The following is a 72089-nucleotide window of genomic DNA, read 5'->3' as shown; positions in this document are numbered from 1 at the left end:
ATTCCTCAAAGGATGTGGTCTAGTCCGGTGTTTCCCAACCTTGGCAACTTGAAGATATTTGGACTTCAACTCCCAGAATTCCCCAGCCATCATTCGCAGTCCTAATCTCTGTTATAACATATAACTGCTGAAGATTATTGGAAATCATACCAGGTGCCAATTTGTTTTTCAGCACAGTTTAAGTTGGTGATTCTTAAGTGGTCTGGTTACAGAATATATGTAAAATATTTAGCAAATATTTTACAGAAATATTGCAGAAAAATGCACACAAATAAAGGTGGACAAACATGTGGATTATGTGAATGTTACAAGAATGGATATTACTGGAAACCCTTTTTTTAAACTTCTTTTTAAAGTGAGAAAAGATGAAGGGCTGCATGGTATTTTACCAGGAGCAGGAAGCATTCGCTGGCTGGGGAATTTTGGGAGTTGAAGTCCAAATATCTTCAAGTTGCCAAGGTTGGGAAACACTGGTTTAGTCAGTCACAGCTTTACAGTGTTGTAATACACATATTTTTTCCATATAGCTGGAATTAAAACAAAGATCAGCTGTTTGTCTTTTAAATGTCTGGGCTTTTAAGAGATCTACAAAATAAAAGCCTCTTGGCAACCACTACTTGCCAAGTTCAACTTCCTTAGTTGTGGATATGGGAAAGGGCTAGATGAAAATCTGACAAACTGTATATTATGTTTGCATATCTTGTGATATGCTTCTAAATAGAACTATCAACAACCTGTTGGGGTGCATCCTGCAACAACTGCCTCGCTGAAACAAACCATCTGGGTGGGAACCTGGGAATTCATCCATGTCAACTTCAGATCTAGAATGGAAAAGAGATTTGGACATTAACAATCATGGCTGAAATGTCTCTAACTGGCAAAGCAGTCACATTCCTTTGTGATTCCCATTACAAGTGATCCTCCACTTGCAACAGCTCTTTTAGTGACTTCAAAGTTATAAAAAAGGAAAACAGTGACTTATGATTATTTTTCACACTTACAATCCTTGCAGCATCCCCATGGTCATGTGATCAAAATTAAGATGCTTGGCAATTGACTCATATTCATGAAGGTTGCAGTGTCTTGGGGGGGGCAGTAGCGGGTTGCTACAGATGAGGACCGGTATAGCTGTGTGCGCAACATCTGTTCTCCTGCATGTGCGTGCATGCATCCCATAGTGTTTTTGCTTCTGCACATGCTCAGCAGGCAAAATCTCGTGAGGGGACCTGTGTTCATGCCAGATTTCGGTGGTTTTTTTGCTTCTGGGCATGCGCAGAAGCAAAAAAGTATCGTGGATATCTCTCTTGCGCATGCATCCCCTCGTGAGATTTTGCTTCTTGTGCATGTGCAGAAGCAAAAACACACTGGATGCGTGCATGCACATGCAGGAGAACAACATTTGTGCACACGGTAGCACAATTTGGCGGTAGCGCCAAAAATGGGAATCGGCCCCTCCTGAGGTGGGGGGGTCACCTGATCATCTTTTGCGACCGTCTTATAAGCCTTATATGCCTTTTTTCTTTTTCTCTTTTATTCTAAAGGGCATTTATTATTGAAGAGGGTTTAAAATATGCATGAAAATTGATATGGAGGAGATTTTGAGAAAATTGAAGCATTATGATCTAAATAATTTGATGTGATTAAGAATAGTAACAGCCTAAATTGTATACAATGTTCCCTCAATTTTCGCGGGGGATGCGTTCCAAGACCGCCCGCGAAAGTTGAATTTCCGCGAAGTAGAGATGCAGAAGTAAATACACTATTTTTGGCTATGAACAGTATCACAAGCCATCCCTTAACACTTTAAACCCCTAAATTGCAATTTCCCATTCCCTTAGCAACCTTTTAGATTATTACTCACCATGTTTCTTTATTAAAGTTTATTAAAAAAAATATTTATTAAAGGTGGACGAAAGTTTGGTGATAATATATGATGTCATCGGGCAGGAAAAAACATGGTATAGGGGGGGAAAAACGCAAGGTATTTTTTAATTAATATTTTTGAAAAACCATGCTATAGACTTTTCGCGAAGTTCAAACCCGCAAAAATCGAGGGAACACTGTATTGGCTAACAGTCTTTTTTTCTTTCTTATCATATATGGAATTGGAATAATTATTTTTGTTCAGATGTCAAATGTTAAGGAGGTAGCATTGGTTAACCTATGTATACCAAAATTGCAAAAATGATATATTGTAATATAACTTAAAATTAATGGTATCTTCTTTTTTCTGTACACGTGATTGGAGAAGAAATTTTTTTTAAAAAAAAATTACCCAGAAAAAAAAAAGCCTGGTCAATGTGAAAACCAGATTCGTTTAACAACTGTGTTATTATTTACTTAACAATTGCAGTGATTCATTTAACAACTGTGACAAGAAAGGACTTTAAATGGGGCAAATTTACTTAACAAATGTTTCGCTTGGCAACAGAAATCTTGGACACAGTTATGATCATAAATAGAGGACTACCTTATAGATATTTATTTATTTAGGTAACATTATTTTATTTATTTCTTTATTTATTTATTTCTTGAGTCTTATTTATTTCTTTATTTATTTCTTTATTTATTTCTTTATTTATTGAGTCTGTGGAGAAGGGCGGCATACAAATCTAATAAATTATTATTATTATTATTATTATTATTATTATTATTATTATATTTGTATGCCGCCCCTCTCCACAGACTCTAATACACACAATATAGTGCCTTCACATTTTGGATTTCAGTTCCCATTAACTTTAGTCAGTTTGGCCAGTGGCAAATGATTCTGTAATTGAGAGTATTTAAAAGAGAATGTACAAAGATACCAAGCTGCCTTTCCCTGATGAAACTTTATAGAAGGCAGTTCCTTTCCCTGAGGAATTCTCAATTTGGGGCACAGGAAATGAAAAAATACCAGCCCCCAATTCTGATGCCTTTCCAGAGATTATAACAGCTATTACTGGCTCAAAAGAATGGTTGGTGCAGTTAAATACATCAGATAGACTTTAGATAGAAGAAAATTGCAATAAAAGAAAAGCAGGACAATGGAAGATGGAGCAAGCGGGAAGAGCAACAAGTTAACGGCACAAAAGAATTGATCCACAAGCCAAATCATTAATTTTATTTTTATTTCATTTCTTTGCTTGTCCTAGAACCTATGGCATGAGTGTCACAGGTGGCACGGGGAGCCATATCTGCTGGCATGTGAGCCATTGCACGAGCTCAGATCCAATGCACATTTGTGAGCTGGCCAGTGGATTTTTGGCTTGCACAGAGGCTCTGGGAGGCCGTTCTTGGCTTCTAGAGAGCCTCTGGGGGGGGGGGGGGAAGGTGTTTTTACCCTCCCCCTGCTCCAGGGAAGCTTTGGAGCCTGGGAAGGGCAAAACACGAGCCTACTGGGCCTACCAGATGTTGGGAAACAGGCTGTTTCCAGCCTCCAGAGGGCCTCTGGGGAGTGGGGGAAACTGTTTTTGCCCTCCCCAGGCATTGAATTATGGATGTGGGCACTCGTGCGTGCATGTTGTTTCGGCACCCGAGGAAAACAAGATTCACCATCACTGTCCTAGACCATAGGATCTTCTTCTCTATAGGTCCCTACAGTTATCCTTTCAATTCTGCTCCTGCAGTTTGCTCCTGGCTGACTGCATCTTTTACTCCCTTAGTAAGTGAGACAGATGGTTGACACCTGGGCAATCATTTCGGTGCCTTTCTTTCTATATGTGGTACCATGATTCACATGTGTGCTTTCTAAACTTAAATTATTTTGAGCAATTTTTTTTTTTTGCAATCCACACTTAAAGATTGTTGCTGTGTTTACAAACTACTCCCTCTTTTTATATTCACCAAATAAGGAACCACCTAAAGCAGTGTTTCCCAACCTTGGCAACTTGAAGATATCTGGATTTCAACTCCCAGAATTCCCCAGCCAGCATTTGCTGGCTGGGGAATTCTGGGAGTTGAAGTCCAAATACTGTATCTTCAAGTTGCCAAGGTTGGGAAACACTGCTATAGGTGGTGAAGATATCTGGACTTCTCTGGGAGTTGAAGTCCAAATACTACTGTATTTTCAAGTTGCCAAGGTTGGGAAACACTGACCTAAAGGAAAGGTATTGACATGCTGAATTGACTAGTTACTGTCTAGACAATGCAGGCCACCTCACTTTCCTTTCCCTCCTGGAAAGAAGAAACTGCCTTTAGCTTCAAAGGGATTTTGTTAGGGAATGATTAGTATTAAGCGCACCCATCTGACTGAGTAATCTGCTCTGCACAGACCCATTCCTTGGTGGAGTTCATCCTTCAACAAACCCACAGTATCATTCTAGTCACTGAATGAATCCAATAAACCAGCCTTCTCCAAACAAGCTAAAAAGAAAAAAAAACTTGCCAAAGAAAAGCAATTGCTGATCAGTTTCCAGTCACAATCCAAAGTGTTGGTTATGACCTATAAAGCCCATCATGGCATCGGACCAAAATATCTCCGGGACCGCCTTCCGCCGCTCGAATCCCAGCGACCAGTTAGGTCCCACAGAGTGGGTCTTCTCCGGGTCCCGTCGACTAAACAATGTCGTTTGGCGGGACCCAGGGGAAGAGCCTTCTCTGTGGCGGCCCCGACCCTCTGGAACCAGCTCCCCCCAGAGATCAGAATTGCCCCCACCCTCCTCGCCTTTCGTAAGCTCCTTAAAACCCACCTCTGTCATCAGGCATGGGGGAATTGAGATATTACTTTCCCCCTAGGCCTATACAATTTATGCATGATATGTTTGTGTATATGTTTGGTTTTTAATAAGAGTTTTAAAAATTATTTTAAATTATTAGATTTGTCATATGCTGTTTTATTATTGTTGTTAGCTGCCCCAAGTCTATGGGGAGGGGCGGCATACAAATCTAATAAATAAATAAAAAATAGGGGAGGTGTTTGTTTACCCCCTTTAAAAGCTCGCCCCTCATGCCATCTCAGGACACAGAATCAGAGACAGGGCAACCAAACTCAAAAGAGTTTGTGACGGATGAGAACAGGGAGCATCAGATATGGCCCGGCTAGGAAACAAGAACGGAGCTTTGCCATTCAGCAGAAAGCCCTTGAAACACTTCTGCACACCGACATCAACATGCAAATCCTGGAGATGCGAGAGCGAGCTGCTCTGCCCTGACCTGTATAATGCACAAATAAAAAGAGGCCACTTTGCTCCCAAGCTCCCGTGGCCCATTTACCCTCCATCCACCTCCCCAAAAGACAAAAGGTGCAGCTTAGCTATGCATGAAAAAAGGAACAAAGGGGAAAAGGGCCCCCTCCCCAGCCCTGCTCCTAAGCTCCCCAACTAGACAGATGGCAACAGTTGCCCCCACACCAGTTGCATGTGTGGCAGTGAACAAGCCTCTTTTATCCCCCCAACAGGTCATAAATAAGAATGGTGCAGACAGGGATGGTGTGAGGAGGGGGGCAGGGAGGCAAGTCGGCTCCTGTTTCAAAGTGCAAAGGAAAATAATTCAAGGCAGCTCAGAGTGGCTTACGTGTGAGTCCATCTGTCTGGTTTGGAACTGATGGCTTCTCCCATGTGCTTTTCAAATAGGTTGTTGTTGCTGCTGTTGTTGTTGTTGTTGTCATATGTCAGAACTCATTTATGACTGTTTTTTATTTTATTTTATTTATTTATCAAGCAAGTAGATCATAGTATATATAAACATAACATAGGAAGTAATGATAAAAGAAGATAGGAACATAGAAGATTGATGGCAGAAAAAGACCTCATGGTCCATGCCCTTATATTATTTCTTGTATTTTATCCCAGGATAGATATGTTTATCCCAGGCATGTTTAAATTCAGTTACTGTTGTGGTTAGCTCTAGCCCAGCTCCTGCCCCAAGGAATGTGCAGTTGGATGTGGGGAAAACATCCACATGCCACAGGCCTGTTTTGCTCCCGATGGAATCTGCCGACGAAGCCTCTTCTGACCAAGGAAGCATGAGTGACAGGGAAGAGGGGAGTTTGGCAGACAGCTCAGGAGGAGATCAATCATCTGTATCATCCTTGGATTCTGAACAAGAATTAATGACGCATCCACGCATGCGTAGAGTGATACATAGGAGACAACAACTGAATGATTATTACAAGAGAAAATGAGGCCACCTGTGGTTGGGTGGGGCTGCTGTAATTAGTACTGCAGATAAAAGTGCAACCTGGTGTTTTAGCCTCATGGCAGTTTATCTGATTCATTGTTTCGTCAAGATCGTGGTTTTTGTGCTGTTCAAGATTGTGTGTGGACTCTCTGGACTTTAGAATTGGACTCAATTTCCCAGTTATTGGGTGAGCAATTGGATTGCATTTAACCTGTGCCTTGTGTGTACCAGAAAATCCCATTGACATTTAAAAAGGGAGCTGTTTCTGTTTTGGGGTTTTCCTTTTATCGTGTGATGTGTGTCTTCCTGGACTAATTACCCTGTAATTACGGGCGGTTCAAACACATAAGCAGAACAAGTTACTGTGGATTTACCAACCACATTTGCTGGATGTTTGTTCCAAACATCTACTACTCTTTCAGTAAAATAATATTTTCTCATGTTGCTTAGTTCCCAGGTAACCTCAGATTGTGCCCCCTTGTTCTTGTGTTGACTTTACTATTAAAAACACTTCTCTCCTGAACCATATTTAACCCTTTAACATATTTAAATGTTTCAATCATGTCCCCCCTTTCCCTTCTGTCCTCCAGACTATACAGATTGAGTTCATTAAGTCTTTCCTGATAAGTTTTATGCTTAAGACCTTCCACCATTTTTGTAGCCTGTCTTTGGACCCATTCAATTGTATCAATATCTTTTTGTAGGTGAGATTCTCCAGAACTGAAAACAGTATTCTAAATGTGGTTTCACCAGTGCTCTATACAGTGGGATCACAATCTCCCTCTTCCTGTTTGTTATACCTCTAGCTATGCAGCCAAGCATTCTACTTGCTTTCCCTACCGCCTGACTGCACTGTTCACTCATTTTGAGACTGTCAGAAATCACTACCCCTAAATCCTTCTCTTCTGAAGTTTTTGCTAGCACAGAACTGCCAATACAATACTCAGATTGAGGATTCCTCAATAGGACAGTAGGACAGGGACCGTAGGCACAGCGGTGTACTTATGCAATGCCCCCTACAGACCTCTTAGAAAAGGGGAGAGGTCAACTGTAGATAATCTAAGGTTGAAGATTTTGGCTTTGGAGAAGAAACCACAGAGTCAGGTAGTGAATTCCAGGCATTGATCACTCTATTGCTGAAATCATATTTTCTGCAGTCTAAGTTAATATTCCAAGTTTGCCTTCCCATTTATAATCTTTTTATTTTTTTCAGCCTGGTGATAATAGTTTTTAATAACAAACTTAGCTTCCCCAAGAAATTTCACCCCTGGTGGGAAGTTTTATTCAACTATTATTATATTTGCAGTTAGGTTTCTGGTGATGTTTGGGTTAATAATTCCGTTATTTGTTTTACAGCTGTATCATAGTTTTGAGGTTCAATTTTTTTTAAAAAAAATTGCTTAGATGTATACATAAAATATTGAAAAGCTTCTTAAGGCCAGTTTGCAATAGAAAATTAGAACCTGAAGGTAATAGCAGTTTATGCAATTCAGTTGGGGACTATCAGTCCCAATTGTATATTTTCACATTCACCCTAACCCAGGGGTAGGCAAAGTTGGCTCTTCTATGACATGTGGACTTCAATTCCCAGAATTCCTGAGCTACCATGATTGGCTCAGGAATTCTGGGAGTTGAAATCCACAAGTCATAGAAGAGCCAGCTTTGCTTACCCCTGCCCTAACCAGATGACGAATAAAAGTTAATGTAAAATTAATGGCACAATCCCATTTGTGTTACTTAGAGATACATTCCAGTGAATTCAACCACACTTACTCTGTACATAGTTGGAAAAGCAGGCTCACACACACAAACTAAGGGACCTAAACACGTGTCTTGAATATGGGTGTGAATGCATGACTAGATATTGAACTGCAGCAGAGCCTAAAAGATCTGCAAAATGCACCCAGGCAAACACTAGACGCTGCTTAGGCAAAGAATAGGAAAATGCCTGCCAATGGGCTTTGATGTTAAATATGAGACAACTGCTGAGCACAAGAAACCAGACAAAGCACAGCAAAAACAATGAGACAATATAGGTCAGCACAATGAGTGTTAGAAGCCTCTGCTTATCAGCTGTCCAATCTATAGCACTGCTTATTTAATACTGTATTGTTAATGCTCATAAATTAATTTCAAGACTCCTGCTTTCGTGACACATGAAATGTATGCATATCAGCCTTCCACAAACTGCTGTCCTATCTCTTATCCCTCCAATTCAAAGCTAGCATAGCTGGAAATTATGGAAATTGGAATCTGACACACATCTAGAAGGCACCAGGTCATGATGACTTGTCTTGAATTGAGGGAACAATAATGAAATGAGATCTATACTTTCCTATATTTCAGGATAAATCATAAAAGATATCTTTTATGGTTTATAAACATTAAGTGCTCTGTTCTGAGTTTGTTTACCCAGGAAACCACTAACGGTTGCAAAGACCTGGTGATGAGTTTGAAAACATATGAATAAAAATGCAGGTGCAAAAGTTCAACAATGTGGTCACTGTCATTATACAGACTTCTGAACCTCTCCAGCTTTTGAGATATTCTTGATGTAGGTTCAGTTGTCCTAGGGCAGTGATGGTGAACCTTTTTTCCCTTGGGTACCAAAAGAGCGTGGGTGCATGCTATGGCACATGCCTGAGTGCCCACACCCATAATCCAATGCCTGGGGAGGATGAAAACAGCTTCCCCCACCCCCATGGAGGCCCCCTAGAGGCTGGAAATGACCTGTTTCCCAACTGGTGGGCCCAGTAGGCTTGTGTTTTGCCCTCCCCGGGCTCCAAATGCTTCCCTGGAGCCAGGGGAGAGTAAAAACGCCCTAACCCACCCACCCCAAGGGCTCTCTGGAAGCCAAAAACACCCTCCCAGAGCCTCTCTGTGAGCAGAAAATCAGCTGGCCAGCACACACGTGCACATTGGAGCTGAGCTAGAGAAACGACTCGCGTACCAGCAGATATGGCTCAGGGGTGGCGCAGCAGGTAGAGTGCTGTACTGCAGGCCACTGAAGCTGACTTGTAGATCTCAAGGTCAGCGGTTCAAATCTCATCACCGGCTCAAGGTTGACTCAGCCTTCCATCCTTCCGAGGTGGGTAAAATGAGGACCTGGATTGTGGAGGCAATAGCCTAGCTCTGTTAAAAAAGTGCTATTGCTAACATGTTGTAAGCCGCCCTGAGTCTAATTATTATTATTATTATTATTATTATTATTATTATTATTATTATTTATTTATTTATTTATTTATTTATTTATTGGATTTGTATGCCGACCCTCTCCGTAGACTCAGGGCGGCTAACAACTAAGGAGAAGGGTGGCATAAAAATCAATCAAACAATAAAATAAAATAAAATAAAATAAAATAAAATAAAATAAAATAAAATAAAATAAAATAAAATAAAATAAAATAAAATAAAATAAAATAAAATAAAATAAAATAAAATAAAATAAAATAAAATAAAATAAAATAAAATAAAATAAAATAAAATAAAATAAAATAAAATAAAATAAAATAAAATAAAATAAAATAAAATAAAATAAAATAAAATAAAATAAAATAAAATAAAATAAAATAAAATAAAATACCCCTGTGGCACCCATGCCATCACTGTCCAAGGGGCACAACTACTAGTAGTCTTGAGTGGGAGTGATAGAGCTAATAATTGGAGAAACATATATACCGCTCAAAAAAATTCCTTGGAGGAATTTCCAGGCAGTTTGAGCTTAGGGAAATCCTTCCCTGATATCCAAGGATCCCCATTTGGAAACCAGAGGGGAGTGCAAATTAGCGTCTTTGCAATTCTTGAAAGCAACCATGTCTTTCCTCAGAGTTTCTCTACTCTCTAATGCTGCCACCTGATCCCAGGACAAAATGTGGCGACTTTAATGAGATTTAAAAACAAAGGTGCGCCCTTTATGTGCCTGCATGCTTTCATGTATGTTGTGGATTTGAATATCTGAGGATATTTATTGCTACCCCAAAACTACTTATCAAGAGGCAAGTGAGAACTTATGACCAACTAGAAACGAGCCTGTTTTAGAACTGAATGTGAAAAGAAAGCAAAGAGCTGATTTCTCTCCTCACAAGAAATTCTCTTATATAAGGAGTTGCACTAAGAATTTGATGAAAAGGAAAATTATATGAGATTCAATAATCAACTCATTTTCTCTCTGGGTACCAGATAAGAGAAGTAAATTCTGGGTCCGTAATAGAGCCCTAAATGTTCCAGCATCCAGAAGTAGGATGGGTACACTGTATCCCAATGTCCCAATTCAAGCATCAGAAGCCCTACATGGCAGTGGACCAGAGTACCTTCGGAACCGCCTGCTACCGCACGAATCCCAGCGACCGATAAGGTCCCACAGAGTTGGCCTTCTCCGGGTCCCGTCGACTAAACAATGTCATTTGGCGGGCCCCAGGGGAAGAGCCTTCTCTGTGGCGGTACCGGCCCTCTGGAACCAACTCCCCCCGGAGATTAGAACTGCCCCCACCCTCCCTGTCTTTCGTAAACTACTCAAGACTCACTTATACCGCCAGGCATAGGGGAGTTGAGACACCTTTCCCCCGGGCTATTTTATACTTTGTTTTATGTTTGGTATGAATGTGCTGTTTGGTTTTTAAAATAATGATAGGGTTTTATACGTTTTTTAATATTAGATTTGTTCCACTACTATTTTGTTTTTATTACTGATGTGAGCCGCCCGGAGTCTTCGGAGAGGGGCGGCATACAAATCTAATAAAAAATAATAATAATAATAATAATAATAATAATAATAATAATAATAATTGTTCTGTCTGGGTCACTCCAGAAGCCAATACCAACCCAAAAAGAGAAGCCAGACACACTGGTAAAAGGCAAAGGCAGTTTTATAAAATCCAAGAAAAACACAGGTAACAGAAAATGTCCTTATAAACAGGAAAATGCTGTATCTTCAGATATATTCACGAAGGCCAAAAGTCCATGCAGCAATACAGAATTCTTGCTGCCAAACCAAAGCTGTAAATAGCAGACCTATACCTCCCACGGATCTTCCAAAGCTGCTGGGCCACAAGGCACGAACAGAGACGCCGAGAAACAAGACAGGATAACACCACGCCAAGCTGATAACACTCCACATGGCTTAAAGGGCTTGCCTGCCTTTTAAACCCTGCTGATGAGTACCACAGCCAAACCCAGCTGTTTCTACTTCAATGGTGAAAATATTTCTTTAACTGCTCCTTTCATTGCTCTGAACGTCGCTGTCTCATGTCAATGACAGTTTGTGCGTCATCACCTAATGACTCCAAGCTACTGGCTGGGGAGAGTCCCCCCCCCCCGGGGTTCTCATGCTGTTCTCCTTCATCCCATTCCTGATTTTCCTCTCCCCCGTCCGACTGTTCAGCCCCTCCTCTGCGCTGTCATCCTCCTCCGGGCTTGGAGCCAGCAGAGACACAGCTGGTCCCTGAGCAGCCTCAGGCTGCATCACAACAAATAATAATAATAATAATAATAATAATAATAATAATAATAATAATAATAATAATAATAATTTGCAGGCCCAGCTGTGACCTTGTGTTACGGTTGTTGGTTTTCCTTCAGCCATAAAAATAAAGGCATTCTAATATGGTTCTTCAGTGTTGTCTTCTTCAGGGTTATTTAAACGGATACACCAGGGAACATACTGATTCCAAAATTATAATTTAGCTACCACTAATGGGAGGATAATTTACGAAATGCATAAATTTCAGGCCTGTAAATTCTCATTGGATATTTGAATGATTTTTTAGACATTGTTATCCCATCCCCCCCCCTCCAATGAGTGGGAAAGGAAGCACCGAAGCCATGTTGTGAATTAAACACTCCCCCACCCCTAGTAGGTTTCAAGCAAGCAGGTGTTGAAACTGTGCTCTAGGCCACAGGCTGATTTCCCCAGATACAAGAGCTGAATGCTTTGCTCAGATGGTTGTCTGACTGGTCTTAATGCAGCCCCAGAGTCTCTCCTCCTCCTCCCTCCCCCCCTCCCAACTCTCTTCATCGGAAAACAAAGCAAATGCAGGAAACATCTGGAGGCCAACTCTGACTGAATGGAACATGCCACTCGAAAGAAAGCCTCTTCAGCTGGTTTCTCTCTCTTTCTGCACCAGCTGCTTAAAAATACAAGCTGAATCATTCATCAGCGCCCCACTCCAGGGCCATGAAATGTTTGCCTCTGATATGATTACCAGCTCAGACGTGCTTTCCAGGACTCTAATGTTCTCTCTTATGGGAATGGGAGCATGCCAAACACATGCAGCTGTAGTCAAAACAATTGGTCTGGGCATTACCAATTGGTCTGGCATTCCCCAACCCGAAATTCAGTAATAACAGAATATGCACATAAGTGATTGAAAATATGGAGGTGAAATTATTTCTACAATGGTCCGATTCTCTGTTTTAATTAACCAGAATCCAAAGCCCTGTTTAGAAATTCAAATGGTACATAAATAGAGGGATACACCTCTTTGGTACAGACATCTGAAGTATCTATAGAGCCAAAAGCATCAAATCCTACATATAAAGGGTCTGTCCATTCAAACCTCTACAATTGCTACATGAATAAAAGTCAATGGGCATATATAGACCATTGGCCTTGCTTCAGACGCATCTATGTACAACCCAAAATTCTATCCTACCATCCATTGGCCCAATACCTAGCATTCCATAGAAATGTACAATAAAAATATGATAGGATGACCCATCTATTTATTATTTCTGAAACGAAAGAATTTCATACATATCTAATCATGAAAGTTTTTTTTTCATTGAAAAGCTGCTTAACCACACATTTATATGAACCTTGAGAAATATAAATAATATAATACAAAGAATCATGGATATCTACAGGAAGGCAAGGAATGAAATGTAGACATTGTTTCACAAACTCCTAACTTTAGGTCCCTCATACAACATTGCAACACCAATAGAACCTATTCTCCAAAACCCTTGAAGGACAGGAGAAGAAGCAACAGATTGGAATTTATGAAGGAGTGACATTTCCTGACAGAACAATTAATAAGTTTGCCTTCAGAAGTTGTGGGTGCTCAATTACTGGAAGCTTTTAACAAGAGATTGGACAACAATTAGTCTGAAATGGTACACAGCCTCTTGTTTGAGCAGGAGATTGGTCTAGAAGGCTGCCAAGGTTCCTCCCATATTCTATTCTATTCCATTCTATTCCATTCTATTCTATTCTATTCTATTCTATTCTATCTATTCCATTCCATTCCATTCCATTCCACTCCACTCCACTCCACACCAGTTATAATAGATTTAAGGAGCTTTCTAATGGGGTAACCATGTTGGTCTCTTGCAGCAACCAGAAAAAAATACTTTGCATCTTAAAATTTAAGGCTGTAGTTGTAATGTAAATTTAGAAGGATTACAGGCTACAGCCCATTAGTAAATATTTAAGGACATATGTTTATTTGCAGATTTTAGAAGGGGCGTTATAATCAGTCTACACTCTCACTTTTATGATCATTAACTCTTAATTAGAAATTCTCTGGGGAAGCTGCCATACATAGATTAAATTCACATATTGCATTAAATCATGGTTGTGCAACCAAGGTTTGTTAAATAATCCATAACATTGGCTAATACACACTACATCAATCGGTAACAGAATATAAACTGTGCTAAGATAGAGTAAACAGACTATATCTTATGAAGTGAATTTTTACAGTTATTTTAAATAGTAGAATATGCAGAGGTGGGAGTCAGCAGGTTCTGACCAGCTCTGTAGACCCGGTAGTAGAAATTTTGATTAGTTCGGAGAACCGGTAAGTATCACCTCCGGCTGGTCCAACCCCCATCTATTCTCTGCCTCCCAGCTGATCAGGAGGAAATGGGGATTTTGAAATAACTTTCCCCTGGAGCAGGAACGGAATAGGGATTTAACAGTACCCTTCCCCTGCCATGCCCACCAAGCCATAGCATGCACACCAAGCCACGCCCACAGAACCGGTAGTAAAAAAATTGAATCCCAGCACTGAATATATGACTGTCAGTAGCTTGTGATTGTTACAGATTTGTTTGAAGAAATGATTTGTTCTGTCACGAGACTTTGCCTATAAATTTCATTCAGTCTAATGAAACCAAGAATAAGGGGGGCGGGAGGGAAGAAATACAGTGGTACCTCTACTTAAGAATGCCTCTACTTAAGAACTTTTCTAGATAAGAACCAGGTGTTCAAGATTTTTTTTGCCTCTTCTTAAGCATCACTTTCTACTTAAGAAACTGAGCCTGGAAAAATTTCCCAGGAAATTTGAGAACGGCATGAAGGCCCGGCCAATTTCCTGCCATTCCCCCTTTAATCCTGGCCATCTCGGGTTTTTCTGGGCTGCCAGAGGAGCCTTTCGGTGGCACTTAATAAGACTTTGGAAGTCCAGAGCCACTTGGAGAGGGAATAAGCCTCTGCCAGCATCCAGAGAAAAGAAACCCTTCACTCTGGGCAGCGACTGTCCTCCTCCTCTTCTTCCTCCTCCTCCCACCCAAATTCCAAGCTTTTATTTATTTACTTACTTACTTACTTACTTACTTACTTACTTACTTACTTACTTACTTACTTACTTACTTACTTACTTACTTACTTACTTACTTATTAGATTTGTATGCCGCCCCTCTCTGTATTTTATTTCTTTCCTAATGGGTTTGCACGCATTATTTGCTTTTACATTGATTCCTATGAGAAAAATTGCTTCTACTTAGAAACTTTTCTACTTAAGAACCTGGTCACGGAACAAATCAAGTTCTTAAGTAGAGGTACCACTGTACCTGGCTTTTCATTTTCCTGTGGCACATATTTTCCTAACTATTTCAGGCATTCAGATTGGACAACCTCCAGGATGACCAAGATCAGGATTTGCTGAGATGCATTCTATGGAATGCCTAGCTCCAGTTGATTTCCAGGTAAAGCAAACCTACACCTGTATTTTTTATTTCCAGATGAAAGCAAGACTGAAAATAATTCTGCGTGAAAAATTCTTCATGTCTACAAGTAAAGGTGAACATTTTAATCTACATTTTATTAAAATACCAAAATCTTGACTGAAAATTGGTTTGAAAGTAAGGTATTCTCTTATTAACAGGGCCATTATTCTTTGTCACAAATCCCTTTGCATGAAGTTTCACTGTTTGATTAGTAAGACCCGATAATAAGGACCTACAGATACTGCTGTACAAGTACACTGGTCAGAAATTGTCAAATGTGACTTGTTCCACCCAACCCCGTCCTATTTTACTCCTCTTTTCTTGACTCATCTAGGATTTCTGCTACTTACAGATTATGTGGGTGTCTTTACAAAACTAGGCACCACCCTGTATAATTTAAACTTTGAAGAGTGTTTTTGTAAGGGCCATTTTCTCTCTATCCCACAGATACAAATTCAAATATATATAATCTAAGTGGATTGCGGTATAGTTTTATATGGGTGGAGAAGTTTCCTGGAATGGATAAGGATGTGAATGTCACATGCATCTATAATCTTTATGAATTTAGGAGGCTATAAAGCAGCTCGCTACAATGATTCTGGCCCCAGAATTTATTCATTCGGTCCATGTTACGTGTTGAAAGACTACATGAAGGACAAGATGTTGTACTGCACAGCCTTGTCCTCCTTGCCCCACTGAGTCATGCACTGGCAACATTCCCAGTGGCTATTTGAACAAACTTTCATAAAGAACTGCCACTATGCATACAGTATCAGGGGTAAACATGTCCACCCTCATATTGGGTGAATAAGAAGGGGAGGAACCACTCTTATCATCAATTGACACAAAATTAGATTTTTTTTCCCCTGTTGTGCATATGAATAATTTCTCACACTCCTTGAGCAGTTTTCTAAAATAAATGATTACCCTGTGATGTATCTCTCCAGGTTCCTAAGAGGCCAGTAAGGGGCGTACATAAGTGCACTAGTGTGCCTTTCGTCCCCTGTCCAATTGCCTTTCTTTTATCGCCCCGAGTCTTCAGAGGGGGCGGCATACAAATCCAAATAATAAATAAATAATAAATAAATCTCATATATCATATATATTTTCTTCCTTTCATGTATCTTCTCTTCTATTTTCACTTTTATCCTTATACATATTACTTCATGTTTATTTTCTTCCTATGTATTTGTGTATTGGCATACAAATCCAATAAATAAATAATAATAAATAAATAAATAAAAATCTTTCACCCCCCTTGTTATCTGCCGGCATGATGTTTCACCAAAAAATGGTGAATCCTTGTGTCTCATAGGATTAGTAGAACAATATATTGGAGAGAAAGAAAAACTAAAAAGTCAATTCATAATCTTGACAATTGCACATTGCTCTAAATTTTAGAATGTAAGCATAAGTACTTTCGGGACTATTAAGTTATTATGGAAATTGGGTTTTTCCAGAATACAAGCACAGATTAAGAAGGTAATTGCTTCTGGAATTTCTTGTTGCTTGCACTGTTCATTTCCATAAAGCAATTCTTCAAACAGACATTTATGTGTCTTTCTTCTGAGAAACTCAAACATGTGATATATATCATTTATCATGCTTTATAAATGCCTTTTGGTAATATAAATGTTTACCCATGTATCACAGTAATAATTTATTTATTCATCCATCCATCCATCCATCCATCCATCCATCCATCCAGCCAGCCAGCCAGCCAGCCAGCCAACCACCAGCCAGCCAGCCAGCCAGCCAGCCAGCCAGCCAACCAACCAACCAACAACCAACCAACCAACCAACCAACCAACCAACCAACCAACCAACCAACTAACTAATTAACTAACTAATAGGCTGCCCAATTCTAGCCAGACTCTGGGCGGCATACAACATGTAAAAAACAGCATAAAAACAATCTAAAACCCGTAGAAAACCATTCATCTTGGTTAGTGGCTGGATCAATATGTTATCAAGTTGTTCAATGGCCCCAGGCCTGCCGGCAAAGCCAGGTCTTCACAGCTTTCCAGAAGGCCAGCAAGGTGGGAATAGTATGGACTCCAGGAGGGAGCTGGTTCTAGAGAGCTGGCGCTGCCACAGAGAAGCCCCTCCCCTGCAGCCCCGCCAACCGACACTGTCTGGCCAATAGGACCTGGAGAAGGCCAACCCTGTGGGCCCTTATCAGTCCTGGGAGCTGTGTGGCAAGAGGTTGTCCCAAAGATAGTCTGGGATTTATAGGTGATAACCAAAACCTTGAATTGCAGCTGGAGACTGATTGGGAGCCAGTGCAGTTCATGGAGTGTTGAAATAATGTGGGTGTACCTCAGTGCTGTAGTCTCCAAATGCTTTTCAAGGGTAGCCCCATGTAGATCATGTTACAATAATCGAGCTGTGAGGTGATAAGGGCATGGGTGACTGTGAGAACAGACTCCTGATCCAAGTAGGGTCGCAACTGGGGCACTAGGGGAACCTGTGCAAAAGTCCCCTTAGCTACAGCTGAGAGATGTTGTTCTCTCAGCTGAGGATCTAGGAGAACACCCAGATTGCAAACCCATTCTGAGGAGGTTAATGTCCCGCACCTCAGAACCAAGGATGGACAGGTTTATAGTCCTTCCAAGGCAATAACCATAGCCATTCAGTCTTGTTGGGGTTGAGCTTGAGCCTGTTGATTCCCATCCAGACCGTCAGAGCCTCCAGGCACTGGCACATTTTTTATTTATTTATTTATTTATTCAATTTTTATGCCGCCCTTCTCCTTAGACTCAGGGCGGCTTACAACATGTTAGGAATAGCACTTTTTAACAGAGCCAGCATATTGCCCCCACAATCCGGGTCCTCATTTTACCCACCTCGGAAGAATGGAAGGCTGAGATTTGAACCACTGACCTTCAGATCTACAGTCAGCTTCAGTGGCCTGTAGTACAGCACTCTACCTGCTGCGCCACCCCGGTTCTTGTCCACCATCATGTCCACCGCTTCACTCAACTAATACAGGGTGTAGATCTAAAGCTGGGTATCACCAGCATACTGCTGATAACCTCACCCCATGCCATTGGATGATCTCACCCAGAGGTTTCATGTAGATGTTAAATAGGAGAGGCATTCCAAGCCCTGTGGCATTCCACAAAGGAGGGGCCTACGGGTTGATCTCTGTTGTCCCCCCCTCAAGACCGACTGCAATCGACCAGAGAGATAGGAGAACCACCGTAACATGGTGGCTCCCATCCCCAACTCCCCTAGTCATTACAGAAGGATACCATGGTCAATGGCATTGAAAGCAGCTGAGAAGTCAAGGAGTACCAGGATAGAGGAATGATCCCTATCCCTTCCCCTATCATAATCATACTGAACAATTATATGCATCAAAAAAGACAATTAGAGGCATAGGCAGTGACAGCACAGTGTGATAACCATTGTAGAACATGCCTGAAAGAGCAGGAATGATCAGCTGAAAGAATAGATCAGCCATCAAAATTACTGAATCAAGTAGAAATTGAATCGGGCGTCTGATCTAGAGTTTAACTGAGTCTTAAACTGCTTGGCTGGCATAGAATAATAGAAAAGAGCCCCAGAAGACAGCTCAGCATATGAAGCCATTAATTTCCTCACATAGATGGGAACAGAGATATAGGATGCAGCCTATATCTTATTAATTAAGTCAACTGGAAACTCCTCCTGAATTACTAGCTTTAGATTACAGTCACATAAATTATCTTTAAGTACACATCAGCAGTAGACAACTTATGACCTCTTGGATCATTTCTTCAGAGATATTTTCTTACTTACAACTCCTGTACCCAACCATCACGGCACCTGTCAACATACCTTCACCCCCTTGCACACACTCCCCAACTCACATGATACTACCTGCACACACTCCTGTACAATCCCCAACCATGTAGTGCCTCTTGTACACCCACATGGACCTTATCTGAATAACATGCTGCCTTTTGTGCACCTCTTACGCCTCCCTGACCCACATGGTACCTTCTCTTTTGCACCTCCATGTACCATCTCTGACTCATGCAGTTCCTTGAACACCCCTGCACACCCTCACTGATCAACACAGCACTTCTCTCATACCCCTGCACACCCCTAATGCCATTCCATATCTGACAGCAGTTACTTACTGCTTGCCAGCCTGGGACTTTCTACTTCCTGCTGGCTTCCCCAATGATTTTCTTTGTGGGAAGCTGGCAGATAGTTGGAAATAATCATGTGACCACAGCTTACCATGGCAACACAGCAGAACTGAAGTGGCCACAACTTTATTAAATTTTAGCATGTGTCAACGGACACATATTTTACACACATTTTGTAAATCAACTCATTTAAGGGACTTAAAGGCTCTTTTCTTGTTCTATAATGTACTGTTTCATCCATTTGAAGGTTACAATCAGACAGACACAAGAATTTTAGCAGTAGAGAAATAGTATCTATGCTGGATTTTAGATTCAGATCCATAGTGTAGAAAAAAGGGTTGGACATAAAGCTTTTGTCAATTTGGGATACTCAGCAATGTAGGACACAGTTTTCATCAATTCAGGATAGGGGTATACGGTACTCAAATAGCAATAACATTTTCCAGACCAAAATTCCCTTAACATTGCTAATGGACTTTCAGAGTTCCATCTATCGATAAGACTCATACACAAGCATGATATATGTTAGTAAATAAAGTAGAATGTTAGTAAATTAAGGGAACCATGTTAAATGTGCATAAAAACTACTGCATGAGCATAAAACTGCAATTTTTAATAGCCTTGTTCACTAGTGATTCCAGGTCAGTGATGGGCTCCTACGGGTGCGGTCAGGAACGCAGTACCAGTAGCAAAATTTGGAGCTCCACCCCAGAGCACCCAATTTGCACTGAAAGATGTTGAAACAAAATGCATAAGCCACGCCCACAGTGTGGTAGTAAAAATTTTGGTAGCCCATCACTGCTCCAGATACATCATAGTGAATCATTCTGTCAACTGAGATTGTTCACCCAAACACAGTTTTTATATCAGGTGGAGTCTAGCTCAATTTTAATAAAGCTTTGGCATCTACAGGACATTATGAAAGAAAGACACATTTCATAAGTCTGTAGAGATTCTTAGCATCCAGGTCATGGCTGTTCCAAAGGTGCTTTTTCAGGCGGTAACTGGACTTTGTGGTTTTGTTTTGTTTTTTAAGATGTTTCACTTCTCATCCAAGAATCTCATTCTTTGAAGGAAAAAGAAGGACGTCCAGTTGCCTCCTGAAGGTACTCTATTTCAGGGGTCTCCCATCTTGGCAGCTATAAGACTTGGGAGTTGAAGTCCACAAGTCTTCAAGCTTGGAAACTCCTTCTCATTTCATATGTTAAGGACAAGGATTTAAATTAGGGCCTGATACATGGGATTATTAAAAAGTTAACCTATTTTTGAGTAATTTATTCTAAACTCTTGAATATGAGCATTTCAAACAAGTAATGATAAACCAGTAAAACCCGTAAATGAATATAAATATATTATCTATTTTATATATTTCAGGATTCTTTTCCCCAAATTGTGCTTCAATGAGAGATGCAAATTATGTGCTCTGTTGTGAAGCTACAGTGGCATGATTATAAACTGCCACCCAAAAATGTATTATTACGCAGGACCAAAATAATGTAATTGGATCTTATGAAAGCAGTGTCTGTTTGAATAAATTAATGCATATTATTATGTTGGAAACAAATATATTTGCATGATTTCTTCATAATGATTTACCAATCATTTATCACAATCCTATCTAGACTTTGTATAGATATTATTGCAATGGTCACTTTATGAGCCAGGGTGGCGCAGCAGGTAGAGTGCTATACTGCAGGTCACTGAAGCTGACTGTAGATTTGTAGGTCAACGGTTCAAATCTCATCACCGGCTCAAGGTTGACTCAGCCTTCCATCCTTCTGAGGTGGATAAAATGAGGACCCGGATTGTGGGGGCAATATGCTGTCTCGGTTAAAAAGTGCTATTGCTAACATGTTGTAAGCCGCCCTGAGTCTAAGGAGAAGGGCGGCATAAAAATTGAATGAATGAATGAATGAATGAATGAATGCATACATACATACATACATACATACATACATACATACATACATACATACATACATACATACATAAATGTAGCCTCTTTAGTATGATTACTATGATATCTAAAAGGCGGATAGGGCTTCTGCAGGGGGAACCTGAACCAGTAGCCTAAGACTGGTTATGTTGTAAGGTGCTTTGGCATGGTTAAGATGTTGCACCAATACCAGAAGATCTCATTTGATCTCAACCATAAAAAAACTCATGATGGTCTGTTTAGCAGTGGTGGGTTGCTCCCGGTTTGGAACGGTTCTTAGAACTGCTAGTGCCAGCGGCAGAAGGCTCTGCCCACCTGCCTGGGATGCTTCTACATATGCTCAGAAGTATAGCGCACACATGCAAGCGCATGAGCCAATAGCAAAATTATTTACAATCCATCACTGGCGCTTTTAGCTAGAACTACTCACAGGATTGTTGTTCTGGGTGAAAATGGAAGAAGAAAATATTATATATGCCGTCTTGAACAAAAAAGTGGGATACAAATGTAATATGTAGATAAGTATTTATATGAAATATGGTACATAATCAAATTGAGTTCCCCCTAGACCTGAAAGCATATATTGAAAGCAGCAGTGATAAATGGAGATGAATGCTCATTTACAAAATACTGGATTAAACTCTGTAATAAAGGGACAAATATCAAATATTTTATTTTCATTCTTGTCTTTGGCCGTCATAATCTTGTATCAGACAGGCACTGTACTAAGTCTTATGATTTTTTATTTTTATGTCCCAGCTCCTATTAATCTGCAGAAAAGGATGCATAATATTTTGGCTGAAACAAATTTAGTAATATGTAAATGAAAATCTATTGAAATTTGTGTTTTAAAGTGAAAGGTGGCAAAAGGACTTTAACAGGTCTTATTTAAAGTATGAATTCAGATAAAAATGAAGAGTCTCATTAAAACACAGGAAAATACTTCTAAGTTCTTTTGATCCTTCTAAATCTGCTCTGGAAATTTGTAAAGTGAATTTTACTTTATTCATATGTCACCTTTTTTCATCTCTTTTGTTTATATATGTGCATGTATTTTATCAGTTGTAGTTTCTGCTTCTATCCATAATTTTAATTGTATATCTTAAAGTTGTTACAGCCTATGGTTTAAACTAACAAAAGTCATTAATTATTACTACTATTATATTCTTCGAATGCTATTCCTAAAGAACAGTTCTTTAAGGCTTTCCTTAACTAGTCAGCGTAATGATCAGAAAAATAGAATTACAGCAGACATCCAGCTCTTTTTTTAAAAAATCTTTTGTACTTTCAAACTCTCCAAATACAATCTTGAGTTTTGCATCTATATGTAGATAGGTAGTTATATGTAAAAGAGGAGTTGTTGTTATTATTATTATTATTATTATTATTATTATTATTATTATTAATATTATTAATTGGATTTGTATGCCGCCCCTCTCTGCAGACTCCGCAGGAGTTGGTCTTGGTAAAAGGGGAAAACAAATGTAAAAGTAGATGATAACCAAATGAGTCTCTAAAAAATTATTAAGGGGTCGTGGTGGCTCAGTCGCTAATGCACTGAGCTTGTCGATCAGAAAGATCGGCTGTTCAGGGGTTTGAATCCCTAGCACCAGGTAACAGAGTGAGCTCCCGTTACTTGCCCCAGCTTCTGACAACCTAGCAGTTCAAAAGCATGTTAAAATGCAAGTAGAAAAATAGGTGGCAAGGTAACATTGTTCCATGCGCCTTCGGCATTTAGTCAGGCCAGCCACATGACCACGGAATCATCATCAGACATTGCTGATTCTTCGGCTTAGAAATGAATATGAGCATCGTCCCTATGTGTGAGGGGAATCTTTGCCTTTAAGGAATTATTTAAGATTTTAACTAGAAACAGTAACAGCACACTGCACACGCAGAAAATAAATATCTTAAATAACTCTTGTACAAAAGATCATGTCTAAGGCAATTTTCAGTGCATTTTATTTTTGGGAAGTGCCATGATCTGCTTTCACTGTTTGGCATTTATGTAGTCTACAGCAGTGTTTCCCAACCTTGGCAACTTGAAGATACCTGGACTTCAACTCCCAGAATTCCCCTGCCAGCATTTGCTGGCTGGGGAATTCTGGGAGTTGAAGTCCGGGTATCTTCAAGTTGCCAAGGTTGGGAAACACTGGTCTACAGGATTGTCTACTTACTGGCATCATCACAATTATGTCATTAGCTTTTCTTTCTATCAGGGACTTGCAGATCTTCTGCAGTCCTAACAGAATATTGTCTGTTAGTCAATCTTATCATCCAACATATTTTTGGGCTAGTTAGCTGTTTACCAGTTTTTTCCCATCTCAAATGATTATGCATGTGCACATGAAGTTAATTGCAATTGTCATAATCTACAAGTGAATCTGGAGTTTCTGTTTGGGGTTTTGTGTACATTGAAAACAGCTTTTTATTCAGACTTCATTCACACACTTTAAGCTATGTTTTTTAAAAGATGGTTAAAGTCAGTGTCAGTATTGTATACAAGCAAAATAATTTAGGAGTGGGGTCAACTCTTGATCTGTATTCTTTTTTGTTTAGCGCCTGTTGCCTTATACAGTACTTCTCTATTATTATTTAATGTACTAGAAGGGACAAAAAAGCAAACCAGGAATGTGGTAGGAAATCATTATTATTATTATTATTATTATTATTATTATTATTATTATTATTTATTAGATTTGTAGACTTCCACTCTCACATCATGCTTTGTCACAATTATGATCAGTAAGTAAACTACAAATAATGATGTTAAATTGTGGAATGGTGTCCTAAATGACACCAAAGTAATCATAGAATAAAGTAAATGTGGTAGCTGCACCAAATATATTTCTGAAAGTAATTTCATTTTTTGGCTTCAAATTAACTGCAAAGAAATTCTATCAGTCACATTTTACACAGTGGCAAACAACTTGAAACCCAAGGCCAGTTGTTGTTGTTGTTGTTGTTATTATTATTAGATTTGTATGCCGCCCCTCTCCTCATTTCAACTACTGTATTCTCAAACAATTGTGTAGTAAATAGACAAATGTCCTAAATCACACACACACACACACACACTTTTAAAACTTTCAGGAATACTCCTACAGTGCTTGGGACATCCACTGAGGATCACAAAATGTCACAAATTTCCATCAAAGCCAGAGAGAAAGGTGGCTTCAATTTGCACAATACTCCATGTCTTTGCTTTCTCAACACCCAGTAAACAAAGGCCACCACTTGAGTTAGCCAATTTCATTTCCACTGGTCTATCTAGAAGAGAAATTAGGATAAAGCGAAAGCTCAAACTGAGGAAAAGCAAAACACACAAAAAACCAATCCAAGGGCCAGAATTTGCTAGTTTGTAGGAGGTAGGATTTTTTAAATGTTTTCCTTTTTTATTTCTCAGTCTGAGAAAGAAAAGTAGTGATTCCTCTGCTTTGACTCTTGCTTCCACATAGAGACTGTTATATATATATTAAGAACCGAGCAAGTAGGACCTCATTTTATAAAGAATGAGCCAATCCCTTTGATCTTTCCAACAATGTATTTAAATTGCTACATTTTTATTAAAGTATCAAAAGTGTACATTTATCAATATATCTGTACATTTTGCATATAAAAACACCACTGTACAACAAACATCCCTTCCCCCACACAATAGCTTACAAACATGGTATTATTTTCACCAGTTATCAAACTAGGTCCCGCTCAACAGTCCAGCTCAAGTTTTGCAGACATCTTTGAAACAAGGCAGAAAAGACACACACTCACAACCCATAGGCAGTTTCTAGTACACAGTTCTTCAGCACTGGTTGTATCAGACTTAAAATCCGAAGGCAACAAAGAGCACACATCAATTCACAGCTTTTACATGCACAAGTTACACAACAGATTGTGTCCAAATTTGGTAGTCTTAATGCGGAAAGAAAGAAAAAAACCTTAATACTTAATATTAGATTCAATGCCAAGAGTAACAGCATGATATTTGGTAACCTTTTCTGTTTATCAATTCTTCAAGGATAGTGGCCAAGAAAAACAAAAGAGATGGAATAACAATTTGGTTTTCACAGAACATTTCTGGTGGTAATGAAGGACTAAGGGGTAATCAGAGTTGCTACCAACCCAATTACTGGCATTTGGGAAATTCTAAATAAGAGTCAAGGAGCACAGCAAAACATTTGTTTCAAGATATCTTACAGTTCCCACTTCTATTGGGTTTTACAGTATTAGAGAAGGAACAAGGCTCTTGGGCAGACTTTGAACAGCAACTTGTTTTGAGAGGGGAAAGCTACAGTGCAGAAAATGTTCCCCTTTGTACCACCAAATATTGCACAAGTCTGCTAACGGAGTGGCAACACTATTATTTTTAAAAGGGTTTTTTTTTAGCTCATAGGGAATCATAGGGGACTTTAGTGCTTTACAGTCTTTGCAATAACTGAACATAAGCTCTGGCCTACATACAAGAGCTTTACATAATAAATTGGAAGAAATCAAATGGACAGTTGTAGTGGCTAACATTTCAATGTTGGAAAATTGGGGGTACAGCTAAGTGTCTCTATGCAACCATTGAAATGAACCAAAATTTCACAAGGTGACTAACCAGGTCCATTGCAAAACTCTCAATTTATTTCAATAGGAATTGCCCAGGAAGAGAACACTCCGGCAAATTCATGCCTTTTCAAGAAAAAAAAAGAATTGTGATGTTCTTTTGAGAAAAAGCAAAAACTTTCACATCCCATAAAATATATGTCATTGTAGATTTTAGATTGCCTACTCCAACCTCTGACTATTCAAGGACATTTTAGGAAATATTTGAGCAGTTTTCAGGAGAAAAATAGTCATTTTGCAAATAGGAAATAACTCTTCATTCGAGTGCCCAAATTTTAGGATCCTTATTGCACAGTATCTGATAACTCAATTCAAACAGACCAGGGAAAAGCTCTGGAAAAGCAAATGAAGAAAAAAAACCAAGCCAATTGTGTGCTCTAAAGACTTTTTAAAAAATGTTAAGTGCCCTGGTTTTGTAATTACTTCTCCGCAATTATTGGCAGCATTGTCGGGAATTTTACAAGATTGTATTAAAGGCAGTGGAATAGACAAAACTGTGGTGAAATCATGCTTTCACTAGATATAGTTCATAATGGCCTGGCCATTGCATTTTTGTTGACAGGCGTTAACTGTTAAGAGTAACCAGCCAGCCAGTTACATACATTACATCCTATAACCTTTTAATCAACAAAATTCCATATACCGAAGCCACACGTTCAGGCACCAATAGGAATTTTACATGAGCATGAAATTTAGGATCAAGTGCAGAAAGAAATTGGGGTTTTGTGCAAAATTATGGGCAGATTATTAGCAACCCATCACCCACTGGACAAAAAAGGAAGTTGCTTGTTGTGACTGGGTATCTAAGAAAAATGTTTATGCCATAAAAAGATAAAACTGTTGTTGAAAATTGGAACATGATATAAAGCTGGTGATGTAGTGGCTTGTCAGTATAACCAACTAAAAAGGAAAATTTTTAGCGCCATGGCTAGAATGAAGTCATACCATTGGGATCCACATGCACAGCTCTGCACTTACTACCATCCTGACCTGTAAATTCACAGTTGCAGTAGCATTTACCCCGTCATTTGTCACTGTTTAAAAGTGCTAAGCCCTGCCCAGCCCCTGTACTTTTATTTTTAACCCTGCATTTCCCAAACAGGCAGGTCAACATTCCAGAATTGTCAATCCAATGCTAATTAGGTAGATATTGGCTTTTTTTTTAATAAACTTGCAAGCCTGCAGACAGCTTTTAAAAGGCACCTTAGCACCACTCTACAAAAGAGTAGTACCTGCTACTGAATTTCAATTTGGATTTCCTTTTTTTAAAAAATATATATAAATAGATCTTCAGTTTTTTAAAAAAATACATCCTCAGGTTGAGGTATACAGTAGCCCATGTCTTGGCAAAGTAAGGATAACAAGGAGTGCTTAGCTGGAGACGGTCATCATGTAGCTTTTGGAAGGGCTAGTGCGCCCCAGCATCATTTGATTTTTGCAGGTGAGCATCCCGTAGGAGCTCACAGGTGCTACCGATGCTTCATACAGAACGCAGATGGATCCATCCTCCCCTATTCGGTAAGATACTTCATAAGGGTCTACCCAGAGTGTGAGCTCACTGGGCAAGAGCTGGTAGAGTTGCTGAAGGCTGAGTCCAATCTGGCGAGCTGCTTTGCTGATGATAGGGTCCATTTTGTGGTTGATACGGATGCAGCGGTAGCCAGACCCTTTGAATGGTTTCTCGGGGAACCAGTGGTGTTTGTAATGCTCTGCAAAGAAAAATATCACAAATGGTAAGAGATCACTGGAGTTAAAGGACAAACAACAAATAGAATACATTTTACACAGAAATAAATATTCAGCTAAAATTGAGGGCAAAATGCATTTTTTTCCAAAAGAAAGTAGGTGTTTTTGAGTTTTGGGTCCAATCTAATCAAAGTTTCATTTTTTTCAAGCAATATATTAAAGTTCTAGAATTAGAAAATCATAAGGATGGGAGGACTTTTAGATTTCATCTGGCAGAATCCCTTCACAATGTAGGATGGACTAGATTATCTATGATCCAGCTCTGATCTCCAGGTCCCTCTTTCTTTTATAGAATGACAACAATTTGTTGGTTTGGGGTAGTGGGAGAGTCATTTCCAATAAGAACTGTAAAATAATCCCTACACAGAAAACAAATAAAACCAATTTATCTAAACCATGGCAATAAATAGCCTTTTAAACTCAAATAACAAAAACTCCAAAGCCTGCAGGGAGTCCAAAAGGTTTAATCTAAATGCATTATCCATAGCATTTCGATAATTACTGAAATCTCCTTAGCAAACAATGCAATTAGTATATAGCCAGAGCAACCTCCTCTGCGCTTCCAAGTATACAGCTCTATCCCATAATAAATGTGGTTATAAAGCCTTTCTGAGTATATTTTATACTTAATAACAGATTAGTGTAACCAGATGAAGGGTGCCCTGTAACCTGAAACTAGTTGCACTCTTAAGCAGCATGCCTGAAATTTTGCACTTTTTCCCTGACATGGAAGTAAGGCCTGCTGAACGGAATTGTACTTTTAAAGGGGCTGTGGGGCAACCCTTCAAATATGATTTTTAAGATTACAAGAATAATACCCAATCATTCCATTCTTATCCCAGGGTTTCAAATATATTGTTCTCTTTTGTTTTGCTGAGGTGTCTGCAAAGTCGCTTCCCAACGGACTATGAAAGCTAGTTTCCTTGTTCTATCTAGTTTGATCTAGTAAAATCTAGTTTCCTTGGTCACCAGAACAAAGGACACTTTTTTCCAGTCCAATTTAGGACACAGTTTTTCAATCCCAGGGCTGCAGTGCAGCAATCCCCAATGTGGTGCCTCTAAAAGCACTAGATTCTTATAATGTTGGGAGGAAAAACAGATTGGTAAAAGCAGATTACAGCTGCCTGACGGAGGAATAAATTTGTCACTAATCTGGGTTAGACCTACGCTTGCTATCCAGGAGTAGCCATTACAGGAAAACAGATTTTAAAGAATGCTATGTGTTTTTTTGTTTGTTTTACTTTTAAATCTCCATTTAAACTACCTATTACAAATAAAGGACAGGAAAACACTGAATGCTTGAAAAGAAGTAATTTGAGCGGTAGGAAATTCATAGATGACTAATTAAACTAAAGACGGAAAGAAGGGGGGGAAAATCGACGGTGCAGCAAATAACCCCTTTTTTTTAAGGGACAGAAAAGTTGTTATTTTTAGTTAATAATAATAATAATAATAATAATAATAATAAATAAATAAATAAATAAATAAATAAATAAATAATTCGACTTCTATGCCGCCCAAACCCGAAGGACTCAGGGCGGCTTACAAAACAATATAATATAGATACAAAATAATACAAAGCAATAGAAGTTAAGCTTGATTTCCCCAGACTTGGCCAAAGATCCCATCGGATATGCTTCAAAGGCGGCGGCGTCTCTCACCTGTAAGCGCCTCTTCCAGAGCTTCACTGAAAATCTGAAGTTGCTGTTCACTTACGCAGCCGCGGGTGCGGAATAAGCTGGACACAAAGCCTACGGCGGCGGCGATCTCCGGGACCATATCCGCCCGGCTGTTGTTAACGTAGCTTCCATTCCAGCGCTGGCCTTGGTTCATGTCTGGCTTCGTTGTAAAGTTAGCTCGGTACCCTGAAGGCTACGCGGTGCTTTTGAGAGAAACACGGAAACGGTGAAGTACCCGGTCCGGCAGTTCGTGGCTGACCCGCCTGCGGTAGAAGCGACTGCCTTTAGACGAGGGGTTTCGAGAAGGCTTCTCTCACGTCCGCCACTCGCCTTCTATTTGACATGATCCTACTACCAGCGGGACTCTTAATAATTATCTTGGGAAGGGCAGTCGTCACTGGATGACTCGCTTCTGATTGGCTGAGATTTCCCTGATATGCTAAATAGTAGGTGACCTCAGCAGGGTGGAAGTGGTGACGCGAGTACTGGGAAAGTCACGCCTTGAGAACATGGTCGAAGCAGCTGGAGGGGGGAAGGGAAGAGGAAAGCGCCTGCTTTGGGGCTATTAATAGGGCTTTTGCCCAGCAGGGGAGAAATTGTATCTTGTCAGAAACGCACTAGTTTAATAGTTGGACAAATAATTACCGCGGCTACTTATTATCAATAGACCACAGGGAAATCAGAACTTTGTCAACGGTTTCGTATTCTTAAACTGAAATACACTGCTCAAAAAACTAAAGGGAACACTTAAACAACACAATATAATTCCAAGTAAATCAAACTTCTGTGAACTCAAACTGTCCACTTGGGAAGCAACACTGATTGACAATCTATTTCACATGCTGTTGTGCACATTCAACTTTGTACAGAACAAAGTATTAAATGAGAATATTTATTATTTATTTGTTTATTTTGTCCAATACACAATACACATTGAAGAGAATAGACATGTAGTAATATATATAAAGAAAAGGATAGAAGAAAATATATAAAAATAGAGAAGATATATGAAAGGAAGAAAGGATATATGATATAAAGGAGAGACAATTGGACAGGAGACGGAAGGCACACTAGTGCACTTATGCACACCCCTTACTGACCTCTTAGGAACCTGGAGAAGTTAATCATGGATAGTCTAAGGGAAAAATGTTGGGAGTTAGGGGTTGACACTAGTGGTAATGAGTTCCACACTTCAACAACTCGATTGCTAAAGTCATATTTTTTACAGTCAAGTTTGGAGCGGTTAATATTAAGTTTGAATCTGTTGCATGCTCTTGTGTTGTTGCGGTTGAAGTTGAAGTAGTCATTGACAGGCAGGACGTTGCAGCATATGATTTCATTCATTCAGATCTAGGATGTGTTATTTGAGTATTTCCTGTATTTTTTTGAGCAGTATATATTATAGGTATACTGTATATAGTCTGGCTGTTCACCCATTTTACAAAGACTCATTTCTTTGTGAAATAAAATGGGATGGACCTCCCAGCAGCTTGTGCATCTGTTAATCTTTAAGATAGCAATAGAGTCTGCTCTTGTGTTGGTTGTGATAGGTTAAGGCTACTGCTAAGGCAAGAAATTACCAGTATTCGGATTCATGTGTGGGAATAAGGTTAGTCAAGCTGTCCTTTTTAAATAATAATAAGTTGTCTGGAGAGATGCTTTTTAATTGAAATTGTATTCATGCCTTTGTTTCTTTGCAACGTTGCAGCATGAATTAAACCAGATGCGAGTGACAAGCAGTTTTGAATCTGTAAAAGATTGTACCAGACCAGTTGAAACTGAGGTTACAAGTGAATGGTAAGTATGTTTAAAAGTCCACACTGGAAATATTGCTCAACAAGTTGAGCCCAGACACAAAACATAATCCAGAATTCAAGTCAAAAGACATAAATGCCTGATCATACACAGCTTTGTGATTTTATTTGTCTCACTCAACTCCCCCCCCAACTCAAAAGTATAAAGTTGTTGCCTACCTTCATTCACGTTTATTGAATTTTACAAACTAAAAATATATACATCACAATGTCTTTTTTTACAGATCGTACCCATTTCATTATATTTCTTATATTTCTGAATGAATGAAATATTGTCATTGAACACTTTGTTTTGTACAAAATTGAATGTGCCACAACAGCATGTGCAATTGATTATAAATCAGTGGTGCTTCCTAAGTGGACAGTTTGATTTCACAGAAGTTTGATTTACTTGGAATTGTATTGTGTTGTTTAAGTGTTCCCTTTATTTTATTTTTTAGCAGTGTATAATAACACTATAATGGAAGATCCACTGAAAATAATGGTTAGAACATAGAAATAGAATAATAGAGCTAAAAGGAGGTCTTGGAGGTCTTCTAGTCCAACCCCTTTTTCAAGCAGGAAACCCTACATCAGTGATGGCAAACCTATGGCACGGGTGCCATAAGTGGCACGTGGAGCCATATCTGCTGGCACGTGAGCCTTTGCCAATCTCAGCTTCAACGTGTATGTGTGTGCCGGCCAGCTGATTTTTGGCTTGCACAGAGGCTCTGGGAGGGCATTTTTGGCTTCCAGAGAGCCTCCAGGGGGGTGGGAGATGGCGTTTTTACCCTCCCCCGGCTCCAGGGAAGCCTGGGGAGGGCAAAATACGAGCCTCCAGGGGGTGGGGGAAGGCATTTCCTCCCTCCCCAGGCACTGAATTATGTGGGCACTCACCCATGCGCAATAGCGCGTACGCATGCTCTTTCAGCACCCGAGAGAAAAAAAGGTTCACCATCACTCCCTATATAATTCTGGAAAATGGCCGTCCAGTCTCTTATTGAAAACCTCCAGTGACGGAGGTAACTTCTGAAAGCAAGTTGTTCCATTCATTAATTGTTCTTCACCTGAGCTGTAAAGATTAAGCATTTCTCTTTAATAATCTTCCATCCCTTACTTTTCGTCCTGCACTCCCATGCTTTTGGAGAATAAATCAATCCTCTTTTCTCTGCTATACATACCCCTTCAAGTACTGGAAGGGTATCATATTATCTCTAGTCCTTCTCTTTGTTAGACTACTATACTTAGTTCCCTCAATTGTTCATCATATGGTTTAATCACCATCACCCTTGTCATCTTTGTTGCTCTTCCCTGCACTCTTTCTAGGGTCCTAGTATCTTTTTTAGTATTGTGGTGGCCAGAACTGGACGCAGTATTCCAAGTGTGACCTCATCATCTCATAAAGTGATAACATCACTTCATGTGATCATGACACTATCCCTCTGTTGATGCTAGCAATAACCAGCAAGCTCCACAGATGATTGGTCAATCTGGACATTAATCTTTTAACTCTTCCTCTAAAAAATGTTAATTTTAATCAGAAGGATTCCAAATATTACATTCACTTATTAACATATCCCACTCTCATTAAGTGTTTGACTTTTGTGTTGTTGTTTACACTTTTATAACTGTCCTGTCTTTCTCTAATATTTCACTGGTCTTCTCAAAATTTATTTTTTAAATCTATCCTATATATAGAATTACCATTTCTTGAATATTTCTCCCAGACACTTTTTAAATAAAAGCTCAACAATTCTATCAAGATGCTAAATACTTTCAAATTGTGCTGTTGAAGAACAATTAAATATCTCCACCTTTTGCAGGTCAGACTATTCGTTTTTATTAAGAGTCTGTATTGTTTTTATGAACACCCTTTGTCTATCAAGCCAAACTATAAATAGACACAATAACAGCACACCCATGTATTGTGAAATCCTGAACAGCTCTTTCCACATTATCAAACAGGAACAGAATATGGTATGTAGGTGTCTGCTCAGTATTAAGCACCTTGCACTTTTAAAAATAGTAACTCCTAGATACATAGATTATTTTAGCTTTCTTATGATTCTGTTTCTTATCTTGATTTCTTTCTGGCCTATTTGCCACCTCATCCTAAAATTTATGAGAACGCAACTGTTTTAGTCTTGAACAGACATCATGGAAACTTTCAGTATTAGAAGTAACTGGATTTAGAATGAAAAGTTTGTATTTTTAGACCTCTGGGTGACAGTTTGACTGCTGGATTTGTACTGGTGCCATGCTAATAAAAAATTGGTATGGATTTAGTATATTTATTGCAATTGGAGCTCTTGAAGGGAGCAAAAGTAGGCAGTAAGATACTATGAACCATGTGGGAATTGCTCTTACCAACAAACTATGCAGAATGGCCACATATAAACTACAAAGGAAGTACAGATATACATGTCTCTTGAGGCCATTTTTAACCATTTGCTTTTTATTTTTTCCAACCCAATGAACTTTTGTGAATATATTATATAAAGGGGGAGTTGAGAGTCTGTCCATCTGTTTGTCTTTTGGCCGAACAAATCTCTGAAAACAGAACAGCAAGAATCCAAGGTTGCTGAAGGGAGAAAACACCAGCAAAAGAAAAATGGAATTTAAAACAGGTCATATTGAACCAGGAGTTGTAAAGGGGGGGGAAAGGAGGAAAGCACAATAATGAACCATACTAACATTAAAGTGTGGCAGTTCATCTGTCATAGAATCGAGCAATCAATCAATATTACACTAGCACATTTTCAAGTATAATTCAGAACAAGTAGTTTCAAAAGGATTTTACTCTTTCTTTTAAAGGAATAAAAAACACTGTGTGCATACGATAATGTTGACTGCAGATCAGAATAAAAACATCCATGCCACATAGCTCATCCTCATTAAACAATAGTGAAAATGGAAAGCCCTAGTTTTCCTTCCTCTTTTCATCATCTGCGTCACTGAATTGGAGGTATCAACCCTATTTTTCATGATAGCTAGTTTTGTCTCTATAGGCTTTGCAACAAACCAAAGCATTAAATTCATTTAATGGTTTCTTATTTTAAATTGTAGCCCTCTCGGGAGAAGTTCCTGTAAGCAATTACAATGAAGACACTGACAGTCATCAGTTGAGGCTCCGTTGTTATTTAGGTTACATTTCTACCAGCCATACCTACAATTGGTCCTTGAGGTAATAGTATGAGTCAGATATTATTACTGTAGTGTGCCTTTACTCTTAAATGTTGCGACTGATTGGTTGAGCTTCCTTAGCTTGTACTATAATGCATAAATTCAGTTTTTTAGCTTCTGCCACCAAAATTCCAATTTATTTACCGTATTTTTCAGTGTATAAGACACACTTTTTACCTCAAAAAGGTGCGTCAAAAAACGGGTGCGTCTTATACACTGGATTTGGGGCGGGGATCAGCAGCCGCGGCAGCTATCCCCAAGGCTGCCCGGCAGTCGTCGGCTGGAGGCCGGTGGCTTAGCCTCGGGGATGAGTGGGGCGCGTAGCATCAGCTTTGGAGAAGTGGGTGGGCATCACCTCAATGTATCCAGCCAGCAGATGGAGAGGGGCAGCATACAAATCTAATAAATTATTATTATTATTATTATTATTATTATTATTATTATTATTATTATTATTATTATTAAATCATCCGACGGGATGGGGCTCAGCTCTATCAGCCCCCACCCCAATCTCTCACCTTCAGGGGCTGATGGAGTCGAGCCCGGTCCTCACGTACGTCTCCCAAGAGCTAAGACGAGGAAATATGATGTAGCATATGTAGTGCTTGACTTCACTGTGACTATGGTGGGAGACAAGACTGGTATGTTTACTGTGTCTAAAAATGTTGGCAGTGGACAGCATGAAGCCAAATATATTAAGGTGTCACTTAAACACATTACACCCCAATCACACTGATAAGCCACTTGAGTTTTTTCAGTGAAAACATGCTGAATATTGCAAACAATCATCCCGGCATGGAGTTGGGGAAGGGATGTGAAATGTTTATTTCTTCCTAGTGGGGACATAACAGAAAATAATTGAGAAGCACTGATTTAAATCAACATGAAAGGGATGCAAGAATATACATCTCATTGACCAGTCAAAAGGACAAGAAGTCAAATTGTACATAATTGCTTATTTTTTTGTTTTTATAAGTTTCATCTCTGAAAATATACAGTACTTTGTTTTCTAAACAGTAAATTCTATGGCAAGATAGACTAACCCCTATCTAGTAATGTGGGAATAAATTCAAATAAATTCAAAGGGGCTTTTCTTTGACAGGCCTGCATAAGGTGATACATTTGCACAACTATGCCATTTACTGAAATGACGAGGAATTCTGATGTAAAGGGGAACAATTTTTTAACATAATTACTTTTAAAAAGAACTTCCTTGTAGTTGGAAATTCTTGGACTAAACTATGGCTTAATTTTTCTCCTCCACCCCCTCAACCATTACCCACTTTTCTTCTTTCCTTAAAAATGTAAAAATACCCATTTACATCAACAAATCAAACTGGCTCTGAAACCGGTCCTGTGGGGGGAGTGGGGCAGGATAAGTCTCTGCAACTGACTTCATGCTTGTAATTGTGTGTCTCTTTACCAGCCAGACCAGGTTTAAGGCTGGCTTAACTGGAATCACTTATGAGCATCAAAAATATTATCTGGCCTTCAAAACTGAGGTCAGAACACAATGACAATGAATTAAGTCATCAAGCTGCAGAAAATAGAAAACAATGGTAAAAAAAAAAATTAATTACAGAGATTTTCTCCCTGCCTACGTATTCAGGCTTCATTGCCTAGAAACTTTTTAAACCAGATCAAATTCTTATTAGTTGTGTCTGTGTGCGTACCTGTGTTGGTCACTGTGTGCGTACCTGTGTTGGTCACTGTCTTATCCGAGTAGGCAAATTACAAAATTTACAGAACAGATCTAGACATGTTTAATTAATCTGTTTCTAAATAAGTGTATATAGATTATAATCTCATATATAGGATCAAATTGGCTGAGGGAAAGCAATACCCTTCAACAAGCTGAAGTAACACATCAAGCTGGATTGTTGATTCCACATACTTCTAGTAAATGTTCTGGAGATTGTCAGGGAGAAAAGATTTTACCTGATGCATGGAATTAAATAGAGTTTGGTATTATAGTTAAATAATACTGGTTTGTATTTTGCTAGTTATTTATTTTTTTTAGCATATTATAGGTAGGGGTCTGCAACCCGCGGCTCTGAAGCCGCATGTGGCTCTTTCATCCCTCTGCTGTGGCTCCATTGCTCAAAATACATGTCACAACTGCCAGAGTGTGACACACACACCCCCCCACCACCAGCACATGATTTATTGAGCTGTTTGACCCATCTTTTTTTTCGGAGTTCAAAATGTTTCTGTTGAATGCAGAAATAAAAATGTGTTTTCTCTGTAGCAGGTCATTGATTTCATAAATGCAACACGCTATAAGGTTGGTTTCTTTAATGCATAGCATAAAGGTAACAAAATTACATATGCAGTGTTATCTTCATTTTAGATGTCAAAAGGATTTTGGGGCTCCTGGTGTTTTCCTTTCTGTGGGAAAAAGGAAGTTTCGAACATTTCTGGGCCACAGAACCCCAGAAAATAAGCACATTTGCTGTTTCCAGACAATTTGGTACAAGCATTGGAGATTAGGAAGCATTCAAAATAGGCAACGTAAGACGCCTAGGTTTTCCCACGAGGATCAAAGGAGGCAAAGGTATGTTGGGTAGACGTGACGGAATGTACCAATGTTCTCTTTGCAGGAGGTCAGGAACAGGACGCTTGGAAATCAGCAATCATTGTCACCAGTATTAACTTGGTTTAAGGCCAGGAGCTTTATTAATTCAGCTGACAGAACTCAGGCTGTCTGGCAACCTAGCAGCCCTTTTATATGAAGCAGCAAGTAACCAATAACTGCTCAACCAATCATCTGCCAGGAACTTTCCCTCTCAAATCTTGACCAATCAGGAGAGGGGTGTGGTCACCGCCACAGCGAGATGGCTTCTCCTTCGCGCTCGTGGGGGGGATGCCAAATCCCTGCTATTTGGAGATGACGATTCCAGACAGATCGGTCCAGAACCTCCCTGGGGTGTGTGTGAAAAAGGGGTCTTTGTCTCCTGTCATTTGGGGGGCTAGCATGCCCTGCGACAGGTAGATCTCTGACCTCAACCAGCAGTGGGCGAAACGACCTTGGTCACCATAGTTGTAGCGATTACAAGCTGGGAAGATTAGATCTGAAGTGTCAGGAGTCATCTGGAAGGAGAATAAACAAGCTTTTGTGCTGGAGGGTGAGAAGAAAAAAAGTTTGTTGAAAGGATGAGCGATTTTGCCAGAAGGGACCTTGATTCAGACTTTTAAAGGTTTCTTTCTTTTGGAAGTTTGGAGGAAGCGGAAATGGCTGCGGCTGTACTATTTTTGGACATATTATTTTAGCATTTAAATGAACTTTTTAAAAAAATTTAAAACTCAAGAATTTTATAAATTGTTTTTCATTTGTGGAAGTTGGAAACATAAGATTGGACTTTTAGAATTAGCATAATCCAAATTTTAAAGTGGTTATAGAAGCCAGAATTGAAGAACTGGGGGTAACAGTGATTGCAGACTGATGACATCTGCTAGCGAAGCTGAGGCAATATTTGGTTGGATTTGTTATTTACTGAATTTGTCCTTGGTGCAATGGAACTAGGCAGGTTATTTTCTTTTTACAAGTGATAAAGAAGAACTGAAAAATGAATAGAAAGAGAACATCTTGGTCTTGAACTTTATTTGAACTTGGAAAGGGTGAAAAGGAAAGAAGAAAATTTTGGCTTCTGGATGAAATAAAGGTTTAATTGGATATTTGGATAAAACGTTTTGATATATTAACTTTGCAAAAGATGGAAGACATAAGAGATTTGTTCAAAGACATACTTAAAGATATCCAAGAATGGAAAGAAGAAAATAGAAATGACAACACCATTTTTTATATTGAAAGTTCTCATGAAGATTGTAGTGAAATTAAAGGAGAAGAAGAAAAAAGTCTTCAACAGCTGGAATTGAAGGAGCAACAGAGAAATGGAAATAGAAAAGGGTCATTTTAGAAGGGCATTCTCAAAAGGAACTGATTAAAGGACACAACATTAACAAAATAGTGATTATTATAAATGAATCAAAAAATGGTTTGATAGAAGAAGGACTTGATGGGGTTGATGGTCATATTCTTGATGATTTAAGCACTACTTTAAGCACTAAGAAAATGAAGAATAGATATGACCTGATACCCTGGAAATAGCAGAGAAAGAAAGAAGTCAGAATGGAAATGAAAAAGATTCTATATTTTGGTAAAAAGAGAGGCAAGGAGAAAATAAATGGGTTTAAAATGATGAAAAATAAATGCCCTGAGGATTGGCAAAGGTGGTGTTTTGAGGAGAGATGATAGATTATTAAATGTGCATTAATTATGAAATAATGTAGTCAGATTTATTGGGTGTTGTTTTTAAGAGACATTTCAAGTTATTAAATTATATTGAAGTATAGAATTATACAGAAATAGATAGAAATCCTTAGATCATTGGATTATTGAAATTATTGGGAAAGATAATGACAATGAAATGATAAATATTAGAATAATAATTATGATTTGGAACAAAATATGATTATAATATAATATTAAGATGATTATTAATTGAAGATTTAAAATAATGGTTTGGTTGGGGGGTTGGTTGGATTGACACCAGAAATAATTAATAATTTTGGGGGGAGATTAATTATAAATAATGTATTAACTTAATACTGTTTTTATTATAATGTGAAAATATTCTAAAATGTATTGAAGACGTTTGTATGGAGAAAAAAAAATTAGCTGAAAAAAAATCCTGACCAATCACCAGTCAGTAGAGACACTACACTCCCGCTCCCATGCCATCTTCACTGTGACGGTGGAGCAGAAAAGGAAGGCTGATGAGAACATTAGCTTTTTTTCCTAAACTGCATCTGGTTGACCTGGCTGGTTGGGAGAGGCAGAAGAAAACAAAAGCAGGAGACCAGTTGCAAGGAAGAATTTATGTGTACAAAGGGCTTCCTTGCCTGGGAAATGTCATCCACACTTGGGGGATGAATCAAAAAAAAGGCAGGTTTGTCCCTTACCGTGATTGGCAATTAACCAGACTTCTGCAAAATTCATTGGTGATTGCTGATGATGATTGCTTATGTGAGCCCAGCAGATTCCAGTCTTGAAGAGACGTTGAACACCCTTCGCTATGCTGATTAGGCCTGTAAAATAATCGTTCAATTGCCGAAGGAAAACCCTGCTATAGCAGACATAACGGAACATGCTATAGCAGACATAACATCTCCCCTGGGCATGTTAATTTATACATGGTATGCTTGTGTGTGTGTTTGCTATTACATGGGGTTTTTCTTAAATCGTTAAATATTTTAATTAATTGGATTGTTGTGACTGTTTTTACTTGTTGTGAGCTGCCCCGAGTCTTCGGAGAGGGGCGGCATACAAGTCCAACTAATAAATAAATAAATAAATAAATAAATTCCAATTCAATATCCTCGGTAGACTGGAGGCCCCGCAGTCTTCAGATGACTATGCTGCTCAGCACGCCCTCCAGTAAGCTCAGTTGTCCAAGGAGCTTCTGGAACTCAACAAAGCACTCGCTCTGAAGAAGGCTCTGGCTTGGAAACTCTCCCAGAGAGACCACCAGCTGGAACCCATCGAGTGCCAGTTTGAAATCAACATCTAGAACTTGGCCAAGCTGCAGAAGGAGATTTGGTCCTCGCCCTTCAGATGACCAAGAAATACGACACCCAAGCCAAGCTGAGTGAACATCAGGATCCATGACTTCTGGATGACCGAAAAACTTTGGCAAATGAAATTGCTCTGCTAAAAGAGAAGCAGGAGGCTGGGAAATAATAAACTATTTTTTCTGTAAATGCGTGGAAAACAACCATTCCATCACCAAGCAGATCGAGAGAGTGGAGACTAAAATGGAACTCAGGAACACCCAGATAGCAGATTTACAACAAAAGGTGCTAGATGCCAAACCGGCAACCGTTGCAAATAGCCACCATCTCAGAAGATGAGCAAAGAATCGCCTCCCTTATTTCCTTGTGTCAGGCTTCAAACGGTGGTGCAAATGAAGAATCTATGAATTAAGAGAAAGGAAAAATACAATCCTAGTTAGAGCTTTCGAAAAGAACTGGTAGAACATAGAAAAAGGACATCTGGCTTTTTGGGGGGAGGGATGATGCTCATGTTTATGTTTTAAACAGAACTTGTTTTGATCCCTCCAACCAGGAAAAGTCTGTTCATTGTACTCTAATAAAAACGAGGTCAAAAAAGTAATAGATAGAGATGACAGGGCTGTCCTAGATTACTGCTTCAGCAATAATAAGAGCTTGTCAACAGCTCAAGCTTTCATAATGTATGACTTCTACTTTTTCAACATGTACAGTATACTGATTCCGCCGTAAAGACATTTGGTGATACTGGTTTCAGAGCCACTGTCATTCAGATTATGAATTGGTGACCGGAGAGAAAGGCAGGTATTCCTGTCTTTAAAATGGGAAATTAGGAAGGTGAGGAAAACTATAGAGAGGTTGGCTGACATTAATACCTAGAAATGTTCTAGAGCAGTGTTTCCCAACCTTGGCAACTTGAAGATATTTGGACTTCAACTCCCAGAATTCCCCAGCCAGCATTCGCTGGCTGGGGAATTCTGGGAGTTGAAGTCCAAATATCTTCAAGTTGCCAAGGTTGACAAACACTGCTCTAGAGCACGTGATGAAGAAGTTCAATGTGTGAACACTTTGTACAAGTGCTCAGTAGCGGGTTGCTACCAGTACAGGCCACACCATAGCTCCGGTAGTTAAAATGGAGCTGCACACCCATCTCCGGGACACACACATGACATTTCGGTGATTTTTTTTTTGCTTCCGCACATGTGTAGCTCTGCATCTCCGTCAGGGGTGCACACACGTCTGAGTAAGATTTCGCTTCTGCGTATGCGCAAGAAGCAAAATCTCATGAGGGGAGGCACGTGCGAGGGAGATTACAATGGGTTTTTGCTTCCTGCTACACATGCTACACATGCGCAGAAGCAAAAAAAAATCACCGAAATTTCGTGTGTGTGTGTGTGTCCCATAGCAAGATTTTGCTTCCTGAGCATGTGCAGAAGGAAAGTCTTACTCGGGCACACACATGCCCCCACTGGTGCTATGGTGTGGCCCATACTGGTAGCAACACAACTGCCGCACGAATCCCAGCGACCAGTTAGGTCCCACAGAGTTGACCTTCTCCGGGTCCCGGTTACCTCTACTTATGAACTTAATTCATTCTGTGACCGGGTAGAAAAGTAGAAAAGTTTGTAAGAAGAAGCAACTTTTCCCATAGGAATCAATGTAAAAGCAAATAATGTGTGTGATTGGGGAACCCACAGGGAGGGAGGGTGGAGGCCCTGTTTCCTCCCAGGAGATTCCAAGAGAAGCCCCATGGAGGCTTCTCCCCACCTTTTCCGGTCCTGTTTCCTCCCAGGAGATTCCAAGAGAAGCCCCATGGAGGCTTCTCCCCACCTTTTCCGGTCCTGTTTCCTTCCAGGAGATTCCTAGAGAGGCCCCACGGAGGCTTCTCCCTGCCTTTTCCGGTTACAGTTTCGGAGGTTCGTGTTTGTAAGTGGAAAATGGTTCTTAAGAAGAGGCAAAAAAAAATCTTGGACACCCCGTTCTTATCTAGAAAAGTTCGTAAGTAGAGGCGTTCTTAGGTAGAAGTACCACTGTACTTCTCTAGGAAGCCTATTTCCTGTTGCATATCTAGTGTGGATTCTAAGCGTTTCATCAATTTCAGCAGGCACTTTTTCTTTGCTCATCTCTAAAGCATCCACCAACAACTCTGCTAGAATCTCCAGTAAATTCTCTCCCTTTTCTTCCTCCAAATAATAGTCATTCCAGCCCATTTTAAGCATTGTTATCATTCTTTCTTTGTTTTTATCTACTAATATAAGTCTATAGTCAATTTCCCCCACTCTTTTTTCAGTTCTCTATTTTATTCTCTGCTTTCCCCGTTCTTTCTTTAAAATCCTCATGGAGGGCTAGTGTCATAACTTTCAGTTCTGCCTGCAAAGTATTTATTTTCTCTTGTTGTAACATAGCATCCAGTAAACTCTGACCTTGGGGGCTGGATGTTGCTGATGGTGCTTAATATGACACTGAAGATGTTACAGATGGTGCTTAATAAATCTTTTATTATTTGTAATCCACAAAAAATAAGGAATAGTGCTGTTAGTTGTAATCCAGGAATAAAATAGAAATATAAAAGTATAAGAGTAATCCAGTATAGTATAGGTTGTAATCCAAAGGTTATCAATCTTTAAACTCTGTGAGTCTTGTTGTTTTTCAGGTTCTTCAAACCCAAATCCTTTGTTATCAATGAAAAATTGACAAGTTGGTAATTTGTAATCCACATAGGCCCTCCAAGCCCAAAGTTTAACTACCAGCTGGTCTATATCCACCAGTGGGGAGTTCACAGAGCAAGAATAAGTAACAAGGGACATGTATTACTATTCTCAGCTTCTGTTTTGTTTGATCTGTTTCATTTCCATTTAAGTTTTAAGAGCAGCACTTTTCTAAAAAAAAAAAAAGTCTATAATATTATATTTTCAGTAGAAGATATGTTAAGAGAGAGAAATGAATAGTGTTACAATGCTGATGATTATTATTGTAAGATTAGAGAACTTTATCAATGTAATAAGTACTGTAAATTTTAACTGTAGTAGCACAGAAACATTTGTACCCAGACGGCACACTGTTTAATGGAAGATATGTTCACATTTTTAAAAGCTAATAATAATAATAATAATAATAATAATAATAATAATAATAATAATAATAATAATAATAATAATGAAATTGGGGAATTGAGAGGAGGAGGGGCCCTCAAACTACAGGTCTGTGAGGGCATTACACTTAAAAGTAAATGTGACATAGAAAGGAAAGAATCTAGTCTGGTAATATTTTAGGCACCCAATAGTTACAAGGAGGCCACTATATATACAAGTATGTGTAGAAAGAATCTCTGGCAGTTCTTTAAAATCTGGAGTCCATTTAAATCATGTCCATGAGACATAATCAACTGCTTGGCTTCTCTGAGTATTCCAGGCTATTCTTTCTGCTTAGATACTCCTCTTCTCTTGCACTCATGCACTCAACATGACATCTTCACAATATTCTTCCTCGGGCCACAGTAGATAAAGATGGTGTTTAGCAACAGTAATATGTATTGTTCTTATTTCTCAACTTTGCTCTGGAAATTCAGAGCAGTAGAATAGAGACCTTCAAATTTCTAGGTTCTATCATATCTCAATACCTAAAATGGTCACTTAGCATCAAAAACATCATCAAAAAAGCACAACAAAGAATGTTCTTTCTGCGCCAACTCAGGAAGCTCACACTGCCCAAGAAGCTGCTGATACAGTTCTACAGAGGAATCATTGAGTCATCTGCACCTCTGTCTGTCGGTCTGGTTTGGTTCTGCAACCCAACAAGACCGAGACAGACTTCAGAGATAATCAGAACTGCAGAAAAATAATTGCTGCCAACCTGCCTTCCATTGAGGACCTGTATACTGCACGAGTCAAAAAGAGGGCAGTGAAAATATTTACTGGCCCCTCACATACTGGACACAAATTGTTTCAACTCCTACCCTCAAAATGTCACTACAGAGCACTGCACACCAAGACAACTAGACAAAAGAACAGTTTTTTCCCGAACACCATCACTCTGCTAAACAAATAATTCCTCAACACTGTCAAACTTTTTACTAAGTCTGCACTTCTATTTCTACTAGGTTTTTCTCATCATTCCTATCACCCATTTCCTCCCACTTAGGACTGTATGTCTGTAACTTGTTGCTTGTATCCTAAGATTTTTATTAATATTGATTGTTTCTTCATTGCTTATTTGACCCCTATGACAATCATTAAGTGTTGTACCACATGAATCTTGACAAATCTATATTTTCTTTTATGTACACTGACAGCATATGCGCCAAGACAAATTCTTTGTGTGTCCAATCACACTTGGCCAATAAAGCATTCTATTCTATTCTATTCTATTCAAAGCGTCAAATAAAGGATCAAATTTCTCTCATTTTATCCCAAGAACAACTGATAAGTAGGTTGAAGTTCCTTCCTCTATCAGTTCCAAAATAAAAATCCATCAAACCAACTAGGATAGCCTCAACACTGTTATCCACTTCGAAATGAGTTGAAATTGCTTAAGAAATTTGCTGCCTTTGGGATTGTCTGTGGTTGAAAAGCTGTAATGGCAAAATCTCTTGGTCGTCTTATCAATACAGAAAATTAGAGACCTGTGCCTAATTATACATTTCTGAGAAATCCAATACAACTTTCTATAAAGGCAATCTAATAATTGCTTTCTTTTAATGAGGAAATACCCTCCCAGGCATTTATGATGTCAGCCAAGATGTCTCTAATAACAGTCAAGCCAAAAGTTGCAAGCAAACTGGGCAAGAATCCAAAGGATTAGTCATGGAATGTAGCAATTCAAGCATATATGCTTGGAAGTGATTCCCATCGAGTACTATCTCCCAAAATAAACTTGTGTAAAATTACAGCCTATGCAGGGCAACAGTAGTTAGGGAAAAGGACATAATAAAAGCCATTGCTTTATAGTTTAGCACTTGCCCTGCTTCTAAATGTAAATATGGGAAAGATTCTGTCTTAAATTCTTGGAAATTAGCTTCCAATAATTACAAAGTAGACCAGTGGTCTTAGACAACCTACTGGGATTTAGCATGGATGAGCTAAATAGCTAAATAGCCCACATTTGACATAGCATAGTATGTTCTTTTAACATCCCGTATATAAGAAAGAGAATAAAAGCTATGAGAGATAAGAGAAAACGTATACATTTGATTAAATTTCCTCTTCTACTTAGTTGCTAGGTTAAGGTGCTGATAGGTTTTACATCTGGTTGCTGTAGAATCAAGCACAAAGGCTGGAATTCTGCAGAGCAAAGAATGTTTTGGCTTAGAAGTAACAGCTGTGATGATACAACCATGCAACTATAGAATTTTCCCCTACCATCGGGCTACCCAAGAGGGGCTTAACCTATTGAGCACTGGAGTCATTGGTTTAGCAACAAGCAAAAGAGCAAGCGAATTTATTTCGCATGTTTGCTGCTATAAAGGTTTCTGCAGTGATGGGCTCCTATGGGTATGGCCAGGTATGCAGAACCGGGAGCAAAATTTTGAAATTTTTTTCTTCTTTTTTTTCCCTTCTGGGCTCTGGATATGTTTTTCCTACTGTAGTAAATGAGGTTGAATGTATATAACTTTAGAAGAGCTGTGTGTGTGTCTGTTTACATACACTTTATATAGTAGATAATTAATAATTAATAATAATAATAATAATAATTTATTAGATTTGTATGCTTCCCCTCTCAGCTACTGGGGTGGGCTACTGCCCAGACGGGAGGGAACCCAGTGGGGGAACTCCACTCTAGAGCACCCAATTTGCACTGAAATGTTGAAACAAAATGCATAAGCCACGCCCACAGTGTGGTAGTAAAACATTTGATAGCCCATCACTGGGTTTCTGTCACAAATCTTTCCTTCTTCAGGGAAAACCAAACTTCTTAGCAGAAACAAAGGTGAAAGAAAACATTTCTCCGAATGTCAACCTATTCTGTGCAAAACCAGTGAACTATTGCTGAGTAATATCTGCTTCCCTTATGAAGAATTGATGCAAACTCAACAGGCTCAAAGACATTCTGAATTTGATGAGTTCTAATGAGAAAAGACAATTGCATTCAAGCCTAATAGCAAAACATGTTAATTTAAGAGCATTGCAGGTTTCCTTATGCTCTTGGAGGTTGCCAAATGTGTGGTATGATAATGAAGAGCAGCGTTTGACTAAGACAGTAATGGCGAAACCTTTTTGGCTTGAGTACCAACAGGGCACGGGTATATGCTATCTCACATGCGCTCATGCCCACAACCATAATGTAATGCCCTCCCCCACTTATGCCTGCAGAACTCCCTTCCCACTGCCCCCTGTGTATGCCTCACTCTAGCCTCCAGACTTCCAGTAGGACCATTGGGCCGTTTTTCATCATCTACAGGCTCCAGAGGCTTTCCTGAAGCCTGGGGAGGGCAAAAATGGCCCAACGGGCCTACCAGAGGTTCATTTCTGAACTTCTAGTAGGCCCGTTGGGTCTGTTTTCTGCCATCCACGGGCTCCAGAAGCTTTTGTGAAGTCTGTGGAAGCAAAAATGGCCTCCTTCCACCCTCCAGAAGGCTGAAAATCAGCTGGCCAGTGCACACAAACAAGATGGGTCTAACCTAGGGCAATGCCTCACCTGCCCTCAGATATGGCACTGTTGCTCCCAAATTCTATGTAAACATAGAACATGAGCAGAAAGGCAGAGCCCCCACTCTTCTAGCCTTCTGGAAGAGTGTAAAGACCTGGCTCTGTCAATTGGCAAGGGGGTCCACTGCTTCTGCCTTTAGAATCTTTTTTTAAAAAAAAACTTTTAAACTTCATTTTCATTCTGTTTTTAACTCTGTTTCTTTTTATATGACTATGTTTTTATTTGTAAACCGCCCAGAGTAACATAAATGAGATTATTATTATTATTTATTAGATTTGTATGCCGCCCTTCCCCGAAGACTCGGGGCGGCTCACAGGATAGATACAAAAACAATATGCATACAAATCTAATCAGTTAAAACTATCAGCTAAGATCCCACTACATTAAAAAGCAGTCAATTAACTCAGTCACATCCACACATAACATTTAATGGCCAGGGAGGGGGGGGGGCATAGTGTAGCTGCCCCATGCCTGGCGACATAGGTGGGCCTTAAGACTCTTGTGAAAGATGAGGAGGGTGGGGGCAATGTGAATCTCTGGAGGGAGCTGATTCCAGAGGGCCGGGGCCGCCACAGAGAAGACTCTTCCCTTGGACCCTGCCATACAACATTGTCTGGCAATGGGACCTGGAGAAGGCCAACTCTGAGGGACCTAACCAGTCGCTGGGATTCATGCGGCAGAAGGTGGTCCCGTAAGTAATCTGGTCCAATGCCATGTAGGGCTTTATAAGTCACCACCAACACTTTGAATTGTGTCCGGAAAGCCCTTCATGGCATCGGACCAGAATATCTCCGGGACCGCCTTCTGCCACACGAATCCCAGCGACCGATTAGGTCTCACAGAGTTGGCCTTCTCCAGGTCCCGTCGACTAAACAATGTCGTTTGGCGGGTCCCAGGGGAAGAGCCTTCTCTGTGGCGGTCCCGACTCTCTGAAACCAGCTCCCCCCGGAGATTAGAACTGCCCCCACCCTCCTCGCCTTCCGTAAACTCCTTAAAACCCACTTTTGCCGCCAGGCATGGGGGAATTGAGATATCTGCCCCGGGCCTATACAATTTATGTATGGTATATTTGTATGTCTGATTAATAATGGGTTTTTTTAAATGTTTTTAAATTATTAGATTTGTTATGAATTGTTCTATTGCTGTTGTGAGCTGCCCCGAGTCTACGGAGAGGGGTGGCATACAAATCTAATAAATAAATAAAATAAATAAATAAACCAATTGGCAACCAATGCAGTCCGCAGTGTGTTGTAGAAACATGGGTGTATCTGGGAAGACCCATGACCGCTCGAGCAGCTGCAGTCTGCACGAATTGAAGTTTCCAAACACTCTTCAGAGGTAGCCCCATGTAGAGAGCATTGCAGTAGTCAAACCTCGACTACTGCAATGGGCAGTAGATGGGCACTTGATAAATACATTAGAAAAATGTAAGAAAAAAATAAAGAGAGGAAAAGGTCAGTACATTCTTTAGGAGATTCATGTTGTTTCCAGAAATAGAAACCCCTGAGTGTTAAAGATTAGTTGCAGAGATATATAAATGGGAGGCTGCATTTGGTTTCATTTCCTACTCAAAGATTTCTTGGGGGCTTCTGTGCACAATCATGGGAAGCAGGAGTTTTGTTTTGTTTTGTTTTGTTTATTTATTGGATTTGTATGCTGCCCCTCTGCATAGACTCGGGGCGGCTAACAACAGTAATAAAAAACATCACGTAAATCCAATACTAAAAACAACTAAAAACCCTTATTATAAAACTAAACATCCATACAAACAAACAAACATACCATGCATAAATTGTAAAGGCCTAGGGGGAAAGAATATCTCAATTCCCCCATGCCTGATGGCAGAGGTGGGTTTTAAGGAGCTTATGAAAGGCAAGTTGGGTGGGGGCAATTCTAATCTCTGGGGGGAGTTGATTCCAGAAGGCTGGGGCCGCCACAGAGAAGGCTTTTCCCCTGGGCCCCGCCAAGTGACATTGTTTTGTTGACGGGACCCGGAGAAGGCCCACTCTGTTGTACATGGGAGGCCTTTGATCTGAAACTCTGCTTGTGTTCTTACAAGCTTGAACCCAGGACTTAATAGTCATCTATTTAGGATAATCTCTTGAGTATAATAAATTTTAACAGTCCATAGAATCAAGAATTCAACCTTTGGTTTCTTGTGGACTCGGTGCCACTAAAGCCTTGTGAGCATGTGACTTATACATCCATTACTACATAATTGTTTGTGTGGGCCAGAATGCATGCTAGAATCCATTCACACACTGCTCTGAAAAATTCATTTGAGCCTAAATGATTATGAATTCTTAACTGAGAGATGAAAAGAGAAAGAAGTCTGAATTAGTCCCGAAAGTATTTGACAGTTCCCAACACCACCCTGGGATTGTTTAGGGAGAAATGAGGTACCACACCTAGGTACTTGATTACTCTGAAAGCTTCTATTGTCTGCCGGTGACTGCCAGTGACTCTGTAACTGGGTTGGTCACATGTATTGCTAATCGTTTATGAAAACACCTGGCAGGGAGCGACTCAGAATAAATAAGGGGCTTCTACTAAAGAAGTAGATGTGGTGGTTCTGTGGCTAAGGCGCTGAGCTTATCCATCAGAAAGTTCAGCAGTTTGGCAGTTTGAACCCCTAGCACCACGTAATGGAGTGAGATTCCATTACTTGTCCCAGCTTCTGACAACCTAGTGGTTTGAAAGCATGTACAAAATGCAAGTTAAAAAAATAGACCACCTTTGGCAATCATGGGCTTTCCCAAATATGCCCATGTTTCTCCAACACTCCGCAGTCTGCATTGGTTGCCGATCAGTTTCCGGTCACAATTCAAAGTGTTGGTTATGACCTATAAAGCCCTTCATGGCGCCGGGCCAAAATATCTCAGGGACCGCCTTCTGCCGCACGAATCCCAGCGGCCAGTTAGGTCCCAAAGAGTGGGTCTTCTCCGGGTCCCGTCAACCAAACAATGTCGCTTTGCGGGACCCAGAGGAAGAGCCTTCTCTGTGGCGGCCCCGACCCTCTGGAACCAACTCCCCCCAGAGATTAGAATTGCCCCCACCCTCCTTGCCTTTCGTAAGCTGCTTAAAACCCACCTCTGCCGCCAGGCATGGGGGCACTAAGATACACTTTCCCCCTAGGCCTTCACAATTTTATGTATGGTATGTTTGTATGTATGATTGGTCTTTATATAATGGGTTTTTTAACTGCTTTTTAGTATTGGATTTTGTTGTACTGTTTTACTGCTGTTGTTAGCCGCCCCGAGTCTGCGGAGAGGGACGGCATACAAATCCAATAAATAATAATAATAATAATAAATAATAAAGGTAACAACGTTCCATGCATCTTTCGCATTTATTCATGCTGGCCACATGACCATGGAGACAAGCACTGCCCCTTAGAGTCAGGAACAACTAGCACATATGTGCAATGGGAAACTTTACCTTTACTACAAAAGTGACATTTGAAGAAAAGGGGTGGCTATCCCTATCACTTTGGATTCAAGAAATGATAAAATACTTCAATATATTTAACAAGACTTTTTTAAAAAGTTAGTATTTTTATTTTATTTTATTATTTTATTAATTAGATTTGTGTGCCGCCCCTCTCCGCAGACTCGGGGCGGCTAACAACAATAGTGAAACAATATATAACAAATCTAATATTTAAAATAATTTTAAAAACCCTAATTTAAAAAACCAAACATACACACAAACATACCATGCATAAATTGTATAGGCCTAGGGGGAAGGGCATATCTCAGTTCCCCCATGCCTGACGACAGAGGTGGGTTTTAAGGAGCTTGCGAAATGCGAGGAGGGTGGGGGCAATTCTGATCTCTGGGGGGAGTTGGTTCCAGAGGGTCGGGGCCGCCACAGAGAAGGCTCTTCCCCTGGGTCCCGCCAAATGACATTGTTTAGTCGACGGGACCCGGAGAAGGCCAACTCTGTGGTACCTAACTGGTTGCTGGGATTCATGCGGCAGAAGGCGGTTCCGGAGATATTCTGGTCCGATGCCATGAAGGGCTTTATAGGTCATATCCAGCACTTTGAATTGTGACCGGAAACTCATCGGCAACCAATGCAGACTGCGGAGTGTTGGTGTAACATGGGCATACCTAGGGAAGCCCATGATTGCTCTCGCAGCTGCATTCTGCATGATATTATATTACAGTGAACCCCCGATCATTGCGAGGGTTCCGTTCCAGGACCCCCCGCAATGAGCGGGTTTTCGCGAAGTAGCGCTGCGGAAGTAAAAACACCATCTGCGCATGCGCGCCCTTTTTTCCATGGCCGCGCATGTGCAGATGGTGTTTTTTACTTCCGCACCTGGGAAGACCCCCGCCCAACAGCTGAGGAGCCGCCTGCCTGCCCACCTGCCCGCCGCTTGTCCGGCCGCCGCTCGTGCCGCCGCCGCTTGTCCGGCCACCGCTCGTGCCGCCGCCGCTCGTGCCGCCGCTGCTGGTGCGGCCGCCGCTTGTCCTTCTCTCTTTTTTTTCTTGCGGCGAGCCCGAGCCGTTCCTCTCTCGACCGCAGCCGAGCTTCCCTTGGCCCCCTTTGGCCCCGTCGCCTCCTCCCCGCCTGCTTTTCCTCGCCAAGCGCATGAAAAAAAAGAGAGAAGGCTTCTGCCAGAAGCCAGGTGACGGCGGAGGAGCTCCGAAAGCCGGAGAAGAAGAGTCTCGCAGGCGGGGAGGAGGCGACGGGGCCAAAGGGGGCCGAGGGAAGCTCGGCTGCGGTCGAGAGAGGAACGGCTCGGGCTCGCCGCAAGAAAAAAAAGAGAGAAGGACAAGCGGCGGCCGCACCAGCAGCGGCCGCACGAGCGGCGGCGGCACGAGCGGCGGCCGGAGAAGCGGGCTCGCCGCAAGAAAAAAAAGAGTGAAGGCTTCTACCAGAAGCCGGGTGACGCCGGAGGAACTCTGAAAGCCGGCTAGCGGCTTTTCCCCCGCAAGAACTCTTCACCTGCCCACGCCGTTGCTCGCGCCACTCAGCTGGGAAGCGGGGCTGGGGTTTCCCCGCCGCCCACGCAAAGGGGAAACCCCGGCAAGAGGGGGAAGACCCAGGGAAGCCGCCCAGCAGCTGATCTGCCCGGCAAACTCCACCATCTACGCATGCGTGGCCATAGAAAGAAAAGGGCGCGCATGCGCAGATGGTGTTGTTTACTTCCGGGTTGAAAAATCGCAAATTAGCCTGTTCGCAATGGTCGGGAATGCAATAACCGGGGGATCACTGTACTGTACTCTACAACAGTCAAATCCTGTTTCATTATTTTCCCCAACTCAGGTTTCAGTTAGAGAGCTACAAGTCGCAAAAGATAGTTTCCACAAGTAAGAGGGAGTCATTTAGATTCATATAGCCTTACAGACGAGATTCTTTGAATCTCTTAATGATTCCCCAGAATTCAGCCTTGTATTTAAAAACTATTTAGTGCAGGCGTGTCAAACTCATAGCTCATGGGTTGGATGCATCACACGCTGCCCCCCCCCCAATTTTAGCAAAGGGGGGAAAGTTGTGATATGTCACATGACGACATGTCGCTGCAAGTTTGACATCCCTGATCTAGTGCAGAATGCAATAACAAGGGTAGTTGTTTCACATTGGATATAGTTCGCTATAATGTGGCATATAATATATCGCCTTTTATATTTTGTAATGTTATAAACTTAATATTTACAGATGCTAAAATTTTGGGGTCATTTTGCTCTAACAATATGATGGGATGAGCTACTTTCAGTTTTGTGATGAAAACTAGTTTTCATTAAAACATCTGTCTTGAAAAACAAAATTCGCCCTTTATCAAGTCATGTTAGCATAGGAAGGTCATTTTCCCCAAGTCAAACAGTCTGGATGCTGAATGGCAACAAATACCCCAGTATTACAGAGCAGAGCTCATCTAAAATGTAAAATGGAGGTACAGTATCACTATTGAAACTTCTACATACAAGACACAACATATTTTGCTCACCCAATGCCTTTTTCAAGATTGCCACCTCATACACACACACATTGAAAAAAGGCTTGCTGGTATTGGGAGGGTTTCAAATTGTCTGCATAATAAAATTTGTATTATTTTATCTATTTGTCTCTTGCCTTTTTCTTGCATTTAATAACTTTCATTGTTGCCTTTTTCTGTAGAATTATTGCAGTGTCTTCTAACAATGTTTGCTCATGAAAATACTATTATCCCAATCTTATAACTTTTTGCAGGACATCAGTACTGTAAGACAACTACTCATTACAGAGTATGGAAAACTATCATTCTCTCCACTTCATAATAAGCATGGGGGCTCATACATTGAGTTCCTGAAAGATTATCAACTTTTGCTGCTGGAGCACTATGCTCCCACAATGTTTTCAGTAGTACACCTACTGTATTTAACTATTCAGTATTTTGCTGTTCAGAGGCACAACTGCTAATTGGATAGCAGGGTATGCTGACATCTGTGATGATGGCCATTGCTACCTAAACAGCTGTAAAATCAACAGCCAGATATTGTATCTCTTTCCCCAATTGAGAGAGCTCAACAGCTGAGCCATAGACCCCTGCATCAGTAGCCACTGTCTGAAACATACACAACATTTAGTGCATTCTAGTTTCTGTTTTTTTGAGTAAACCTGTCTTTTCTCCCCCCCCCCTCTCTCTAAGGTTCTGTGCCTTTAGATTCATTGTAGCATGAGTGACAACAGTTCACATAGCTGGCTGAAGAATTCTGGGAGTTTTAGTCCACAAGTTTTGAAGATCTCTGAAGTTCCAGTAAGTGTAGTAAAAAAACATACAAGGACATCCATTATTTTCTAAATAATCCTTCCAAATCTACAGACTCCAAGGGAGCATTGTTTTCTCAGGACCTAGATAAGGATTGTTTCAGGTTTATAGGTTTCCTTACATCAATCAAGTTCAGTGTTCCAACTTTAATTTTAATTTTAAAAAAGCATTTTTAAAGAACTTTCTTTAGAGTTTTGAGTTGTCTTAATTGTCCTCAGTTCCTCACATTACGGCAGGATTCTACTATTTAACTTGAGAGAACTACAGTGGTACCTCTACCTAAGAATTACTCTACTTACAAACTTTTCTAGATAAGAATGGGGTGTTCAGGATTTTTTTTTTTTTTTTTGCCTCTTCTCAAGACCTATTTTCCATTTACAAACCCGAGCCTCCAAAACTGTAACCGGAAAAGGCAGGGAGAAGCCTCTGTGTGGCCTCTCTAGGAACCTCCTGGGAGGAAACAGTGCCAGAAAAGGTGGGGAGAAGTCTCCGTAGGGCCTCTCTAGGAATCACCTGGGAGGAAACAGGGTTCTCCACCCTCCCAATCACACACATTATTTGCTTTTACATTGATTCCTATGGGAAAAATTGCTTCTTCTTACAAACTTTTCTACTTAAGAACCTTGTCACGGAACAAATTAAGTTCATAAGCAGAGGTGCCACTATACCTGCACATAAATTATCATTCATCCAACAATTTATCCAATATTAAGGTTACCATTTACGCTTATCAAAACCAGGAGGATTCATTGTTATATTAATGACATGTGCTACACATTGATGCAATAGAAATAAAAACCATCTGACCTTATTGAGAAAAATGGGGGGGGGGGTATTTTTTTTTCATTTACCTCACTCTAACATTTTTTAAGTGTCTAACAGCAGTACCTATCTTTTGGGTGTTTCTCAAGGGATCAAAGCTGAAAGAAGGTATATTTAACTCACCTAGGACATCTGGCACAATTTGATAAGATGATTTGTGGGAAAGACTTTGCGATGTAGTAAGCCCAGAATCCCAAGCTGTTCTGAAAATTCAATTTAAAAAGAAAGCATCAGATAGCCAATTCTATTGATTAGTCAGTTCCATTTCAGGCAACTACAAAGGAGCTAAAACAGGTCTCCTCAAAAAATGAAGAGGTTTTGTGAACAAGACATAAGATGATTATTTATCTAGAGCAGGGGTCTCAAACTCAGGCCACTTTAAGACATGTGGACTTCAACTCCCAGAATTCCTCAGCCAGCAAAGCTCAACACCTCACCTCAGCAAAGCTGGCTGAGGAATTCTGGGGGTTGAAGTCCACAAGTCTTAAAGTGGCCCGGGTTTGAGACCTCTGAAGAGAGATTGAAAACAGCCAGAATGGATGCAATAGTAGCCATTTAGGCCATAGGCCAGCAGCCTTTTCAGATATACAAATTTAATTAAGCTTCCAAGAACTTGGAAACAGTAGGATTTCTCGCGTTTTGATGTTTGTGTCTGATAGTATCAGAAGCTATCGTGATACAGTATTTTAATTATTCCATAGTGTTGTTTTTTATCTCTTTCTAGTGGGCCTATAATAATCAGACAAATGTCTCGCTCAAAATCCTGAAATCCAATTCTTTTTGGCAACTATCACAATAAGCAACATGACTGGATCCTTGCTTAAAAATCAACAGCCATAGGAGAAGGAATACTATGGCATCACAGAAACAGTTCAATCAGAAAATCCAGAATACAAAAATGGGGCAATGTCCTATTAAAAAAAGGAGAAATCTAGTATCAAAAACTCATACTTATATAAAACATTTAACACAATCAATTTAGTGCTTCATACACCACACTGTTTGATTGGCATTTGTTCACAGCTTGGCACCTAATAAATAGGGACTAGGCTGGGGAGAGATTACATTACGTGACAGTTGAACTATATGAAATGGCAGCAGTAACTGTAAAATCTCAGGCAGATTGCGCTTGACTTCTGGTAACTTCATGTTCATGTAATGTTCTTTACAACTATATGAGAGTGGTCTGCCACTGCATTTTTCTAGAATATTTGCTTAACTTCTGAGTTTAAACTGCAGCCCCATACTTCCTGATAATCTCCCATATAAGTAATAACCAGATTCAATCCTGTTTATCTTTTTCAAGATCAGCCAAGCATTGACTAAATGCTGCCAGCTCCTGCACATGTCAAATATTAAGCATATTCTGAAAATAGTTTGTGGAGAGGGGCGGCATACAAATCCAATAAATAATAAATAATAATAATAATAATAATAATAATAAAATAGAAACGCCATTGATTGAGGAAATCTACTGTCTAGTTATTGTAAAATAATTCTGTCTGTCCTTAATAAAAGAGAAACTTCAACTGGGACTGAATGTGTGGGGTAGTAAATGGTCCCAGATATGCAGCACATATAATATTATTTCTGTGTAAGTTGCATTGGTTAACACTGAATTTCAGGGTGCAATTTAAGGTGCTGGTGGTCACCTTTAAAGCTTTAAAGCTTTAAGTGGTTTGAAAGCAGGTTTTCCAAAAGTCTACACCTGTTCAATCTAATCTAGCAGAATGGGCATGCTGCAGATCCTGTCAACTGAAGAACATCAGCCGGCATGGACTTTTCTGCAGTGGCCCATGCTCAATGGCAGTGTTTTTCAACCAGTGTGCTGTGGCACACTAGTGTGCCGCAAGACATGGTCAGCTGTGCCGTGAAGAAGGAAGCTCAGGTTCCGGTCTCGCAACTTTTTGCTGAGGGGGCGAAGAGCAAAAAGTTGCAAGAACGGAAGCTGAGCTTCCTTCTTCGTGCCTTCCAAGTTTTCTGGCAGCTGCAGTGCCCCACCCACTGGAGCTTCCCTGGCGGCAGCAGCAGGTGAGCTTTGGAGCTCAGGGTGAGGGCGCCGGCAGCAGGAGCGGGATGGTTTTGGCAGCGGGAGTGGGAGCGCACCAGCCGTATTGGCACCAGGCAGTAGCCGCAGGGCGGTGGCTATGAGCAGTCAGCAGCAGCAGCATACACGATGCCGGCAACAGCAGCTTCGGGCAGTAGCCATGTGGTGGCTGTGAGCAGGAGCTCCAGGGCGAAGGTACCGACGGCGGTGGCTGGACGTGTTGCTGGATGCCATACATGCTGGCGCTGAAGGGCTGGCACTGGCCAGCTGGCTAGGCCAGGATGGAGGTACCAGCCTTGCACCCATGTCCAGCACAGTGCCAGCATGTAGGGTGTCCAGCAATATGTCCAGCCACCACCATCAGTGCCTCCACCCTGGAGCTCCCGCTCGCAGCTGACCACCCTTCCGATGCCCCGCAGCTACTGCCCGATGCCACTGTTGCCAGCATGGTGTACAAGAGAGAAAGAGAGACAGAGAAAGAGAGAGACAGAGGCAGAGAGAGAGAGCAAGAGAGAGAGAAAAAATGAGAGAGGGGGAGAGAGAAAGAGAGAGAAAGAAAGCGAGTGAGAGAGAAAGAAAGCAAGAGAGAGAGAAAGAGAGTGAGAGAGAGAGTGAGTGAGAGAGAGAGAGAAAGCAAGAGAGAGAGGGGAAAGAAAGCAAGAGGGAGAGAAAGAGAGAAAGTGAGGGAGAGAGAGAGAGAAAGAGAGAGAGAAAGAGAGGGAGAGAGAGGGAGAGAGAGAGAAAGAAAGAGAGAGAGAGAGAGAGAAAGCAAGAGAGAAAGAGAGTGTGAGAGAGGGAGAGAGGGAGAAAGCAAGAGAGAGAAAGAGAAAGAAAGCAAGAGTGAGAGAAAGAGAGGGAGAGAGAGGGAGAGAGAGAGAAAGCAAGAGAGGGAGAAAGAGGGAGAGAGAGGGAGAGAAAGAAAGAGGGAGAAAGAAAGAAAGAAAGAAAGAGGGAGAGAAAGAGAAGGAGATGGAGAGAGAGGGAGAGAAAGAAAGAGAAAGAGAGAAAGAAAGCAAAAGAGAGAGAAAGAGAAAGATAGAATGAGAGAGAGAGAAAGAGAGAGAGAGAGAAAGCAATAGAGAAAGAGAGAGAAAGAAAGCAAGAGAGAGAGAAAGAGAGAGAGTGAGAGAGAGTGAGAGAGAGAGAAAGAAAGCAAGAGAGAGAAAGAGAGAGAGAGGGAGGGAGAGAGAGAAAGAAAGCAATAGAGAGAGAAAGAGAGAGAAAGCAAGAGAAAGAGAGAAAGAGAGAGATAGAAAGCAAGAGAGAGAGAAAGAGAGAGAAAACAAGAGAGAGAGAAAACAAGAGAGAGAGAGGGATAGAGAGAGAGAGAGAGAGAGAGAGAAACAAAAGAGAGAGAGAAGTGATTCTTGATTTAAATCATATTATAATAAGCACCCAAAGAATAAGAGAGAGAAACCCCCCAGCCCTCACCTGTTTTTGGAAATGGTTCAAGATGGACACCCTACATGCTGGCACTGTACTGGACATGGGTGCAGGGCTGGCACCTCCATCCTGGCCACACACACACACACACACACAAGGGGATAGGAAACAGGGATGGAAAAAGAGAGGAGAGTGTCTTAGAGTGTCATTTTGGTTGGTGGTGTCCCTCAGGATTTTGTAAATGTAAAAAATGTGCCACAGCTCAAAAAAGGTTGAAAATCACTGCTCTATGGAACATCCTTCCTTCACAGATTAGAATGGCTACAACCTTATTAGCCTTTCATAAGGCCCTAAAATCTGACTATGTTCTTAAACCTGGAGTGTTCAGTGTGTTAAGGGCCCTGTGATAAAAACTTCAAAAATGAATACATAAATAAGCTAAGATACTTGGCCAGTTAGCAATACTGCTAACTGGCCAAGTATCTTAGCTTATTTATGTATTCATTTTTGAAGTTTTTATCATTTGTTTTTAAAAAATTGTAACGTTATAATTGTAACATTTTTAATTGTGTGCTGTCCAGGGTCATTGAATGAGATGGGAAGCTACAAACATTGAATAAATAAATAAAATGATATCTGTATTGTAACATGAATTGTTATTGATGACTAAATTCACATATTAGTCTAAACCATGATTTAATTGCTAAACAAATCATACTTATCTAGGTTCAATATACTAGGCCATGGGTCCTCAAACTTGGCAACTTTAAGACTGGTGGACTTCAACTCCCAGAATTTTCCAGCCAGCTATGTTGGCTGGAGAATTCTAGGAGTTGAAGTCCACAAGTCTTAAAGTTGCCAAGTTTGAAGACCTCTGTACTAGGCTGTAATCTATAGTTATAAACAACAACCTCATACAACCTATCAAGAGAGAGAGAAAGAGAAGGAAAGAGAGAGTGAGAGATAGAGAGAAAGAGGGAGAGAGAGAAAGAGCGAGAAAGAAAGCAGGAGAGAGAAAGAAAGCAAGAGAGAGAGAAAGAGAAAGAGAAAGAGAGGGAGATACAGCTAACTGGCCAAGTATTTTAGCTTATTTATGTATTCATTTTTGAAGTTTTTATCATTTGTTTAAAAATATTGTAATGTTTTAATTGTAACATTTTTAATTGTGTGCTGCCCAGGGTCATTGAATGAGATGGGAAGCTACAAACATTGAATAAATAAATAAAACGATATCTGTAACATGAATTGTTATTGATGACTAAATTCACATATTAGTCTAAACCATGATTTAATTCCTGAACAAATCATAGTTATCTAGGTTCAATATACTAGGCCATGGGTCCTCAAACCTGGCAACTTTAAGACTGGTGGACTTCAACTCCCAGAATTCTCCAGCCAGCTATGTTGGCTGGAGAATTCTAGGAGTTGAAGTCCACAAGTCTTAAAGTTGCCAAGTTTGAAGACCTCTGTACTAGGCTGTAGGCTATAGTTATAAACAACAACCTCATACAACCTATCAAGAGAGAGAGAAAGAGAAAGAAAGAGAGAGTGAGAGATAGAGAGAAAGAGGGAGAGAGAGAAAGAGCGAGAAAGAAAGCAGGAGAGATAAAGAAAGCAAGAGAGAGAGAAAGAGAAAGAGGGGGAGAGAGAGAAAGAAAGAAAGAGAGAGAGAAAGAAAGAAAGAAAGAGAGAGAAACAGAGAAAGAGAGTGAGAGAGAGAGAAAGAAAGCAAGAGAGAGAGAAAGAAAGCAAGAGAGAGAAACAGAGAAAGAGAGGGAGATATATATATATATAGAAACGAGAGAGAGAGAGAAAGAAAGCAAGAGAGAGAGAGAAAGCAAGAGAGAGAAAGAGAAAGAGAGTGAGAGTGGGAGAGAGTGGGAGAGAGAAAGCAAGAGAGAGAGAAAGAGGGAGAGGGAGAGGGAGGGAGGGAGAGAGAAAGCAAGAGAGAAAGAAAGAGAGAGAGAGAAAGAAAGAGAGATAAAGAGAGAGAGAATTCTGGGAGTTGAAGTCCACCAGTCTTAATGTTGCCAAGTTTGAAGACCTCTGTACTAGGTAGTAAGCTATAGTTATAAACAACCACCTCATACAACCTATCAAATCAATAACTTTAGGATTAGTAGATTAGGATTAAGCATTAGTAGGATTAGTAGAATGTATTAACTCCCCCACTAGATATGTATTTCTTCAAATTGTACCACTAAGAAAATAATCTTTAAACTGCAACATTTTAGCAAGAGTTCTCTGCCTGGTTGCTGGGTGGGCGTGGACATGATGGACATGGCCTAGTTAGCCTCCTGCACTATGGCAGGGGGGCATTTTTGTCCTCCCCAGGTTTCAGAGGCTTTCTTCAAGCTTCAGGGAGAGCGAAAAGGGACTCCCCAGGCTCCTCTAGAGGCCAGAAATGGGCCCATTTCCAGCCCTCCTGAATTTCCAGTAGGCTGGCTTTTCACCCTCCCCAAGCCTGCACTTACCTGCATCCAAAATGGCCCACATGGGGATGCCTGGGATGGGAGAAGCCAGGAGTGGGATTTGAGGGTTCTCCAAACTCCACAGAATCTTAGCTAAAGCTGAATCCCTGCAAACCCCCCCCCCAGCAACCCACCCCTGGTTTTAGCATTATGTAGTCAAGACTTCCGTCTCACCACATCTTTCTCGGAACTTGACCAATAGCTTCTGTCTGTCTCTCAGAGGCATGCAGGCTGCCTGCTTTTTAAAGGCTTAGATCAATCAATGTCTGTCTGATTAGCATAAGTTATAACACCTGTTTAGCTAGAGTTCTCTAGATATATTCAGACTTCGGCTCCAAGAGGTACCACTATTCATTATGTTGGTTTGAAATTCTAAGAACTGGAGTCTCAAGAGCATTAGAACAGAGATAGATTTCTGGAAACTTCTGGTGAGTAAACTAAACATCCCTGAAAGAGAAGGGACAGCATTGCAGTGGTGATTGGTGGTCAGATGATGAATTCTGAGAAAAAGGAAAGATCAAGAGACCAATGCCTGTACTCTAGACCAGGGATCTCCAACCTAGGCAATTTTAAGACTTGTGGATTTCAACTCTAGAATTCCTCAGCCAGATTTGCTGGCTGAGGAATTCTGGGAGTTGAAGTCCATGAGTCTTAAAGTTACCAAGGTTGGCGACCCCTGCTCTAGACATGAGAAAACTGGAGGAACTGAGTTGAGCAGCTGGGAGTCAAGAGATTTTATTCTAAATTCATAGCCACAGTGCAGTTTTTATGAATATAAAGTTTGCTTTAACGATTTGTGAAGAGGTGACATTGTGGAAGAAGAGATCATTTGTTGTAATTTTTAAAAGTGATAATTACTAAAATTGTTCATAATTTTTGGGATGAAGGGGGAAATCATTTATGTATATTTTTCTTTATTGTAGTAGAATCTTTTTCTTTCTTTTCGATTTTTTTCCTTCCTTTTCTTGGTTTGCATGCATTTAATCTTTTCAAGCTTAATAAAATTATAAAATAATAATTTAAAAAACAGGAACAGATTTCTAAAATCAGAGTCTCAGCTGTCACCAAATTTGTGGGTCCAGACCTGAGGAATACAGATGTATTTGTTTTGTTTTTTAGCAAGCTATGGCTCATAATTTGTGTCAGAAAGTAAACTAGAAAGTAAACTATTCATAGATTCTGTAATAAGTGTGAATAAATAAATGAATATTTTCCACCCCTTGCTTTTCTTCCATGGTTACCATAGTATTGTAGTTATTGGTTGGACATTGTGAGACAGATGGATTAAAGTAAGCAGTTCAATGCCAACAAGCTCCATCATCATCATTATTATTATTATTATTATTATTATTATTATTATTATTATTTATTAAATTTGTATGCCGCCCCTCTCCGAAGACTTGGAGCGGCTCACAACAAAAACAATACAAATCCAATGATTAAAACAATTTAAAACCCTTAATATAAAAAGCAATCATACATCTCATACAAACCATACATAAAACGGAAACAGTACAGGAGAATCAATTTCCCCATGCCTGACGACAGAGGTGGGTTTTAAGGAGTTTGCAAAAGGCAAGGAAGGTGGGGGCAATCCTAATCTCTGGGGGGGGTTGATTCCAGAGGGTCGGGGCCACCACAGAGAAGGCTCTTCCCCATGGTCCCGCCAAATGGCATTGTTTAGTTGACAGGACCTGGAGAAGGCCAACTCTGTGGGACCTAACTGGTCACTAGGATTCATGCAGCAGAATGTGGTCTCGGAGATATTCTGGTCCAATGCCATGAAGGACTTTATAGGTCATAACCAACACGTTGAATATTCTTAATTTTAGGCCAAGGATCAATTGCAAACCAAAGTTTGCTTTATATGCTTATTCAGAGGCCTGCTGGCATGTTAGTATCTTTTAACTTTTAACAGCCTAAAGAAGGTAGGAACTAGTCATCACCCTCTTAAACCAGAGCAATTTGCAACATTATTATTATTATTTATTAGATCATGCCAACAAAGGTCCCCAGATCAGAAACATTTACCTGCCTATTCTTGGCAGCAAGGGTTCAGTGATGAAGCCAAAGAAAAATGGCAGCACCCGGAACAAAAGCTTTTAAGCAAAATAAATCCTGAACATTTTTCATATTTTCATATTTGCTAAGTTATTATACATAAGGTAAAATTATTACAGGGTGGCTAAGTTAGCATTAGTGTCTGCCCAACTTTAATCTAAAAACTGAAACTTGTCAGGCTACTTAAACTTGGGTTGGGCTGTTTAATCTTATCCATTCAGTCGATAGATATGCTACTGGGAAAACACCCAGAGGAGTTGGGCTGACCACAATCTGCTTCACACTGTTCCAAGTATTAGAAATCTCAGGGCCATGTTAATTTCCTTGAGAAAAAGAATCTGAGAGCTACAGAGCATTTCTGTAGCATTGTTTGTTTATTTGTTTATTTATTTATTGGACTTCTATGCCACCCCTCTCCAAGAACTCAGGGTGGCTCACAACATAGAACAAAGCAATATAAAACATCTTAATCCAATTAATTACTTTTATTTTTTTTAAAAACCCCATAAAAAACACATTTATTGGTCAGGGGACAAGGATCTAATAGCTCCAAGCCTGGCGGCATAAGTGAATCTTAAGACTCTTACAGAAGGCAAGGAAGGTGGGGGCAGTGTAAATCTCTGAGGGGAACTGATTCCAGAGGTCCGGGGCCACCACAGAGAAGGCTCTTTCCCTAGAGCCCACCAAATGACATTGTCTAGTTGACAGGACCTGGAGAAGGCCGACTCTGTGGGACCTAACGGGTCGCTGGGATTCATGCAGCAGGAGGCAGTCCCTTAGGTATTTTGGCCCAATGCCATGTAGGACTTTGTAGGTCATAACCAACACTTTGAATTGAGACCAGAAACCAATTGGCAGCCAGTGCAGATCGCAGAGTGTTGGAGAGATATGTACATGTCTGGGCAAGCCCATGCCAGCTCGCGCAACTGCGTTCTGCACAATTTGTAGTTTCCGAATCCTCTTCAAAGGTAGCCCCATGTAGAGAGCATTGCAGTAGTCGAACCTCGAGGTGATAAGGGCATGAGTGACCATGAGCAGAGACTCCCTGTCCAAATAGGACTGCAACTGGTTCACCAGGCAGACCTGGGCAAACGCCCCCCTCGCCTCAGCCAAAAGATTATGTTCTAAAGTCAACTGTGGGTCAAGGAGGACACCCAAGTTGCGGACCCTCTCTGAGGGGGTCAGAGATCCCCCCTGCCGGGTGATGGACAGATGTCGGGATTGAATCTGAGCCTTTTATAAATAGATTAAACCCAGCAGGTTGTCTCATTCTCTTCCAACCAAGAAATAAACATTCTGTGACAACATCTTTTCTTTACCGTATATATTTCGCGCTTTTTTAGCTCTCATCAGCTAGTCATACCCTTATAGCATTAAAACCGTGGCTGGAGATTTTAACTTCTAGGCCACAGGCTCTACTCCCTTTTATCAGTTGAGCCGGGGCAAATGTAAATGTTTTTCTGTCAAGGCACTCGGCAGATCCAAATATGGGAAGGAACTCACTGCTCCCTTTTGCCTCTCAGCCCCACTCCAGGGGCCACCCAGACACCAAATCATATGTTCAAACTTGTAAAGAACTGATACAAAAATTAAAGGGAGACTAGGATAGATCTATTTCAATAGATATAAGGGTATGACTAGCTGACGAGAGCTAAAAAGCTCAAAATAGATCTATCCTAGTCACCCTCTATTTCTTTATCAGTTCTTTACAAGTTTGAAAATATGATTTGGTGTCTGGGTGGCCTAAGAGGCAAAAGGAGCAGTGAGTTCCCTCCAATATTTGAATCTGCCGGATGACAAAAAATATATATTAGTAGTAGCATTCAAGATGCTCATGGGTTTTTAAAAATAAGATATTTTTTAGTTGTGTTGAAATGGTTTTTCAGTTGAACCCTTATGTTATCACACTATAACTCCAAATTACAGGTGGGGTTACACCCAGCTAATGCAATTCCAACCCATGTTTTAAAAGATGGCAGCCATATATACTCCTGATAGCATTCTAGGAGGGGTCTCCCCAGTGAAGGGCTACCAAAAATTTTACTACCACGCTGTGGGCGTGGCTTATGCAGGACGCACTACATTTTCTTTCAACATCTTTCTGGGCAAATTGGGTGCTCTGGGGTGGAGCTCCATTTTCGCTACCCAACTGCGTTCCCCCTCATCTGGGCAGCAGCCCACCCCTGGGTCTACCCAACATATAAAGTAGCTTCTTTGATATTGCTGTGAAGTATTATCTGAATTTACCTTTGGAGTTTGTAAAATATGATTTATGGCTTAGTGCAGTGTTTCCCAAACTCAACAGCCTTAAGATATGTGGACTTTAGCTTCAAGATTTTTTAGTTATGAGCACGTTGGCTGGAGAATTCTGGGAATTAAAATTATACATAATAAAATTACTGAAGTTGGAAAACATTGGCTTAATGTATTGCGTGAAGTCAGCTAACAGTAATTTATATACCAAACGCTGGCAGCAAATATTGGTTTAATGTAAATTAATTTGTTTCTCCAGACTTCTTGAAATATTGTATGGGGGTTGCCATCTTCTGGAAAGACTTCCTGGAAAATACTTTTGAGTTGGAAAAATCAATATACTCTTTCCAGACCTTCTTTCTATAGGAGGACTCTCCAGTAAAAATTATAGAGAGCAGCAGATTCAGGTGATAGACCATGTTTTAGTCTTACAGCTCTTCATTATTATGAGAATTAAGCAATAATAGTATACCTACATAAGTACTGCTTTCCTTCATCATATGTAACAAACAGAAACTGGAATCATGGCCCAGGCTAATTATATGCCGTTGCTACTGTTTTGCTTAATTTATGAAGCAACCTAAATGTGGTATTTTATGCAGTAATTTAAAGGAACACGCCTCATCTTGATAAATTCATAACAAAGCAAACATCTGGGATTTCACAGTTGACAAAGCAGATTTAAATATGCTGGCTTTGACATGACCTTCTTCACCATAGTATAGGAAACAACTTGCAATATCTGTAAAAGACCAAAGCTACTTGGTACACATACTGAAAACTGCATCTGTCAACTACTTCCATTGGAATGTGGGATAATAACAGTAAATACTCAAAGTGAAAGGTAACAGTCAACAATTGTGAGAGAATGGAGGGAGAGCCAGCATTTTTACTTGTAAGAAAAAAATGTTTATACTGTAACTAAAAAGTAATATTACCTCTTTTAAGAACCTCCCAGCTTTCCTCAACCTAATGTCCTCAGGATATATTGGACCAACTCCCAACTAGCATGTCAAAACTGGCTCTAATTCTGGGCTTTGCAAAAACTTGTGGAGGATTTAGGTTGATAGGAGTTGGATTGTATGCTGTATAGCAGTGTTTCCCAACCTTGGCAACTTGAAAATAACTGGACTTCAACTCCCAGAATTCCCCAGCCAGCATTCGCTGGCTGGGGAATTCTGGGAGTTGAAGTCCAAATATCTTCAAGTTGCCAAGGCTGGGAAACACTGCTGTATAGTACAGTATCTCACAGCTGCTCTCCAACAAAGGCCTTTGTCAGGGGTCTATCATGACAATTCGCTGCATCCAACTCGCTCAGCCAAGTCACCACAGTCAACTCATCACAGCCAACTTGCATTGGCTAAGTTGCTGCGACCAACTTGCCATAAGGCAACTTGCCATAGCCAACTCCCCACAGGACAACTAACAAAGAGACAAGAATTACAATGATATGAAAGGAATGCTGGAATAGAATAATTAAAGGAAGGATGCAAAAGAAGGGACAAAATGAAATCCGAATGAAAAAAATTTAAACACTTTTTTATTTATTTTAAAGAATTGAATTGATAAATTGTCCTGCGGCAAGTTGCCCATGGCAAATAGTCTGATGGTTACCTGGCCATGGTAAGTTGGCTGTAATGAGGTTGCCACAGCCAACTCACTGTAGTTGTCCCATTCCTTTTGTCAGGCATGCTGGGGAGGCAGTATCTCTTTTTGCATACAAAGCTTGTTTTCTACCACTGCTTTGCCCAAAGCAGTCCTCATTTGTTTGGGGGAGGGGGAGGATTTTTTATTTGTCTCCTACCCACCAATCCCCCAGCTTTTGGAATCTTTTTCAAATTCAGTTGTTGAAAATCTGTAATGCATTTACCCAAGGGTGGGCTGCTGCCCGGATGGGGGGAACGCAGTGGGGTAGCAAAAATGTACTACCTGGAATGCACTACCTGATTCTGTGGTTTCTACTCCTAACCCCAAAACCTTTAACCTTAGACTATCTACAATTGATCTCTCCTCCTTTCTAAGAGGTCTGTAAGGAGCGTGCATAAGTGCACCATTGTGCCTACCGTCCCTTTCCTATTGTCTACTTTTTATCATTACTTATTTAATGTTTTATATGTACAAATTATCACCCTATAATTGTTTGATAAATAAAATAAAATAAAATAAAATAAAATAAAATAAAATAAAATAAAATAAAATAAAATAAAATAAAATAAAATAAAATAAAATAAAATAAAATAAAATAAAATAAAATAAAATAAAATAAAATAAAATAAAATAAAATAATTAAATAATTAAATAAATAAATAAAATAAACTAAAATAAACTAAAATAAACTAAAATAAAATAAATAAAATAAATAAAATAAATAAAATAAATAAAATAAATAAAATAAATAAAATAAATAAAATAAATAAAATAAATAAAATAAATAAAATAAATAAAATAAATAAAATAAATAAAATAAATAAAATAAATAAAATAAATAAAATAAATAAAATAAATAAAATAAATAAAATAAATAAAATAAATAAAATAAATAAAATAAATAAAATAAATGGAGCTCCACCCCAGAGCAACCAATTTGCACTGAAAAATGTTGAAAGCAAATGTATAAGCCACGCCCACAGTGTGGTAGTAAAAATTTTGGTAGCCCTTCACTGCATTTACCCCCATTTTGGACTGGGAAACGGAAAGTTCATTATATAATTTCTAAAGGAAACAGGAAACTCAAATGTACTTCTTTCCAAAGAAAGAAACCAACATCACCTTCTAAAAAACCAAGGAAAATAATGAACATTAATGAACATTTTTTATAATTGCCCTTCCTATTGCAAACTTTTCTTAATTAAAAAAAAATGTTCATAAAACCCCTTTTAAAAAAAAAACACCACTCAGTTACAATGTGCCATGCATATTACTTTCCTATCCATAATTCATTTGCCTCATGTTGATCTCTAGGAACCAGTCCTGGCTGGAGAGAATTAATGAGGGATCCTTCTGAATCTGTAAATTAACCCAGCACCTTTATATAATAGCCATGTGCTCCAGGTATTGACTTGCATTTATTTTGCCAATTATTGTTACTCCCGCTTTGTGATTGCTCTTAGGCATGTGCTTTATGACCTGTGGCGGAGATTCGTTTAAGCCTCGACCCATCCCCTGAGCAAAATTCAGCACGGCCTTCCTGGGGTTGCCTTTTCTTATATGCATTGTTTCGAACTGGGAACTGATCTTTTTCCTCTCCTCTCTTCATCTCTCTCACTTATAAACATGCAATCTCATATGAGTTATCTGGAAACAGATCCATACTATAAAATAGTTAATGGTGGGCTCCTGCTGGAATGGCTAATTATGCTCTGTGGCTCTGGTGCATGAGTGCGGGATCGAGTGCAGCTTTGCTTCTCACACCTGTGCAGGTAGCAAAATCTTGCACGGGGACGCACGTGTGTGCATGGTTTGGAGAGCTTGGATTTGTTTGTTGGTTGGTTGGTTTGTTTGTTTGTTTGTTTGTTTGTTTGCTTGCTTGCTTGCTTGCTTGCTTGCTTGCTTGCTTGCTTGCTTGCTTGCTTGCTTGCTTGCTTGCTTGCTTGCTTGCTTGCTTGCTTGCTTGCTTGCTTGCTTGCTTGCTTGCTTGCTTGCTTGCTTGCTTGTTTGTTTGACTTCTATGCCGCCCAATCCCAAAGGATGGCTTACAGGGTGGCTTACAACAGTGGTACAAGTACAATAAGAATAAATACAAAACAGTAAAAGAAGTTGAACAGTTAACTGAGGTTAAAACATAACAAACTAAAAAAACCCATAAAAAGTTATTATAAAAAGAAAATCACACTCATATACATACACACCATTCTTACAGTTGGCCATCCAGCTGTAAATTTATGGTCCCCAGGCCTGTCGGCAAAGCCAGGTCTTCGCAGCTTTGCAAAAGGCCAGCAGGGTGAGAGCAGTATGGACATCGGGGGGGAGTTGGTTCCATAGAGACGGGGCGGCCACAGAGAAGGTTCTCCCTCCTGGTCCCACCAACCTGCATTGCTTAGTCGACGGGACCCAGAGGAGGCAAACTCTGTGAGCTCTTATTGGTCTCTGGGAGGTATGCAGCAGGAGACAGTCCCAGAAGCAAAAAAACCCTCACAGAAATGCACACACAGGTGCGTCCCCATGCCAGATTTTGCGACCTGCACAGGTGTGGGAAGGAAAAATGCGCTCGATCCTGCACTCCATGCCAGAGCCGCGGAGCTGCGTGCAATTAGCCGTTCCAGCAGCAGCCTACTACTGAAGACAGTAGTGGCGAACCTTTTTTGGTTCACATGCCAAAAGGGTGTGATGTGCGTGCTAAAACACACACATGTGCCCACAGCCATTACCTCCCCCAATGCATGTGCCACTCCGCGCTGCCCCTGCGCACAATCCCACCCGTCCCTGGGAATGCGCACAGGCCTCACTGAAGCCTGAGACAGTGAAAAATCAGCCAAATGGACAAACCAGAAGTTCAAGAAAACAGACTTCCGGTTTGCCCATTGTGCTATGCCTTCCCCAAGGCCAAAAATCAGTGGGTTAGCATGCGCATACGCACTAAAGCTGACATAGGGAACACCTTCCATGCCCTCCGATATGACTCCATAGGTTCGCCCTCACAGCTATAAGATTTCTTACACAAGTCGAAATATTTTTTTTAAACTGCAGGCTGTTGGGTGGTCAGGAAATCTATGAGCTGGTATTTTCTTCTCATCATTTACTATTAAGCTTTCTTGTCCTTACATGGTAATCATTCCAGAGGTTTTTGGGGGAGGAGGAATGCAAGATAAATGCACACAATTACATATAGCTAAAACATAGCTATCAGCCTATGCACGGATACTAACAATGTTTATTTACTTCATTTTTGTCTGAAAAGGGAATGAAGGTTGTGAGGGTTTTTTTTTTAACTTGGACCCAGTGATACTTCAAAGGGCAAGACCCTGAATATTTTTCATTCCCCTGTTGGTCAGTTGGGAGAAAGATAGTGTTTTCTGCATTTCAAGGGTGGGAACAGTTGACAATTGGGGTCAATTTCATACTATTTTGGGTAGATTTGTGGTAGAAATGCATTAAATTTGAATAGTATTCACAACACATTACACTATGTACTGTATCAGTGTTTCTCAACCTTGGGCATTTGAAAATGGGTGGACGTCAACTCCCAGAGTTGCTGGCTGGGGAATTCTGGGAGTTGACGTCCACCCATCTTCAAATGCCAAGGTTGAGAAACACTATAAGAAGAATTATTATTTTTTGCTTAGGAAAAAGTATTCAGGAAGCAGATGGGTTAGACCTGAGGTTTTACTGAGTATTGGGTAAGAAAGTTTCGAAGCAAATGAAATGTTTCCACTGGTGAGAAAAGAGATCTTGAAAGGTATTGGAAATTATTCTTTGACTTTTGGCATTAACAACTACTTTGATATCCTTTTATTGTGTATTTAAAAAAAAAACCTTATTGGAATTTGGTTAACATAAGAGGAATGCTGTAATACCAAATATTTTTTTCTTTTATTTCTCTGCAAAATTTTAGTCAACCACCACTAAACATCAACAGAGATTCAAGTCTTTTGTTTTGTAGTGGTTGTTATTTTGCTACTATCTACTGGCTATCCAGATTTTTGCAGACTAAATCTGGTCTCTCTAACTCTAACAGAATAACTGAGTTGGAAGGGTCTTCTAGGCAGAGGGTCACCAACTTTTCGGACCTCAGGGACCACTAAATTCATAATTTTAAATCCTGCAGACCACTAATGTGAATTTTAAAAAAAGAAATAGTATTTAGTGCAATATAAAAAAATGAAAATAATTTTTCTGAGGACCACCAAAATTTTCTAGCAGACCACCAGTGGTCCACAGACCACCAATTGGTGACCACTGTTCTAGTCCAACCCCAGCTCAAAGTAGGAAACCTATATAATTTCATACAAATAGTTGTCCAATCTCTTCTTAAAAATCTCTACTAAAGGCAAAGTTCCACTGATTAATTCTTCTCTGCCAAGAAATTTCTCCTTAGTTCTAAGATAGTTCTCTCAATTGGTTTCCAACCATTACTTCTCGCTCTGCCTTCAGGTGCTTTGGATAATAGATTGATTCCCCTCTTTTTTGTGGCAGCCCAAAAGATATTGTCACCCTTAGTGAGTAATGGGCAACCAATTTTTACTGTTACGCTGTGGGTCTGGCTTGTTTTGTGGGTGTGGCTTAATGGTCATGTGACTGGGCAGGAGTGGCTTGCCAGCCATGTGACCAGGTGGGAGTGGCTTGGACAATCATCATCGTTCAAGTGAACTGTTAAGTCTTCGACTTACAAACTTACCAGTGTCTCTCACTGGGGTGACAATTTGCTTTGTGTTTCCCGCGCTCTCCTTCATGGGTCTCCTCCCGCCTCAGGCTGGGTAGCTAGGCGAACGGGTGCTGCCAGAAGCATAAATGCTGCCAGCTCTGCTTCTACCCACTCCTTCTGCTTGCACCTCAGGCCGGAGGGACAGCATGAGGCTGGAGGGGAGCCAGGCAGGAGAGAGGAAAGCTCATCCGAGGCCAGGAAGGAGGAAAGAGGAAAAAAGCAAGGAGCACAGATGCAGCAGCAGCAGCAGGGAAAAAAGGAGAGCTGAGCCAAGACCGGTAATCCAGGAAGTGACAGCCGCCGATCAGCTGGAACTGTGCGTGCATCTTCATTTTCACCGGTGGAACTGCATTCCACCCCGTCCTGCCTGTTGCCCACCCTTGCGCTTGGTCCTTCTTTTCATTAAACTAGATATATCCAATTTCTGCAATCATTTTTCATGTGTTATCCTCCAGCCCCATAATCATCTTCATGGCTCTTCTCTGTGTTTCTTTCTAGAGTCTCAATGTCTTTTTTATATTATGGCGACCAAACCTGGATGCAATATTCCAACATGGACTTACCAAGGCATTATAAAGTGCTACTAATATTTCATGTGAATATGATTCTATCTCTATATTAGTGTGACATAGAACTATGTTAGCTTTTTTGGCAGCTGCAGCACATTGCTGGCTTATATTTAAGTGATTGTCTACTTCTTCTTACAGGTCCCCCTCACAATTACTACTCTTGAGCTATACCTGTGCATATGTTGTTTTTTTCTTGCCGAAATGTAGAACCTTACTTTTCTCAACATGGTTTTCTACATCCAGGAAAAAAAAGGAAAGATAAGAAAAACTATTGCTTCACATTAAAAGTCTGCCTAAATGTGGCTTTCTATTATTTTTGAAGAATCAAAAGACATGGACAGCACGTTTCTTAAGTTTCTAGAATTTGAATTGAACAACAAAGAACTCCACTGTCCATATAATCACCAATTATTCCCAAAACTGTAATAGTTGAATGCAAAACAATTCCTCACTCATACTCTGGTAAATAAGGAACATGTATAGCACTTGCCCTGCTGTGGAATATTTACTGTTTCCCTCAACTACAATCTTGTTGTCATAAAACTGTAATGATGGATCCGTTAAAATGAGATTCTTTAAAGTTAGGCCAGCTGTTTGGGTGGGGAACAAACATTTTGCCAAACAGTTAACAGAAAGTGCAAGCCCAGAATAGTGCAAGAGGAGATGATCTACAGGATTAGAAAAGCTTGTTCTGCCTTGCTCAGAAATTACATATTCTAAAAAGGGGGGTTGAACATGGTCTGGATCCAAAAGACATGTTAGATATGGCTAAAAACTTGCACGTCCTATATTTTTATAGCCCTGTCCCACCCTCTTTTAAACAGCAGCCATCCTGCCAAATCATTCTTTTGTAATACAAGTTCAAGTTTTCCTTGGCTGCAGAATTTGTTTCAGGGTTTTTTTTATCCGGGCCTAATACTTTTGGCTCCAGATATCTAAATTCAGTGACAGGATAAGATGTTCTTTTGGAGAGAGGACATATTTGTTAAGATTACAAGCCTGTAAAAGTTCTAATGTGTC

At 40.2% G+C, this 72089-nt stretch overlaps 1 protein-coding gene and 2 long non-coding RNA genes across 6 annotated transcripts in view; all 3 read right to left on the bottom strand.

Moving 5' to 3' along the window:
• LOC139163975 (uncharacterized) overlaps window positions 1-821 on the bottom strand; it is a 5162-nt gene extending 4341 nt beyond the window's left edge. The window contains exon 1 of the long non-coding RNA XR_011558548.1: window positions 735-821. This is a non-coding gene — a long non-coding RNA (uncharacterized lncRNA). The remainder of the gene's footprint in view (window positions 1-734) is intronic.
• A 23827-nt stretch (window positions 822-24648) lies between these two features.
• BTG2 (BTG anti-proliferation factor 2) lies at window positions 24649-29522 on the bottom strand. Its single transcript, XM_070745406.1, has 2 exons — window positions 29139-29522; window positions 24649-27440 (listed from the first exon to the last, which is right to left on the bottom strand). The coding sequence occupies exons 1-2, from the start codon at window positions 29308-29310 to the stop codon at window positions 27103-27105; spliced, it is 510 nt and encodes a 169-aa protein (XP_070601507.1). The 5' UTR covers window positions 29311-29522; the 3' UTR covers window positions 24649-27102.
• Window positions 29523-36412: 6890 nt separating this feature from the next.
• LOC139163965 (uncharacterized) lies at window positions 36413-60070 on the bottom strand. 4 transcript variants are annotated; one of them, XR_011558546.1, is made up of 4 exons: window positions 60000-60070; window positions 57403-57483; window positions 54048-54127; window positions 36413-40104 (listed from the first exon to the last, which is right to left on the bottom strand). It is a non-coding gene; the product is annotated as an uncharacterized lncRNA (long non-coding RNA). The 4 variants fall into 4 exon arrangements; XR_011558545.1 differs by lacking the exon at window positions 60000-60070 and adding an exon at window positions 59829-59974; XR_011558543.1 differs by lacking the exon at window positions 57403-57483.
• Between the last annotated feature and the right edge of the window lie 12019 nt (window positions 60071-72089).

This window comes from Erythrolamprus reginae, chromosome 3 (genome assembly GCF_031021105.1).
Source record: "Erythrolamprus reginae isolate rEryReg1 chromosome 3, rEryReg1.hap1, whole genome shotgun sequence".
Taxonomy (NCBI): Eukaryota; Metazoa; Chordata; class Lepidosauria; order Squamata; family Dipsadidae; genus Erythrolamprus; species Erythrolamprus reginae.
The sequence above is the reverse complement of the archived record's forward strand: the minus strand, read 5'-3'. Positions and strand labels throughout refer to the sequence as shown.

Coding starts and splice junctions, on each gene's coding strand:
- BTG2 (XM_070745406.1), bottom strand. CDS start 29,310: ATGAACCAAGGCCAGCGCTGGAATGGAAGCTACGTTAACAACAGCCGG. Junction 27,441..29,138: donor TCTGGAAGAGGCGCTTACAG/GTGAGAGACGCC, acceptor TTTTCTTTGCAG/AGCATTACAAACACCACTGG.